Below are 72,089 nucleotides of genomic sequence, written 5' to 3'. Positions count from 1 at the left end.
TGAATTGGAAGGAGTAGTTGGTTCTTGAGGATGATGGGAGGGTTAGGGGGCATGTGGGGATATGGCACCGAAGACTGTTTGAGAACTAGATATCTAGGATAGTGCCCATCTGTGAAGGGCTTTGTGAGACCTTCAGCATAGGGGAAAGGAAGTTCTTGTGACTGTAGATAAGCCATCCCCCTGTGACCAAGCTGTATGAGATGGAATTTTTGATGCGGAAGGGATGGCAGCTGTTGAAATGCAGTTACTGTTGGTGGTTGGTGGGTTTAATGTGAACATTGGTGTGGATGGAGCCTTAAGAGGAGGAGATCAATGTCTTGGAAGGTGACAAGGACCAGGTAAAGTGGTTACGAGAGGTGGTAAGATCGTGAAGGAATGAAAGTAGGGTGTCTTGGCCCTAAATGCAAATCACAAAAATACCACCTCTACGGGGGCCATGAACGGGTTGACATAGGAGGGTGCAATGAAGGTGCCCATGGCTATGGATTTGTTTTTTTACTTTCCCTTCAAAGGAGTAGTTGTGTATTAGGACAAAGTTAGCAAGGTGTTATGAGGTAGTGGGTTTGGAGTCTGAAGGGCACTGGGAGGCAGACAGTGTTCAATAGTGGCAAACCCATGGGCATGAAGGATGTTGGTGTATAGGGAAGTGGCATCACCAGTGACGAATAGGGAACCAAGAGGAAAGGGGTGTGGATGCTGTGCCTGGCAACTTTGCACTGCTGCTTCTAGTCCCTGCTCCGCCAGACAGCATTCTTTTACCACCAAACTGTACCCTGCTATCTCTCCTGTTTCTCTGCCCCATTCCAGACTGCTGCTTTCATTCAGTGCGACAGTTGCGATCTAGCCAGTGCAGTCGGAGATAGTGGTCATGTGTGCGTGGGGAGTGCCTGCTTGTGAGAATTTGTGTGTGTTTTCCTTCCTCTTCTGAAGAAAGCTTTGGCAAAGCTCAGTGTGTAACAGTCTTTTCGTTGTGCCTGTCTACAACTCAAAGTGTCATCTTTATGGTAAGTAGCAATTTATCCTTTTCATAATATTGTCAATTTAGTTACAAGTTATTTTAGAAATGTTAATACTAATTACTGCATTTAATAGTCTCTGGAGTACGCCCTTGAAAAGAAATAAGGCCTTGTAATCAGTTTTGAGGTACACCTCCATAGCTACACGTTCAACAAACTGCCACAGGGGAACCCACATTCTTTTCCTTGAATTGACAATGATTCTTATAATTTATTGACTTCAATGTTCTGTGTCAAGTTCAAGTCAGCATTATGATGACAACTGAGGAGTTACGTGCAGAAGAAACTGCAGCTCCAGCTTTAAAAGCTGATTCAGTATGTTAAGCATGTTGTTGTTCTGGTCTTCAGTCCTGAGACTGGTTTGATGCAGCTCTCCATGCTACTCTATCCTGTGCAAGCTTCTTCATCTCCCAATACGTACTGCAGCCTACATCCTTCTGAATCAGTTTAGTGTATTCATCTCTTGGTCTCCCTCTACGATTTTTATCCTCCACGCTGCCCTCCAACACTAAATTGGTGATCCCTTGATGCCTCAGAACATGTCCTACCAACCGATCCCTTCTTCTTGTCAAGTTGTGCCACAAACTCCTCTTCTCGCCAATCCTATTCAATACTTCCTCATTAGTTACGTGATCTACTCATCTAATCTTCAGCATTCTTCTGTAGCACCACATTTCAAAGGCTTCTATTCTCTTCTTTACTACTTTAAGTGTCTCATTTCCTAATCTAATACCCTCAGCATCACCCGACTTAATTCGACTGCATTCCATTATCCTCGTTTTGCTTTTGTTGATGTTCATCTTATATCCTCCTTTCAAGACACTATCCATTCCATTCAACTGCTCTTCCAAGTCCTTTGCTGTCTCTGACAGAATTACAATGTCATCGGTGAACCACAAAGTTTTTATTTCTTCTCCATGGATTTTAATACCTACTCCGAATTTTTCTTTTGTTTCCTTCACTGCTTGCTCAATATACACATAGAATAACATCAGGGAGAGGCTACAACCCTGTCTCACTCCCTTCCCAACCACTGCTTCCCTTTCATGCCCCTCGACTCGTATAACTGCCATCTGGTTTCTGTACAAATTGTAAATAGCCGTTCGCTCCCTGTATTTTACCCCTACCACCTTCAGAATTTGAAAGAGATTATTCCAGTCAACATTGTCAAAAGCTTTCTCCAAGTCTACAAATGCTAGAAATGTAGGTTTGCCTTTTCTTAATCTAGCTTCTAAGATAAGTCGTAGGGTCAGTATTGCCTCACGTGTTCCCATATTTCTATGGAATCCAAACTGATCTTCCCCGAGGTCAGCTTCTACCAGTTTTTCCATTCGTCTGTACAGAATTCGCGTTAGTATTTTGCAGCCGTGACTTATTAAACTGAGAGTTCGGTAATTTTCACATCTGTCAACACCTGCTTTCTTTGGGATTGGAATTATTATATTCTTCTTGAAGTCTGAGGGTATTTCGCCTGTCTCACACATTTTGCTCACCAGATGGTAGAGTTTTGTCAGGACTGGCTCTCCCAAGGCTGTCAGTAGTTCTAAGGGAATGTTGTCTACTCCTGGGGCCTTGTTTCGACTTAGGTCTTCCAGTGCTCTATCAAATTCTTCACACAGTATCATATCTCCCATTTCATCTTCATCTACATCCTCTTCCATTTCCATAATATTGTCCTCAAGAACATGTACTCCTTCCACCTTTCTGCTTTCCCTTCTTTGCTTAGAACTGGGTTTCCATCTCAGCTCTTGACACTCATGCAAGTTGTTCTCCTTTCTCCAAAGGTCTCTTTAATTTTCCTGTAGGCAGTATCTATCTTACCCCTAGTGAGGTAAGCCTCTACATCCTTACATTTGTCCTCTAGCCATGCCTGCTTAGCCATTTTGCACTTCCTGTCGATCTCATTTTTGAGACGTTTGTATTCCTTTTTGGCTGCTTCATTTACTGCATTTTTATATTTTCTCCTTTCATCAGTTAAATTCAGTATTCCTTCTGTCACCCAAGGATTTCTACTAGCCCTCGCCTTTTTACGTACTTGATCCTCTGCTGCTTTCACCACTTCATCCCTCAAAGCTATCCATTCTTCTTTTACTGTATTTCTTTCCCTCATTCTTATCAATTGTTCCTTTATGCTCTTCCTGAAACTCTCTACAACCTCTGGTTCCTTCAGTTTATCCAGGTCCCATCTCCTCAAATTCCCACCTTTTTGCAGTTTCTTCAGTTTTAATCTAGCATATAGCTAAGCATATAGCCCTTTAATACCACTTTGAAGTGTTATTTCATGCATAGAATTAAATTGTTGTTTTTAGTTTAATTTTCATGGGTGTCTTCAGATCAGATATTTTTGTATTGTTGTGTTTTCCACATTTTACCTATGAGACCACAAGCATTGCAGTTGAAGTCATTTTAGCTATGTTTTCCATGTTGCTTGTTTGTTTGGTGGCTGTTGGACTACAGCTCCAAACTTCAGGGGTTCAATTTCATCTGTCTTATAATTTTTCCTGTGACTTGCTTCAACTCTGGTAATATCTTGTTAATACGAATAATGCTAAGTTACTGCATGGTTGGAGTGCATATTAAACAGTATGTCCTCCTGCATAAGCCAGTTTGAAGGTCGTAAAAAGGAGAGGGCATACCACCAGAACCAAGCACGATAGTACACTGTGTTGTTCAACTCATCTTTTGGTTCGAGGACATTTTTACCCTGGCTAATAGAAAGAATATAGGGTGTCATATAAATCTTTTTATTCTGTAAATAAGTGTTGGATTCTGTCTCAGGAATAGCGCCATTGCTGTTGCATGTTGAAAGTCTGTGAAAGGTGAACAAGATGCTGTACGAGGTGCATTCAAGTTCTAAGGCCTCCGATTTTTTTTCTAATTAATTACTCACCCGAAATCGATGAAACTGGCATTACTTCTCAACGTAATCGCCCTGCAGACATACACATTTTTCACAATGCTGACGCCATGATTCCATGGCAGCGGCGAAGGCTTCTTTAGGAGTCTGTTTTGACCACTGGAAAATTGCTGAGGCAATAGCAGCACGGCTGGTGAATGTGCGGCCACGGAGAGTGTCTTTCATTGTTGGAAAGCCAAAAGTCATTAGGAGCGAGGTCAGGTGAGTAGGCAGCATGAGGAATCACTTCAAAGTTGTTATCACGAAGAAACTGTTGCGTAACATTAGCTCAATGTGCGGGTGCGTTGTCTTGGTGAAACAGCACACGCGCAGCCCTTCCCGGACGTTTTTGTTGCAGTGCAGGAAGGAATTTGTTCTTCAAAACATTTTCGTAGGATGCACCTGTTACCGTAGTGCCCTTTGGAACGCAATGGGTAAGGATTATGCCCTCACTGTCCCAGAACATGGACACCATCATTTTTTCAGCACTGGTGGTTACCCGAAATTTTTTTGGTGGCGGTGAATCTGTGTGCTTCCATTGAGCTGACTGGCACTTTGTTTCTGGATTGAAAAATGGCATCCACGTCTCATCCATTGTCACAACTGTGCTGTCGTTGCGCGTCAACATTACTTGGCAACATGCCACACGGGCAGCCATGTGGTCGTCCGTCAGCATTCGTGGCACCCACCTGGTTAACACTTTTCGCATTTTCAGGTCGTCATGCAGGATTGTGTGCACAGAACCCACAGAAATGCCAACTCTGGAGGCGATCTGTTCAACAGTCATTCGGCGATCCCCCAAAACAATTCGCTCCACTTTCTCGATCATTTCGTCAGACCGGCTTGTGTGAGCCCGAGGTTGTTTCGGTTTGTTGTCACACGATGTTCTGCCTTCATTAAACTGTCACACCCACGAACACACTTTCGACACATCCATAACTCCATCACCACATGTCTCCTTCAACTGTCGATGAATTTCAATTGGTTTCACACCACGCAAATTCAGAAAACGAATGATTGCACACTGTTCAAGTAAGGAAAACGTCGCCATTTTAAGTATTTAAAACAGTTCTCATTCTCGCCGCTGGCGGTAAAATTCCATCTGCCGTATGGTGCTGCCATCTCTGGGACGTATTGACAATGAACGCGGCCTCATTTTAAAACAATGCGCATGTTTCTATCTCTTTCCAGTCCAGAGAAAAAAAATCGGAGGCCTTAGAACTTGAATGCACCTCGTAGTACTTTGTAAATGTGCTGTGTACTTTCGGGCCATAATGGCATTGCTGTACTTTGATTTACTTCATGGACAGATACATAATGCTGAAAGCACATAATTTGCAACACAGTGTAGTTTAACAATGAACACAGATTAAAGGAAGAGTTAAGGAGCTTCACACTGACGTGAAATTTAACTGCTCCAATGCTGTCATTATTGCATTAAAATTACCCTGCATGCTTGCTGCCACATGGAAGTTGAGGGAAGTAGACAACTAGCAGATATCACAGTGTTTGTGCATATAACATGCCGATAAACAAGACTGATTTGAAACTCAGTTACATGTAATATTTCAACAATCACTAACCCTGCATGTCACTTCTGCTTCCATAGCTGTATTTGCACTGACCACAGTATTTTCTGCAAGATCATATTAACAGCAACATGAAAGCTTCAATACCAGTCAGTCTGATTTGATTTCTTCCATTTCAGCTGCTCACTGCCAGTCCATATAGCCATTTTAATGCTTTCATAGTGGATAATGGCTGTGGACCCCAAACTGAAAGTCCAGCAGATTCATACAGTACACAATCATATTCAATTCATATCCAGATGAATGTTTTATAGATCTGTGGTACAATGGGGCCAAGTTTGCATCCCAGTTCTTGCCAATGAGGCACACTAAGCTGTTTGGTTCCTTTAGCGATCTTCACTTCAGTTATGTATGCGTGGATGTCTGGAAAACCTCATCCAATACAAGTCCAAGAAATCTTAGTGAATTACTAAAACTAATAGTGGCATCCACTATTGAAGGCGTAGGGAAATTGCAAACACAGAAAAGCCGAGCTGTTACAGAATATACAAATCACTTTTTGAGCCTATACTATAAGCCCAGTCTTCAGGCCCTGTAAGATTCAACTACAGGTGAAAAGCAGTGATTGCGAGGCTGTAATAAGAACAAAAACCAGAGTGATATTGCCCACAAATAAATAGAAGTGGACTGTGTTCACTTGTAATTGGTATCCTGCTAATAGCAATAACAAAAGCTGAGGAAACACAATTCTGTGGAGGAAATTGGTCAGAATATGCATTACTAACTCAATACTAAAAATACCATTCAGTGGGGAAAGGCTACAATTACATGGAAAGATGTCAACTAAACTCTCTTTATGAAATTAAAGAACATTGTTATGTCTGCAGCTGTTATCAAGTGTTTTCTCTAAGTCAAAGAAAATACTTCTAAACTGTTGTTTTCACATGAAAGGCTTTTCTGTCTATATTACAGACAAGAGAAGTTAAGTGCACAACGTTAATCAGTAATCACTAAACCCAGAATGAAAACTGTTGATTAAACAATGGATTTCTAGGACCTACAGTAGGCAGTAGTTAATTATTTGATAAGTATGTTTCCTACCCAGCAAATGAGAGCTTTTTGATTACCTACAGAATAATTGAAATTACTTGCTAATAAACACTTAACTGATGAGCAGCTGACACTCTTTTGGCAAAGCTGCAGGAGAGCATGCGATCCTTTACAGGGGAGGTCCCCAGCAGCACAATCGACTTTTTGAAACTATCTATACGGTGATGTAGGTTAAGATCCCAGGTATCTCACACTGCAGCCATTCATCCTGGTGGCCCCTCGTTTGTGAGTAATGGCCAAAAAAAAATAAAAAATAAGTAAATAAAATCAGAATATTGCATATTCAGCACCGTTAAAAAAGTTGCATTATACAGTGTGGTAGCATGGTGCAATAGATAGGATAACAGCTCTGCATGTAGGAGGATGGGGATTTGAATCTCAAGAGGTGCAGTAAGGGTCCTTTTTTTTTTTTTTTTTTTTTTTTTTTTTTTTTTTTTTTTTTTATCGAAATTACCTCAATCATTATTTTTATTCAATTAATTGGTTTAAATGTAATTTTTTATTTCCATTCCTTTGTCACATCATTTTAATCACTGTATGAACTTTTACATTTGTTTCATTTTTTCTTTATATCATTCTTTTTCCAATTGGCATTTATGTGAATATGAATTATATTTATCTACTAAAATATTCAATTATTTGAAAGTTCCAATCTATTATTCAAAAAACAAAAGATAAACATTTGAAATATAACTTAAAAGCCGACTGCACTATAGAAAAAATAAAGCAGGCGAAAACTTAAATGAAAGACAGGTTTATAAGTAAAGCAAAATTCAAGCAAAATAAACAAATACAATGAGGCAATAATGTAGATGAAAAAACAGGGTGATAAAACAAAAAAACTAAACTGAAATTAATACATAAAATTAATTAAAAACATATGAACCAAGATTTAAACTGGATTCTGAAATCTTTTTTCGTCAATTACTCGCAAACAAGGGCCCATTAGGGTGAATGGCTCCAGTGTAGATAGTTTCAAAAAGTCAACAACACCACTGGGGATCTCTCCATGTTAATTTTAAAAGAGGTATCATACTGCCTGCCAGCATGAATCCACATACCACTTTTCTGTTCAAATATTACAGAGCAAAAATACAAGAACTTGGTCTGATATTGGGCTTAGTTATTGGAGCTGCATTGTGAGCAGCAGGCCATGCAGATTGCGGCCATTAGGGATGAGTTAATTAACTTTTTAATAGCTTATCTCTTCATTTTAAGATGACATATCAAACATCATTTGTGGCTGGATAAACTAAATGATTAGCTACGTTATAGCTTCATGAAGCAAAATTTATTTCAAACGTTATTTGTTTCAAATTTTTTAAACATACTGTTTTTATACTCACAGGATTAGAACTAACATATACAGTATTAGTCTAAGAATTTTGACAATAATTCTTTGCATAACTGTCAGCCATATTAATAGTAAGGCACAGAACTGTGACAAGTAAAGCAATTAGATACGCTCTAATTTCTGTGTAAATACTCTCTCTCTCTCTCTCTCTCTCTCTCTCCCTCCCTCCCTCTCTATCTATCAGTGTGTGTGTGTGTGTGTGTGTGTGTGTGTGTGTGTGTGTGTGTGTGTGCGCGTCAGAGGCTGACAGATAACAATAGCAGGAGTGGCGAGGATCACACTACAGTACAGGAGTTGCCACCCAGCTTCGAGTAAAGAAGTATCTGGGGAGCAAAAGAGGTGGAGACACAGTACAGTAACCTAACAGCATGGAGTTCCAGTTTACAGTTAGTGTGCCCAAAACATGAAAAAGATATGAACTGTATCCATCAGTTGCCTTTTTGCTTTCATTCCTCACTGAAATATTTATATTTTTGCACATCAGGTCTACTGCAATTAATATTAAAAGATTCCCTACAAAATACAGTTATCAAGGAATTACCACATGACACAGTATTTGTATTATCCTTTGAAGAATAGCTGTTGACTGTTGTTCGTAGTTTCTCATTTTCTTTACAAACTAGATAAAATGAAAAAGTTATTTTATTTCTATTTGAATGCAGTGTGTGGTTTTATCTTATTTTATCAGTAATTGCTGCATGACGCTAGAACCAGTGTTTACTCCTTGTTTCAACAGTGAGTGCTCTTTGGAACTGAGTTACACTTGTATCGGCAAAACATTCACTATACAGTCAGTTTCATATTATAGGGCCCCAGTCATTCTGCGTCATTAAAATTCTCAATATAGGCCCAAATAGTGCTTGTTGACCCAAGATAAACTTTTAATTTTTATGATACACTTGTGAACTGGAGGTTGAAATACTTTCTAATAAACTTAAATACTTTATATAATAATGGAATCAGCATTTTGGTCTCTCTAAGATGACTTCCAAGCCCCATGCCGCCAATGTGGGTTCAGCACCTCAGTTGGGTTTCCTGCACTCTCAGGGTACTGCATTCATATTCCTTGCATGTCAGCTATTAAAATTTCCTCATTACTAGATAGTCTCTTAATATTTATTTATATTATCTTTGTACTGGGAGTTTTAACTAACAAGGTTACCAGAAGATCGACAAAAATGGAGCTCTACTTGAGGTGTGAGCAGAGGCACACAATGTTCAACTGACCCACAACAGCAAACTACCATCTTCTTTGAAATATGGTAGTTGGGGAAGAGGATACAATCTCGAAAACTTCTTTGTCTCCTTTGGTATCATAACCCAATGTGAGAAATGGGTGAACTGATCCCCACACCCACCCACCCACCCACACACACACACACACACACAGCACAGACATATCATATGCGTTTTCAGCACTGATGAAGTCACACTATGTACCTTTTGAGATGTGGTGGTTCACTTTTTAAACAGCCAACTAGAAACACTTCAGCAAGGATGTGAAAATTGAGATATGGAGTGCACTGCCAAAGCCTGAGGAAAATGAAAACTTCAACGACCTAACCAAGCGAGGTTCAAGGACTGGATACCACAGGACAGAATATGCATAAAACAGTTTTTTACATCAGTCACTTTCATATTCATAGGACAGAATATAATGCAGGACTGCTGGAGACTTCCAGATCTATAGAAGAAACTCCAAGATATCTACAAGAATAACCCATTTGCTGAAAATACCATACAAGCAATAGATGAGTTAATGATGCAAGCCAGTGTTGAAAGCCAAAAGACAAAGTGGAGCAACCTGGTTGAAAATCTTGATATGCAAATGAAGAAATGTGAGTTTGGAAGCTGTTCAAGAACTTCAGCTGACTTTCCACAATCCAAAAACCATCTTCACTAAAGTGACTGCAAATCCAGTGGCAAGCCAGCTGCTGCAGGACAGCAAAACTAATGTTAACAGGACTCAAGAGAATATAGCATAGGAAATGGAAAGTAAACATTTTCTTGAAAATATGTTCAGCATGGCTGAGCTGGAGTTGACAATCTGTTACATGAAGTTGAACAGAACAGCTGATGTTTTCAAACTGCAGGTCAAACAAACTGAGAACTCTGCCAATTTGCAGCTTCTGAAGACGTGGAGGGAGACTGGGATGGTCACCCTATGGAAACCATGGAAGGAACCAAACCATCCAAACAGTTTCCAATCTTGTCACTGCCCTGCTATGCCTTCAAGATTCTATGCCTGATACTGCATATGATCACAAATATCACAGAAGAGAAATTTATAAACCAGCAAGCACCCTTCTGCCCTGGCAAATCATGTACTGACCATCTACTACACATGATGCAACTCATCAAGGAATGATTTGAATGAGAGAAGTTTGCTGGAGCGACCATCATCCTGACAGCTGCTTATGACACTATCAGCAACCAAAAGCTGCAGATTATGCTATATGAGTTTACAAGCAATCACCATCCAACATCCTTGATTGATTCTGCACAGTAGGGCATTTTATGTCAGCCTCTATGGGAAGAACAACAGGAGGAGGAATCAGAAGAATGGCTTACCACAGGTAAACATCTTGGCACCAGTACTATAAAATGTTCACACAAAATACCAGTCAATAATAAATCACTTCAGGCAGTCCAAATACACTGACAATACAGCAGTGCTATCTCAAGATTCAAGTTCCTCAGAAGTAAAAGAGAAATGGACAAACTTGAAGCTTTATTACATTCTTAACCACCTGGAGTGAAATCTCAGCAAAAAATTGGTCTGCATGTTTCATCTAAATAACAGAAAAACATGGCAAGAACTAAATGTGATGTAACAAGACAAACAACTCCAGTGCTATTTGCAGCCTAATCTTGGATTGCACGCTGTTTAAACAACATTCCATCAGTACCAGAGCCAAGGTCTTTGCCATGAACAATATGTCTCTGACAAGCAGGATCAGGGTACCAACCTACAATTTTCGCAGATGTCATTTACAACACTCTGTGTATCTACTGCTGAGCATTCTGCTCGTGCACATGCAAAGAAGGTAGACACTGTGGTGAACAAGTCAGTGTGTATTACAACTGAGGCCTGCACATAACACCAGTACAGAAACTCAAGCCACTCATGGGCACAGCATTCCTCACCCATCCTTCCTCCCTATGTGGGACACTGCATCAGATTTGGAGAGGATGCAGGTGGAAACAGATTCCTGTCAAACAGTCCATGAATTGCAGCCCACTGGGAGATGCCTGTATTCCAGAAAAAGCTTTATGCATATAAAACAGTGTCTATCGGAAGCAATGGGTGGAAAGATGGAGGCCATAACTGGACAACCCAGACAACATTCCAATAGAAGACCTTACCCTGGCAGTGGGCTGCTTGGTGGACTAAAAGAATGTGGGTGTGAGTGCTGCACTGCAAGACTAGCAGGCTGAAGTGGGACCTTCTCCCAGACGAAGCAGATGTTTTGAATGTGGTGAGTTGTAAAATCCAGCCATCTGCCACAGATCCTCATGCACATGACAAGAACATTTCAAAGTTAATAATGACGCCGCTTCAGGCACTATTATCTGGAACCAACCTGCTTAAACAAGCACAGAAAATAAAAATGTGTATGAAATTTTATTCAATAAATCCTTTCCATCGTCTGTCTCTGCAAATTTCCAGTAATAACTTAGTTTTAAGTAGTAGGATGCTGATAGTAGAGGGTCAAAATAAAAGGCTGTTCTCCTTCCTGCAGGCATCAACTGCTGTAACCTTCAATGCAAAAAATTAATACTATTGTAAACTTGTGCCTGAAGATGGAGCCTTGTAGTTTTCAAATTGACTGCAGTTAAACTGAAAAACAATAAATACTGTCATCTGGATAAAGAAATCGTGAAAATCTGTGAAATTGTGTTATTTTAACTATAACATATTGACATACATACTTGTGCTGAATGTTTATTATTTTAATTTTGGCATTTTATGATTCAAGAATTTGATGTTTCTGACTTTTCCTTTATAGAAGCTGTTGATATATAATGATGTGGTTCATTTTCATGTGACATAGACAAACAGGCCAAATGGAGTAAAAATAAAATATTTATAATGGAGAGAATAGGAAGGAAGCATGAAACATCCAGCCTCAATAACACTAAGTTGTTCCTCTAATGTTTCACAGGAAACATGCAAGCATAGGGAGACAAAGGTACAGTGAAATCTGAACAATAATGGCAGCAATGTGCTGGATTTACTGTTCACTTATTTGCAATGTAGTACAATAATTGTTTTATCTCTTAGCTTAAAATGTCTAGGCAGCAGTCACAGAGTTAGACAAGATAGCAACTGAAAAGACATAGTTCTCAGTAAATTGTATTGTTTTGGGCATTCATGCCAAAACTGAGTTACAGTCCCCAATACTTAGATCACAAAGCTTTGTGATGATATCATAAAGTTTGATTTAAATTACAATGTTGCTTTGTACATGAAGCATTTAAAAGTACAAAGCAGGAACTTTGAAACTTCATTTCACACAACCAACATACTAGTACAATACAATCTTTTAGCAACTCATATATACTGTAGTTGCCATTTAATAAAATATACCGAGTTATCACTATAGGACATAGAAACACTGACACCAACAAAAATGAAATTTCTGATCAAATAAATAATGTATTTCGTGTATTTTGGTTAACAGTAATACTGATAACAGTTTCATTACTTCTGGAGTATTGCTTCAGAAGAAAACACAGTCTTCATTGTAATCTATGCAACTCCTCTGCACCAGATATTTTTGTACTAAATTATTGTATACCTTCTGTAAACTGACAAATACTATCCTTTTTCATTAATATTATTTCTACAAAACTTACGAATCACAAAAGTTGTTTAAATTCTGCTGTTCTTGACACTTCTATGAAGGACTGAAAATTTGGCATTTCTGATGTATCTTGGCTCCCTGAGCAATCAAGATTCGTCATCTAGTTCACAGCATCAAATACAGGGGCTTACTAAAAACAGATTTTCACAAATGTCAACTGGGGGATAAAGAACTTTCAACCATGGTGATGAAATGTCTTTACAACTCTCCACAGCAATTTATAGCACACAAAAGATTTCATTAACTGATATTATACAGAAAATGGTAACAGTGTGAACCTCAAATAATACATTATACACTGTACATTGTGCGTGTTAGTCACCAATGGTATTATCAACATCATAAAATACAAATTCTCATGGCTGAAGCACAGAGGTACACTCAAACTTAACTATAAACACGTAAGACACAACTATGGTTGATTAACTGTACAATGGAAGACCAACAAATGTTATTGCTTAGATCATACATCCCCTAACACACACAGCTTTGCACACACAAGAAGAATATTAACTATAAATAACAACATGTTATTTGTGTATCACTCGCAGGGTACATTAAAATGTAATGTTGTTTTAAAAGAATAACTTTACATTTGTTCAAAATTATGCTTCAGGAGACAGTCCATACCAGCACAAGAAAACCACAGAACTGGCATCAGACTGTATACATACCACCAATTGAATGTTTACCTTTCTTAATAAATGTACGAAAACTTTGTTTTTATAAAACCCCAAATTCCACAATACAAAAATTATTTTATCCTTATTACAATATAAATAATTTTTAAAACTGGTTAACAATTACAAGACATAACTTCCAAAAATCCTCACCTATAAAACATTTTAGATTCTGATTTTTCAGAAGTATCTATTTCATACAAATATCAAGAATCTGGCTTCGAAAAAGGCTGAAGCGAACCTGGCTGCACCCATGACAGTCCACCAGACCGATTCTCATTGTTATTCTCCTGTGGAAAATATTTTCATGATGTTATTTCAGTATGGGAACACTGAATAATTAAATGATTTGCATTTCAAAAAGACAAGTGGGTGGCAAAGTACAGTAAGTTAAAAATAAGTCCCTATGTGCTAACTGCAACACTTTTAACTTGTCTTATTTCTATGGAAGTTATGAGGAAAGAAAAAGAAACAGAATGAAGATGTACACCGTACAAGAGCACAAGACATTTTCAGTTACTCTTTCTGTTTGATATACTGTTTAGTTTACATTTAATATTAATTTTCATCCATATAACTCCAGTAAGCTCGCAACCAAATTACACGTCAGAACTTTTATGTAGTTCATTTGTTAAGAGAAACTGAAAACACCTGGGAAATGAGAATAAATACATAAAAGATCTTAAGAAGCACAGTGGAAGGAAAAGGCTACTTTGAATCCTGCATTTGATGCAAGAAAGCCAAATATCAATTTTTAATATGAGTTATGATAAGTTCAGTCAATGAATGAAGATGTGACACAGCTTCTAAAAGCACTATGAATGAAACCTCAAGCTTTCAGAGATGTAAATTGTTGTTCACAGATAAAAGTGTAAAGAAAGTTATCAGATACAGCATTAAGACAGCAAAACAACATTAACAATGAAAACAGCAGCCCCCAATGTTCCACCCCTTTCTCTGTTCCAATTTAGGAAAAGAAACCTATCACTAGGAGAAGAAACCTACATAGTTCAAGTTCAGTGTTTGTGTGGCTAGCCTGTGGATGGCCAGAAAATGAGTCATAAGGTGTGTGAACAATATAAGTACGTGGCCAACCAATCACTGCTCATAATGGAGAGTATATTATAAAATCCAGGTATGGAGAACAGACTGCAAACTTCATTACACTCTCATCATGTTACTATTGTACTAACAATAAGTTAATTGAAGCTATTGAATGAAATATTCCGAGATTTTGAAAAAGAGGACCATTATTTTTGTTTCCTAACTAAACCATATGCTAAGTAAATCTAGAAAGTTTACTTAACTAACCTTCATTCTAATGATGGACTCTCGGACTGGTCCATGCACTTCATGATCATATGGCTCAAAGCAAATGTAATGCAAATCATCTGTCGGTGGTGGGTCATAAACATGTGCCTGGCTTTCTTTCACACATTCCTGAACTCTTTCTTGGAAAGCAGTTGGATTTTTTGAGTAACTGCCACAGAAGGAAAAAAAAGGATTATGTGTACACACTGATAAAAAGTTTAGTGGATTTCTTGCTGAACTGCAACATTTTTTCAGCTCTTTATTTTACATGCAGAAAAAAATTAAATTTCTCATTTAATATACTTTTTAAAGTGATATAGACTGCACATTACAAAATTATGTGTGCATCAGAATCAAACAAGAAGGAATTACAAGTGTCTTTAAAATACTGAGTACAAAATGTTATATGAGAACTTCAAGAAGAAAAAATTTGAAGCTTACATTAAATTTTCATTACTAATGGCTACTAGACAGCACAGTAGTCAGAAAATAGGTAGTAATTCATTTGCTTAAGGAAACTGTTTGGAATTACATTGACACTTGTTTGAAAAAATTTGAAGCTTACATTAAATTTTCATTACTAATGGCTACTAGACAACACAGTAGTCAGAAAATAGGTAGTAATTCATTTGCTTAAGGAAACTGTTTGGAATTACATTGACACTTGTTTGAAATTCCCATGTTTGTATGTAAACCGTTTGTTGAACACCATGACTTCACACTTTGTTTCAGGCTCTACTTTCACAGCTTTAGTTCAGACTTTACTCAACATTGTAACTGTTCCTTATTTCACATTCTATTTCCATCCCAGGGCACATTTTATTTCCCTGTGAAAATTCAAAATGCTTCCTGGTGCACAAAAGGCACTTTGTTTTGTTTTACCCCACCTGTTGACTCGGGGCTGGGAATTATGTGTTACCCAGTCACCTGTTACGCGTCAGACGCGTGGGCCGGCTTTCAGGAGCATACAGGGAGGAAGAAGAAAAAGAGGAACCTCAAACTCCGAAGTGGAGGAAGGATAGGAGAAGGTGAATGAAGAAAGAAAAAAGGAACAGTGGAAAGTATTGTGATAATGACTACCGAAAATGCAGAATATGTTTCCAAAAACAGCCCACACATGTTCCCCAAGGGTGGGGAAAAAGAAAAGCAAAAGGATAGACATGCAGCATGGAAGGGAAAAGATGCTGAAAAGGCTGGGGCCTCACGGCAGCCAAGAACGAATCTGCCAAAGAGCGGCGAGCAAAAGGCATTTTGAAGATCTATGTGGATCTCTAATTAACTGGGGAAATCTGATGAGCAATTAAAGAGCTGAATGACACTTCATAAGCAATACTGTTTTGCAGTGTGCTAACCTTATATTTGGTATTTGTCTTTCAAAGTCTGTGTTCTACAGGTACATACTTAACATTGTTGAAGAACTCTGAAGCGGTATCTGGGGTGTGATTACCACTCTCAGTACTGAAGCTAAATGACAATATGAGAAACTATAAGAATAACAGCTGCACTAGTCAGTTCAAGATATGAATGCAATTGCTGTTAACTACACCGGTTACAGTGGCATATTTCACTATCATTTAAAATGTGAATGAAAAATATGTATCAGTAAACATATTTGGTGTCCAAGAATGATGACTATAGCAGATCCCACTTTATTATTAATTTCATGACAAAGTCCATACAAATATAGTGTGTCGATACAACTGATGTTATAATAATTTAGATTTAAGTATGAATGAAAATAAAGAAAAGCTATCAAGGACTCTGAGGGTTTGCAATTTTTGAGCATGAAGTCATATTAATGTATATGAGCTGTACTTAATTTTACCAAATAAAATGATGTAACATAAAAACCCTGATTCTTATTTTGGAGCAGCCAGATACATATGCAGACCAGTGTGCTGCTTTAATTTTCTATGGTTTCTATACAGATCAACTGCATGACCCAGAAAATGAAGCCGTGTAAGTATTTGTGTGTGTTTTTGTTAGTTGGCTCTGGGGAAGGACATTGTCTGAAAGCTTAGCAATGATTTCAATCAAATCCATGTGCAACAGGCATATTGCTCACTCATAGATTATGTGGTCAACTCAAGTCCTTCCATTACTTGTATTTCATCCAGGATTGTCACATATTGCATAACAATTATGTAACTCTAACAAACAATGGAAAATCCAGGATGGATGTTACAATCATGTAACTCTATTTTTCTAAAAAATTAAAGTGAGGAAATGTATAAATTTTCTCAATTTTCAACTTAAATGCCATGTGGTAGAGACCCCATCTGAACGGACAGAAAGGAAGTTACAGGTATGACACTGGAGAGAACTGAACATAAATATTAAAAGAGACATAATTGTCAAAAACACTTGCAAAAGCCTGTAGTCCTCTGTAGCCCTCATAGTGCACAATATTATGTATGTGTGCTGGGTCCCTCAGTTTTGCTGCTATACAGGATGGGAGTAAGTGACGTTTAAACGCCCCTCAAATATATTACATTACTATTTGGTAAGGAAAGTTCTGGCAGAATGTAAATAATTTACTTCCTAATATAGGTCGTTGCTCATGGGAATATAACAGAGATCATTTTTTGTGTTCCGTACCTCAGTCGGTCTTTTGTCTGTCTGTCTGTCCCACAGTTAATAATCAGGAATGGGTGAATGAATCAAGTTGAAATTCATGTCACATACTAAGGTCTTTGGTTTGTTGGTAGAATAAAAAATTTAAGCTTCTAAGTCAGCACAATCAAAAGGTATGGCAATTTAAGTCATATACTTTGATACTCGCAAACTCACTCATTAAAAGCTGTAGGGTATGTCCTGTGACATATAATCATGAAATTTGGCACAAAGCAAGGTTTCACAGAACAAATAAAGGGGAAAATTCAAAAAACTATTAAACTGTAATGATATAAAATGAAAAATATCTTTTTGCCACTAGAACTTGTCATTGTAGTCAACACATGTCAAAAGTGTAATAGAAAAATATTACTGCACGCAAACATAAAATATAAGTTGTAGTCATGTTTTACTAAGTAAATAAAAATATTTTATTAAATCTCTCTCTCTCTCTCTCTCTAAATACATAAACGGAAGCTCCCTGCTCACTTCTTTTTGTTTGTCCAAGACAGTCTCAGGAACTATTGTAGTGATTTTGTTATGCCCTTGGAATTCCCGGTATGTAACATTCTGTGTGCGAGTCCTACTTGCACTTGGCCAATTTTTTATGCTAGAAAGTATCCTACAAGACTCCTCCAGTGCCACAAAAAGTTTTACTTACATCCAGAAACAAGAATCCTCAAAAAGGCCAAAAGCTTTTGGTGGCCAGAGCGACTGGAGACAGTGGTCATGTGCGCATGAGGTGTGCTTGCTTGTGTAAAAGTGTGTGTGTTTTCCTTCATTTTCTGAAGAATGCTCTGGCCATAAGCTTGTCTTTTTGTTGTGCTTGTCTGCAACTCAATACATCATCTTCACAGAGAGTAGCAATCTATCCTTTTCTTAATATTGTTGAAGACAAGCATTTACTGGATAATGTAACTGGGTGTAGGGCGTGGATGCAACGGAATGCATTGAACTAGTTTTCTGAACAAGCAACATTAAAATTGTGAGTCATTTATCACTATGAATAGATACTTCCAACAGACTGGGTTATTCAAGCCACAATATTACAAATATTAATAATGTCAAATACACAAAAAGATAAAAAACAGTTACAAGAACAAAATTAAAACTACTGACAGTATCATACATTAAAAAATAATTTCAAGTGAAACAGAAAGTTCTGTGGATTCCCAGCAAGGCAACAGAAAAGTATGTTAAAATTGCTGTATCACAAATTTATGGATTTGTGATAGCAACAATCCAATTACTCTAAATCTGCACTCAAATAAAGATGCAACAACTCAACTAAACGGACACTCTACATACAAAACTAAAAAGAAATTAAGATGCTGTCTGCAGCTCATGCAGTTTCATTTTGACACATATAATCTATTAGTACTATATACACAAAAGCTAACAGACGGATCATACACAGCAACACATATAATTCAGCAAAGTATAGTACGAAGCTGTGCACAGAGTTTTAATATCTCCATCAAATCCATGCTAGTTGTAACAATAAGATTGGCAACTGCAGTGAAACTTCAGTAATGTCACTGCCATCAAGAAGAAACACCAGTAGTTAGAAATAATTAAAGTTACAAATATAACCACAAATAATTTTGTGACAGAATTGTTGTATTACATGTTCTGGTGGACTTGTCACATTAATTCTCTGTTATAATTTGAGCTTTCATGGATATCCACCACTGTCATCAGGAAAAAAATGGCTGTTAATGAAGTGATATAATCATAAAGATATTAACATCTCAGTCATTAGGGTCTTTTTCCTCGTTCCATTCATGTACGGAGTGTGGGAAGAAGGACTGTTTAAATGCCTCCCTGTGCTCTTTAATTAATCTAATCTTATTCTCAAGCTACCTATGGCGGATATGCAGGGGGTTGCAGTACATTTTAGAGTCATCATCTAAAGCTGGTTCTTGAAACTTTGGAAGTACGCTTTCTCAGGAAAGTCTACATCTATCTTCAAGAGCCTTCCAGTACAGTTTCTTCAGCATCTCTGACACTCTCCCAAGGGTCAAACAAAACTGTGACCACTTGTGCTCCCCTTCTCTGTAAAAGTTCAATATCCCCATTAGTCCTCACACATTAGCAATATTCTACTATGGGTTGGAGGATTGATTTGTAAGCAATCTCCTATGTAGACGACTGCATTTCCCCCAGTATTCTACCAATTAACCAAAGTCTGCCACCCACAACAGAGCCTATGTGATCATTTTTCATAGCCCTATAATCCATACTAATGTTAAGTATGGGTTGACAAATTCCAACTGTGAAATCATTGATATTACAGTCATAGGATGCTACATTTTTTCGTTTTGTGAAGTGCACAATTTTACATTTCTGAACCTTTAAAGTGAGTTGCCAATCTTTGCACCATTCTGAAATCTTACCAAGATCTGCTTGAATAATTATGCAGCTTCTTTTAGATAGTACTTCATTATAGATAAATGCATCAGCTGCAAAAAGCCTGAGGTTACTACTAATATTGTCCGCAAGATCATTAATATACAACATGAACAGCAATCGCCCGAACATGCTTCCCTGACGCACACCCAAAATTACTTCTACATGTGACTCTCCACCCAGGATAACTTGTTGCATCCTCCCTAGAAAAAAAATCCTCAATCCAGTTACAAATTTCACTTGATGTCTTATATGATTGTACTTTTGATAATAAGCATACATGCGGTACTGAGTCAAGTGCTTTCTGGAAATTGAGCATCTACTTGATTGCCTTGATCCAAAGCTTTCAGTATGCCATGTGAGAAAAGTGCAAGTTGAGTTTCACGTGAGTAATGTTTTCAGATGAATTCTGGTTGGCATGGAGGACATCACTCTGTTCAATATACCTCATTATGTTTGAGCTCAGAATGTGTTCTAAGATTCTACAACAAATGTCAAGGATATTGGACAGTAGTTTTCTACTACACTTCTTGTAGATGGGTGTGACCTGCAGTTTCTTCCAACAACTGGGCACAGTTTTTTGATTGAGGGATCTATGACAGATTATAGGGATTCCACTGGACCTGGGAATTTTGTTCAATTTTAATGATTTTGGTTGTGGCCAGTGACACTATGTTTATTTCACTCATCTTTTCAATAGTATGAGGATTAAATTGGGGCAATTCTCCTGGATTTCCTTTGTAAAGGAACATTTGAAAACAGAGTTAAGCTTTTCTACTTTTGCTGTCTCATCCACAAGTGACAGGACACTAACTTTGCTGCCACTAATTGCGTTTACATATGACAAGAATTTGTTAAAGATCATTTGACAATATTCTGTTCTGGTAGTCATGGATGGCTTCATTGCATTGCTCCCCTGACAGCCAAGTGCACTTCATTCAGCATATATGTATCTATAGCCCTATGCTTTGTTTCACACCTATTGTGAAGTAGTGTCTGTTTCTTTGCAGTGATTGTACGCCGTGAATGGTCTCTCCCATTATGAACTGTTCTAATGAGTACATAACTATCCATTGCATGGTCAACTATTCTTTTAACCTTGAGCATTCCTCTATGTGCTCCTGTACTGTGCTAAAAGTTTTAAGTTTCTCATGGAGATATGACACTACTGATTTTATCTAGTTTACTGAATGCAGAAATCTTTCTAATTTTTTTTACTTTCCTTTGTACCTGGGTAATTATTGTTGCTACATCTGTGTTATAGTGACCTATACCTGCTTCAATGTGGACATACCCAAAGAGGTTAGGTCTATTTGTTGCCATTATTTCCATCAAGAGTGGGGTTCCCACCTATATGTTCTAGGTAGTTTTCAGAGAAGGCATTTAGTAATGGTTCACAGGGCAATTTGTCACACCCATTCCCACAAAATCGTAATTTTTCCAACAGATTATTGGATGAAAGTCTCCCCAATATTACTGTATGATTGGGGAGCTTATGTACATGCAAACTAAGGTTTCCTCTAAAGTTTTTGGTTACATCAGGAGGTGAATATGGTGATCAGTACAAGGATTCAATTACTATTTGATGCCCATCCCTTATAATGAGTCTTGCCCAAACAATCTTGCATGCAGCTTCAATTTCTATCCTGGGGAGCTTGAGTTTCTTGTCTATTGGGACAAATACACCACCTCCATTTCCCACTAGCCTATTCTTTTAATATATGGTTAAATTTTCCTCAAAAATCTCATTGTTATCAGCTTCAGGTTTTAACCAGTTTTCTGTACCTAGTATTATGTGAGATTCAACACTTTCCAGGAGCGCTTTGAACTCTGACACTCCACTGCAAATGCTTCAGCAGTGTACAACTAGGATTATAATACTCTCCTCACCAGTGGCGGCATTCCTTTGGCTCTTACACAAATATTTTGAGGTCTCCTACAGTTGTATTATCTGGACTGGATGGAGTAAAAAATAAATAAATAAAATAAAATAAAAACAACCTCGTGTGCATCCCACACATAATCAGCTACCTGGGTAGCAGCCTCTGACGTGCAGTGCACACCTGACCGATTTAGGGGGACCCTACAGTTCTCAACTCTAAGGCGCAAGTTCGGGAAGTTGCAGCCTAGCTTTTCACAGACCCCCCCCCCCCCCCCCCATGTCTCTGTTTCAATCTATCCACTCAGCTGAGAACCAGGGGGCCACGATCAATTCTGGGGACAGTACTGCAAACTGTGAGGTTCATTGAAACTCTGTGTGCAATGCTCATCTTCTCAACCTTCTGTGCTGGGCGATGGAATGATCCAAGCATGACCTAGGAGGCTAAATGACAGGCAACATTTGTTCCAACATGCACCACAATCTGCAGTTGGCTGCACCCTCCCTCAATGGCTGCCAGAATAGCATCTTCAAATAAGGACCCCAGCTTACACACTGGTGTTCCTGTCGCCTCTGCTGAAACCACAGCAAATTCACGCCTTTGGTGCATGCATGGGATACAGGTCACGTGTGTGGACGCTGGAGTGTTCTGCGGTGCGGAACACAGTTACCTCTCTCTCTTGTAATCCAGACCTTGAGCAGAACAGACTTCTTTTTGAAAGGCAGAGCCTCTGGCTGTGCTTTTCACGACCGGCCACCAACATAAGTTGACATGAACTGCTTCCCTTTCCATTGCCCATTTCAATTAATTGTTTGTCCTCCTAGACTGGCCTAAACCTGGTAACTTCCAACCCTAACTGTGCCCCTTGTATGCCATACTCTGAAATATATTCTCTTTATTGTACCTAATTTCCAGTTCTGTCATTTAACGGCGGCCCTGCATGCCCACTCTCAAGTCCTGACCTCCTGCATGTTGTCGTCATGAGGCATATGTAACAACCTTCTCCCCCCCCCCCCCCTTTCTCTGACCATATACAGTACACGACTCTCGGGAGCTCTCTGGCATCTGATTTGCTGCAGCTACCAATCGTTTGACAGTAGTCAGGGCGATTTCCAGCTGCATAAGAACGTCAATTAACACACCCCATGTGTGAGATTTGCATTCACGGTGGAGGGCTGCACTGTAGATGGTGCAGTTTTTTTATAAAACAATAAAAAATAACTGTAAACTAAGCTTGCTGATTTCCCATTTAATCTGCTGAGGTCAAAATATTAATAATTCTCTTTAAAAACTGAAGGTATTAGTACACAAAATGAGAGGCAGAACAGTTATTTCCGTACTCTACAATCAAAGGTAAGAATCATATTTGCCTTACACTGCCAGTTCATTCTAGTAGGCATAATCAGATTATTTCCTTTGTTTTTGTATTGCAAGATGCATGGTTATTATAAAAACATTAAGCTACCAGTAATCCAGAAAATATTTTCAGGATAGGCTTGATTCACTTTGGCAGTCAGAAATCAAGTTGCTCCAACATTTTTCACATCTCTGAAAAGTCCAAATAGTCAACTTATTGATGTAATGAATACTTCCTACAGTGTGAGGAGGCCTGTTTATCGTCCCTATCCATTATCCAAACAGTACTTCCAAAAAATCTGTACACAGTTTTTCCCTCAATTTTTGAGTAGTAGTATGAGACTACTTCTAACAGGATCTTCCCAATTATGGGAGTACCTCTAGTTCAACATGCTGAATACATTATTTATTAAATTAATTAAGCTCTATAAGTAGGCATTTTTGAGTTACACAAGGTTTATTAACATTGTGCTACACATTTTGAAATATTAACTGTCACTATCAGGGAGTTCTGCTCTACATTTGAGGCAGTATCTGTTTAATGCTATGGCAGCATTTTCTTCCAGTGTTTATCTTCTACACTGTTGGAACCTGCAACATTGGTTTATTTCCATTCCAGTCAGATAGATTCTGAGTTGGAACAGTCACTCATTTTGCAAATGCATTTTTGTGGACAGAAAAATTAGAGACAAATCATTGCATTACTGGCATCAATTTTGTTGTTATATGACAGACACTGTGGTGAAGTTTTGTCTTTGGAAAGTTATGGTTAACTAAACCTTCACTTCTATATCCAGCATTACTGCAAAACAGTAGAGTACAATATGTATTCATTAATGTTTCATACTAATTTATCTGAAGAAATAAAAAGATTATCAAAAAATCATTTGGTACTGGATAAACAAGTTTCGAATTACAGATGAGCAAGGAACTGCACAATACCCGTAATAATTTTATAGCAATACTGACGTAGTTTCCCAGTTGCATCACACCTCACAAGGCCAGACAACCAAAAGTTGCTTAAGAATCCAGAGTACACAACCATGGCAGAGGGCTACTATACAATATGTTTAATCATTCAATCATAGTAAAAAAAGAGAGGTTACCCAACTTCACTGCTAAAAAGAACTTACAGTTCAGATGCTTCTACATTTAATGGTATTTTAGTTTCCACCTTGTAGAAAGCTCGCCAGGTGTGCTGAAGTACCTGCCATATGTGATTTACATTTTTACACCATTCTGTGAATCCACTTCTGATGTCTATTTCACCTGTTTCATTGCTGATCATTGGATGGAATATCTTGGACTGGAACACAATTCTCTGAAAGGTAAACCAAATATAATTTTTTAGAGGGTGTATAATATCCAGTGGATCTTTTTCTATAAACAAAAAATAAAAAGAGAAGTTAATTTTAAAATTGATAGCAACTGCACTATAACATTTCCGTGCAGATCAGCAAATGCAGCTACCATAATCAAAATCCATCTCCTTTTCCTGTCAATTTGACACTACGTCACTAGATGAAAAGTCACGCTATTCTACACAAAGCAACTCAAAAGGTGAGCAACAGGATATAAAAGTACCTGCTTTGAAATGGATACCACCAAAAGAATGAATCTTACAAATTTTGTACTGTTACCTGTTTTAACCTGAAAAATTCAGTTACTACGTGCTTATAAAAATCAATTATTTGGAAAATGTGTCATGTATGCAACTAAGCACATTTATCCTTTTTCAAATGTCAGGTTAAACATGACAGCAAAAAAATTATACACCTACTTACATACTTGTCAACAGCAATTATTTGCACACAGAGTCTCAAAGACTGCACCACAATACTTGGTCCACAGAAAACTAGAATATGATGGTAACTTCCCAGCTTGATTCAGGGATCTTATCTTTCCTCTGTATTTAACACATTTGTTGAAATTTGGTGATATAAAAGTGGGATGAAATTTGACAAGAAATATTTTGTGATAGACTGTTAAGCAATTCAAGTAGGAAGATGATGTCATACAATATCACCAGGCTTCATTTTGATAAGCAAAAAGAGAGGCGTTACTGAGGTAGTGACACAGCCTTAGCCAGTTACAGTACATCCTTCCATCCTTAAAATTGGTTAAGAAAGGTCATTTCATTATCTGTACAATGCTATTTTGAATCTCCAGCCACATTCCCACCCCACAGACACATGATGCTCCCATTCATTACTGAGGCTGTAACATGAAAGTGGGAGTACGTTATACCACAGTTTGTCTCCTATGAGCTTTCTTGGCCACTATGTTGGATTTTTGTGAAATTAATGTACTTTTCATAGTTCATCCACAAAAATAAAAGAGTAATGGAAGTAGTCAAATAAAATCAGGCAATACTCAGGGAATTACATTCAAAAATATGACACTAGAAGAAGCAGATGAGTTTTGTTGTTGGGAAGCAAAGTAGCTGACAATGGCTGAAAAGGAGAGGATATAAAATGTAGATCGGCACTAAAAAGGAGAGTTTTCCTGAAAAAGACAAATTTATTAATATCAAATACAAATAATGTGTGTACTTTTTGAAGATATTTGTCTGTAATGTAACTTTGTACAGATGTGAAACATCCGTACTAAACAATTCAGTCAAGATGAGAATACAAAATTATGAAGTGTGACGCTAGAAAAGAATGCTAAAGATTAGATGGGTAGACAGGGTAACTAATGAAAAGGTAATGAATCAAACTGGGAAAAAAGGAAATTTATGGTACAACTTAAGAAAAGATCGGTTCATGGGTCACATTCTGAGGCAGCTTGAGATTTGCCAATTTGATAATGGAGGGACCTCTGTGTGTGTGTGTGTGTGTGTGTGTGTGTGTGTGTGTGTGTGTGTGTGTGTGTATGTGTGTGAGAGAGAGAGAGAGAGAGAGAGAGAGAGAGAGAGAGAGAGAGAGAGAGAAGAGAGAGAGAGAGAGAGAGAGAGTAAAATTTAAGGGGGGAAGGTGGGGGGGGGGGGGAAGGGGGGGGGGGGGGGGAGGAGATCAAGACTTCAAGGCTTCACTAGAGTAAACAGGAGTAAAAGGATGTAGGTTGAAGTATTTGTGCAGAAACAAAATGGCCTGCATCAAACCAGTCTTTCAACTAAGGACCACAACATGATGAGGAGGAACAACTACTGAATTACCGGACTATAAGGCAACCCTGAATATAAGATGACCCCCCTTTTCTAAGAGGCTCCTTGAGAAAATTTTATCATTAACATATTCTGACTAATCAAAATTACAAGCCGTTTTATTTACGAGGGCATTTCAAAAAGTAAAGATACAATGGCTCACAGTCCTTAAATAGAACATTTATTTAGAAAACATCAGTTACATCTTGTTAACTGGATTATTTTTTATTTTTCGACACAATCACCCCCATTATCCAAACATCTATTAAGTTGGTGCACAAGCTTTTGTATCCCACAGTCATAGAAGGTTGCCGCCTGTTGTCGGAACCACATTTCAACTTCATCTTTGATCTCTTCATCGTCGTGGAATAATTTTACACCAAGATGTGACTTCAGGTAATGGAAGGCGGTGGGCGCAAGGTCCGGGCTGTATGACGGATGGTCCAATATATCACATTTGAACTGTTTAAGTAGTGCTTTGGTTACAAGCGCTGTGTGAGGCCGAGCGTTGTCATGAAGCAAGCGGACCCCACTTGTCAGCATTCACCTGCGTTTGTTTCGAACTGCCCTTCAAAGACGTTTCAAAGTCTGGCAATATGCAGCAGCATTAATTGTCGTTCCAGGAGGCATAAATTCCAACAGAAGAATGCCTTGTCTGTCCCAAAAAACAGAAGCCATGATTTTCTTCACTGAAATCGACGTTTTGGATTTCTTGGCTTTTGGTGAATTCGAATGGCGCCATTGCATTGATTGTTGCTTGGATTCAGGTGTATGGTGATAAACCCACGTCTCGTCACCTGTCACAATGTGATCAAGGAACTCATCACCTGCTGCAGCATAGCGTGTGAGGAAGTCAAGTGCAAAGCCCATCCTTTCCTTTTTGTGTTCTTCCGTTAACAGTTTTGGAACCCAGCGCACACACAATTTCCTGTACCCTAACTTGACAGTCACAATGTCATAAAGTGTTGTCATTGACACATCCGGTATGATCTGATGCAATTCTTTCAATGTGAGATGTCTATTCGCATGAATTGCTTCCTCCGTTCTCCCAAGAAGGGCATCAGAGATCACAGATGGCCGACCTGTTCTTTGTTCGTCATGAAAATCGGTCCTACCTTCAGAGAAATGACGACACCATTTCATTACATTTTGTCGATTGATAATGTTCCCATAAACAGAAACAATTTCTTTGTGAATATCCACTGGTCGCTGACATTTTGCATGAAGAAAACGTATGACGGAGCGCACTTCGCATTTGACGGGATTCTGAATTGGCGCAGCCATTTTAAACATGACCTACTCCAAGCAGAAGCAACGTTCAACTGCCGAACGACCGCGAGGAGAAAGCTAACGGTTCAAGGTTAACACCAGTGATGCCAACTAGCTCGCCAAAACCCTTCTGTTCCTCTGGCATACGGTGTATCTTTACTTTCCGAAATACCCTCGTATATAAAGTATCTCACCACAATCACCGGAATCATTATCTGGGATGATAATTTCGCCAAACCAATGAGAGGTGAGAAAATAGGCAATGTATTTCCATATACAAGCATCAATTAAATTTATAACATTGGTTGTCACAAATGTTTGGCTGTTTCTTGTTTTTTTGCAAATACATAGTCAATTTTGCATTTATATTGACATGAATTGGTGACAAAATTTCTTTGTCTCTTGCTTCCAAACATGTTGTCTACCCCATGTTCTCTCATTAGTTGCAGAGAACCAGCAGCTGAACATTCCCTTTCGTTTCCATCATACACTATATGATCAAAAGTATCTGGACATCCCCAAAAACATACATTTTTCATATTAGGTGGATTGTGCGGCCACCTGCTGCCAGGTACTACATATCAGCAACCTCAGTAGTCATTAGACATTGTGTGAGAGCAGAATGGGACACTCCGTAGAACTCACCGACTTTGAACGTGGTCAGGTGATTGGATGTCACTTGTGTCATACATCTGTACGCGAGATTTCCACACTCCTAAACATCCCTAGGTCCACAGTTTTCAATGTGACAGTGAAGTGGAAACATGAAGGGACATGTACAGCACAATAGCATACAGGCCGACCTCGTCTGTTGACTGACAGACTACTGACAGTTGAAGAGGGTCGTAATGTGTATTAGGCAGACATCTATCCAGACCATCACACGGGAATTCCAAACTGCAGCAGGATCCACAGGAATTACTACGACAGTTAGGCGGAAAGTGAGAAAACTTCGATTTCATGGTCGAGTGGCTGCTCATAAGCCACACATCATGCCGATAAATGCCAAATGACGCCTCGTTTGGTGTAAGGAATGTAAATGTTGGACGATTGAACAGCGGAAAAACGTTATGTGGAGTGATGAGTTATAGTACACAATGTGGCGATCTGATGGCAGGGTGTGGGTACGACGAACACCCAGTGAATGTCATCTACCAGCGTGTGTAGTGCCAACAGTAAAATTTGGAGTTGGTGGTGTTATGGTGTGGTCATGTTTTTCATGGAGGAGGCTTGCACCCCTTGTTGTTTTGCATGACACTATCACAGCACATGCCTGCATTGATGTCTTAAGCAACTTCTTGCTTCCCATTGTTGAAGAGCAATTGGGGATGGCAATAACATCTTTCAACACAATCGAGCACCTATTCATAACGCACGGCCTGTGGTGGAGTGGTTACATGACAATATCCCTGTAATGGACTGGCCTGCACAGAGTCCAGACCTGAATCCTATAGAATACCTTTGGGATGTTTTGGAACGCCGAATTCTTGCCAGGGCTCACTGACCGACATCGATACCTCTCCTCAGTGCAGCACTCCGTGAAGAATGGGCTCCCATTCCCCATGAAACCTTCCAGCACCTGACTGAACATAAGCCTGCGAGAGTGGAAGCTGTCATCAAGGCTAAGGGTGGGCGAACACCATATTGAATTCCAGCATTACCGATGGAGGGCGCCACAAACTTGTAAGTCATTTTCAGCCAGGTGTCTGGATACTTTTGATCACATAGTGTACTACGGGGCGAGTGTTTGACAATATTGCTGCACAAAACATGTAAGTACACTGCAGACCCCTAGCTGGACTTTTACAATCTCCTGCAGAAATGTATACTACTCTTGAGTATTATTCAATTTTAAAGTCAATTCCGTTACAACTAGAAACAGATTCAGGCAAACTGCAGTTTAAACATGGTAAATGTTCATAAAAAGCTAAGGTATTTGGAACGCATTCATGTGTTTGGCAGCATGACAAAATTTTTCCAACCCTCTTGAATTCTTTAAAATAAACCTGCATGTGACACCAGCTGCCAAAGCTTTGGCTATAAACATAAGATGACCGTTGCGGTAATCTATTACATAACATACAAATGTTGGCCTCAGCAGCAATAGTTTAATCTTTGACTGTATTACAACCCTGTATTTTCTGAAGACCAAGTTGTGGGGGAAAAAACTCACATTATAATCAGATAAATATGGTAAATAGCAACGGCAGTCTTCTACTTAGACATGACAATGTAGAAATGGAAAAGTTAAAAGCAACAACAAAAGCCGTAAAAGTGTTTTAAAAATTTAATCTGAAGTACTAATCTAACAGTATTCTTTCAGTATTGAATACAATCAAACAATCCAATGGAGACTTAGTTCAAATTCAAGAAATGTGCTGTATACGTTGTACATCTGGGATCTTCAATATTGTGAGTCTGCTGCTGTTGTTGCTGACTGAAATTATGTTAGCACACCATGTTTAAGTTTAGCTGTCAATAAAGATTTCGTTTTATGAGAGATTCTCATAGTGAGTCTGCTGCTGTTGTTGCTGACTGAAATTATGTTAGCACACCATGTTTAAATTTAGCTGTCAATAAAGATTTCGTTTTATGAGAGATTCTCATAGTAGAACTCCACATTTTTGTGAATGACAATGTCGCTTCCCTGCTAAACGTAGTAAAAGAGGAGTCCTCACTCAAACAACACTTTGCAGCTGATCTGGAAATCTGACAATATAAGCATAGTTGACATATTTGGCTTCTTGTGCTGTGGTCAAAGTCCTGGAGTTTGTCTCCAACTGGAGGACAACTCATTCAACAATACCCCCTGGATGTTCATTTCTATTCTTCTGTCAAACCCTGCCCTTTCTTTCCTTGCATTTTTAAGTAATGTTCTTAACTACCATATTTACCCATGTACAAGAAGACCCCCTCTTTTTAAGAGGCTCCTTGTGAAAATTTTGTTTTTAACATAATCTGACTAATCAGACCTATGAACTTCTTTATGAACATAAAGTACCCGCCCAAAAAAGTTACCATTATACCTACTCTGAACTTTAATAGTCTACATTTTGATAATACAAGAAGAAATAAAATAAACAAAGAGAAATGGTTTACCTTAAATTTATTTTCATTTCCTTAGTTGCTTACAGTCAGCATGGTGTCACTCTTTTTAACCTTTGTCAACATCATCATCATTGTCTTCATCATCATCATTGTTGCTGTCATGATCACCACTTCATCTTCATTTGTAAGTCTTCAGCATTTATTCCTTCTTGCTTCTTGACTCTCCTCCCACAGCACATCATCTTCTGACCCATCCATTGCATTAGATACACAGCACTTTTTTTAATCCCTTCATAATAGATTAACTTGAGATTCTGCCTAGGGAGTAAGGAACCTCTGGCCTAGCCTGGATACTGCAGGTGTCTTTTGTCTTTAATCCCCCCCCCCCCTGGTGTGAGGCCATGGTCTTTTTGAAGAAGCCACTCACTGTAAAGCTGTTGCAAGTGAACCTTAAAAGATTTATTTACAACAACATCCATTACTTGAAGTTGTGAGGTCATGCCACTAGGAATTATTATGTCTGTGTCGTTCTTTGCTATCAGTTCCTTAACTTCCGGGGAAGGTATTGCCTAAAAGAGACCAGCATCAGCATTTTCTTCCCATTAAGCAAAATGCCTGGTATTCTGTTCCAAACAACCTCCAACAGCTCTAGCATCAGGTCATTTGTCATCCATCCCTTTTCTTGACATCTTAAGATAAGACCTGCAAGTAATTTTTCTTTCAGTATCATTTTCCTGTGAAGATTCACATACAGGGAAAGCTTCCTTCCATCTGCTACTGTACCCAGCATTACTGTTATGTTGGCCTTTCCACTGACAGAACTCCTTATAGGTACACCTTTAATGCCATTCATATTGACAGTAACATCTGACGGGACATCAAAATAAAGGGGCATCATATCAGCATTACCCTTATGGTCTGGCAAATAATCATGCCATTTTCTAAGACTGATTATGAAACAAGGAAAAATATTCAGTTACTGTGTGGGCTGGGTTCTCTGCGAAAGATAGGGGATGTGGATAGCACCAGACACGAGACCATGTGAGGAACGCAAGTCTTTAATTATTCCGTCCTGCTAGTTCAGTTGGTTAATCCCATTTTCTTCTTCACATATTATTTGGCACTGTAGTGGCCAGCAAGTTAACGGCCGGAGGTGCAGATAAGTACGCTGCTTACACAGTGAAGCAGTGACATGGTGCACCGGCTCAGCAATGGTGCAAAAATCACACGTGGTTAGGCTGTCATACAGAACAGGCAGCGGATGATGTCGGCCAGCATAGTCGGAGGTCACAGTACTGCCCAAAATCTGATTCTGAACTGCTGGATGGACCTTGGCGATGGTGAGTGACCCTGAGGAGGTGGCGGCTGGAGAACTGTTGGCTGCCCAGGCTTGGCAGGTAGGCAGGCAGACATATCTCCTTTGCAGCCCAGTGGCAGCAGAGTTACAGTGCTGGCACAGAGAAACATAGACTGGGCATCACTCACTGTCCAACTGGCTGAACACACAAATGGTCTGGTACGGCCGTGGTTAAACACTGTCTCCATCCACTGACAACTGTGGAAGGTGCAACATTTTGGTGTCACTCTGAACCATCTGAAACAGGACAATGGCTGGGGTCTGATGTAATTGGCAGCACATGTTATTGACACAAAAGTCAGTGGCTTCTCAAAGACTAGCCCCTGGGCTATGAGACCCAGAATTACGTCACAGACGTCTTGCTGCTGCTGAGGATTGCTGATCAAGCACATGCGACGGCCAACTGCAACAATTGTCCACGGTTTGTGGTCTGATTTCGGGGCCCATGGTCTGATGACCAGCACCTACTGTTTGGCTGTGATGTCGAGATGCAAACCTGAGCTACGACTTCTGCTCCATATTGTCCTATACTCCTATGCATTACACTTATACGACATTGATAGGCTTGTAGTTTGCCACCATATATCTTGGGAAGTCAGCAAGCTAGCACAGTTCTGTGTCACAATGTAAGCCCTGTCCTCTTATCACACTCAAGCACTAGCAAGTACATGCTTTGAATTTTGCAGTGCGTGCAGCTGTAAAATTATTTTTTATTTCCGGTACCTTCATACAAATAATTTCTAAAGAAGTCAGGAAGTCATTTGCATTTTTCTTGAATGTATTAACAACCTACAACTAATTGTAAAACTCTCCCTGTTTTAGTCACCTGAAAGTTTGATATGTAGAACTGTTTTTCTTTAATTTGTTCTTCACCTGACACCAACCATGAACATTCACTTCTGTGACTCCAAATGTTCTTTTTGCTGTGCAATTATTTGTGGCCTCTCCTTCATGAATCATCATTAACTTAAAACTTGTGTGGTACTGTCTGCATGAACCAGTTGGCAACTGCAAACTCTTAGATCCATGATTCTCAACTGAATCGGGGATGTAATTTGCATCATTATTGATTGCTACAATTTACAGTTCCTGCACACTGACAATCTTATCATACTGAATTACACCAAAGCGGTGTTCTCTAAGCTCCTTTAAGCTGAATTGGCAGAAATTGTCCAACTTTGGATTACACCGTTGCCTACTGTGAAACTCAACAGTGCTGTAGAGTGGTGGAAGCTTTAGGGGCTCCACATGTGAGTGTTGGAAATCCTGACATATTCAGAAATACACAGCCAAATATTTTTGACAAGCAAAAATGCAAATGTCATTGCCACTCATGAGCTATACTATTAGGTTCCTGCCTAAACACAACCTGCTTTTTACAATACTGTTTATATATTAGTTTCCGACATTAACTTCATTTATGTGATTATATTGCACGTAGCTGCTTCATAAATCAAAAACAAAGCAGTCACCAACCCAAAGGTTGTTTTGAACATCACAGTGCCTTATTAGGCATAGTCATGTTGAGGGTAGTATGCCACTGCCCTCCTCTAACCTTTGATAACTTACTTAGCCAGTTATAGGGGGACCTACAGTTTAGTGTTGATTACGAACCATGGTGCAACTCAGCATTTTTTATACCAATAAACATTGCCAGAGGTGAAGGAAGTGATAAGTGACATTTCAAATCTGTTTTTGCAACTACAAGAAAAAGTGTATTTTCTCACCAAACATCTACATCTACATATATACTCCACTAGCCACAAAGCGGTGAGTGGCGGGGGGCACAACTTGCACCAAAGTCATATTCCCCCCCCCCCCCCCCCCCCTGCTCGACTCGCGGGTCACGCGAGGAAAAAACGATTGTCTGAATGCCTCAGTATTAGCTCTAATTTCTCTTATCTTCGAATGGTGATCATTGAGCGATTTGAAAGTTGGTGGTAATAATATATGCTCTACATCCTCGGTGAAGATCAGATTTCGGAATTTAGTGAGCAGCCCCTTCCATTTAGTGCATCATCTATCTGCAAGTGTGTCCCACTTCAAACTTTCCTTGAGATTTGTAATGCTCTCGTGATGGCTAAATGTACCAGTCATGAATCTTGCCGCTCTTCTTTGGAGCTTCTCAATCTCTTGAATCAGACCCAACTGGTAAGGGTCCTATACAGACGAACAATACTCTAATACTGGATGAACTAATGTATTGTAAGCAATTTCCTTTGTTGAAGGACTGCATCGCTTCAGGATTCTACCAATAAACTGCAATCTAGTTTTTGCCTTGCCCGTTACTTGTGTAATCCGACCATTCCATTTGAGACCATTTCAAATAGTCACACCCAGATACTTCGCAGATGTTACTGCTTCCAAAGACTGGGCATTTATTTTTTACTCGTACATTAATGGGTATTTTCATCCTGTTATACGCAGTAGTTTACACTTACTAATATTGAGACATAACTGCCAGTCATTACACCATACATTTATTTTCTGCAAATCCCATTGATTTGTTCACAACTTTCGTGTGATATTATTTTCCTGTAGACTACATCATCATCCGCAACCTGTCTAATGTAGCTGTCAATACGATCAACCAGACCATTTATGTAAATTGTAAAAAGCAGCGGACCTATTACGCTGCCCTGGGGCACACCTGAAGTTACACTTGTTTCTGTTGAAGTCAGCCCGTTCAGGGGAACATACTGCTCTCTGTCTGTTAGAAAACTTTCTATCCAACTGCATATGTCATCGGATAGACCGTAAGCATGCACTTTTTGGAGCAAGCGACAATGCGGAACTGACTCGAACGCCTTTCAAAATTCGAGAAATATGGCATCAACCTGGGAGCCGGTATCTAGAGCCTGTTGTATATCATGCACAAAGAGGGCCAGCTGTGTCTTGCATTACCACTGTTTCCTAAAACCGAGCTGGTTTCTGCAGATGAGCTTCTCAGAGTATGGAAACAAAATATGTTCCACGGTTCTACAACAAATTGATGTCAGTGAAATTGGCCGGTAATTATGTGCATCCAATTTTCTACCCTTTTTATAGATTGCTATGACCTGGGACTTCTTCCAGTCCCATGGAACTTTCCACTGTTCCAATGATCTCTGATAGATGATGGATAAGAATGGTGCTATATTTGTAGCATAGTCAACATATAATCTTATGGGGATACCGTTTGGGCCAGACGCCTTCCTGGCGTCTAAGGATCTTAACTGTTTTACAATCCCAGACACACTAAACACTATGTCAGCCATCCTTGCATTTGTTCCATAATTGAAAGGGGAAATGGTGCTGCAGTATTCTACTGTACATGAGCTTTTGAAAGGTAGGTAGCATTTTATTGAAATAAAACATAATCCATTGTCTTGTATATTTTTCAGGTAGTCCATTAGCACTGTTGATTCTAGTCTATGCCAACACTGCTTTGTGGTGCTGCATTGTGTTGTGTTTTACATCAAGAAATTCAGAGTTCTGCAATGTCATGTGGGATTAGGGTGGAATCAACAGTGCCAAATGAAGGAATACCTCGAAAGCATGCAAGCAGATGGCATTTCCTGATGTGAATGAACATTGGACATAAAATACTGTACGTAAAATCAACATCTTTTGTAACGAACTATTTTTCAGTCTATAAATCAAGTCACATTGTAAATATCTTTCATTACAGATCACTAAAGAAGATTTATTTCAATAAATTGAAACATGTTTACTTATATTCTCATAATTGGAAAGACAGATTTACTGGTTGCACACTTTTACTTGACTCCTGGGCAGAGGATGCTGGGAGTGGAACACTGCAATTGGCTCATTACACACTGTCTGCTGAGACAAGCCCCACTTCCTCCTCCCTGAGCAGCAAGCTTACAGCGTATAAAACAAACAAACATGTAATGGTTTAACAGCCTCTTCACTTATTTTTTTTAAACAGTGTTAACAACAACACTTTATTCACAATAGTTAGTTGCTGTTACAGAGTTAAGATTGGCAACAAGCATAAATATTCTATGCTAGTATAAAGTAAGTGATGTACACCCAGAGACCAAGATAACGTGTGCAACCAGTAAAATACCCACAATACAAAACCTTTCTTATTTTATTTTTGCTGCAAGCGTAATGTTTTATGATATGACTGGCTGATGAGATGGTGTGTCCTGTTTTGTGATTGGCTGACAGAAGCAAATCAGGTAGTGCCCATACTGACTTCACTTCTTACGAAGCTAACATCATTCGTACCTGAAGGTTTTCGAATTTATACTTGTGTATTGCGGTTTGCATCATGCCAAGCATTTGTTTTTGTGTTTCAAGAGCCACTTGTGGCAGTTAGACCCCCAAGTCGAGTGACAGCACTCCTAGCAGCAGTGCATGAGAGTGCTGTGACTTCACACAGCTTCTCATAAAAAAGCGACTTACTTTACATTTTGTCTGTGTTCTTTAGCAACAACTTTTATACTTAATGTGTGTCTGTATATTTGGCAGGCTGTCTTTAGTGTGGATAGGTACTGTGACTGCTGTGTTCAGATGCGAACCGAGTTGATCTACCTTCACTCATACTCCAGGCAATGTTGGCTTCGGTCATACAGCTTCACGCTGTTGCCAATAAGCATCATCATGAGGGGCTGGATGGGGCTAGGGACATCCAGCATGACCTATGTGTCCCACAATCGGTCCACTACCGTGGCCGCTCCGGGTACTGCCCCCATTGAGGTTGATCCCTCACCCACGGTCGAGTGGGCGGTCATTCCCAGGTGTAGTTGCAGTGAAGACTTTCTGAGGGGCCGATGGGAGGGCCTCCCCGGTTTTTCTGACAAACGGGTTTCAGGTGCCACCTATGGCTGATGAATTTGTGAGCCAGATGATGTCACTCATCCTGTTCCAGAGGAATCCTCTCAACCTGCAAGGTCTGGGCATTCGCAGAGGGTGGGATTACTGGTAGTTGGGTGTTCCAACATTAGGCGCGCAATGGAGCCCCTAGGGATATGGCTGCAAAGGAGGGGAAAGAATTCCATGTGCAATCTGTGTGCATGCCGAAAGGAATCATGACAAACATGGAACTGGTGCTTCTGGATGCCATGAGGAGCACAGGGTGCAGATGACTGCAGGTGGTGGCTCATGCTTGTACCTACAATGTGTGTTGCGAAATAGTAAAGACTGCTAGTGTTGCTTGAAAGTTAAAAGCAGAGAAGCAGAGACCACCATCAGTAGTATTGTTGACAGAACTGACTGTGGTCCTTTGGTACAGAGCTGAGTGGACGGGAAGGTCTGAATCAGAGGCTCAGGCAGTTTTGTAACCATGTAGATTGCAGATTCCTCAACTTGTGACATGCGGTGGTGAGTTTCCACATTCCACTGAACAGGTCAGGCATCCACTACATATAGGAAGTAGCTACACGGGTAGCAGGAGCTGTGTGAATGCGTCCGGGAAGTTCTTTTTAGGTTAGAGGGTTTCAGGAAAGGGCAAAAAGGCTTCAGTTTCACAGGGTGCAGGATGAACACAGAAGAGGGTAGAAAGGAACAGTCAATATTGTAGTTGTAAACAGTTATACTGTGTTGGAAAAGAACCAGAGCTCCAGGCAGTAATAAAAAGCAATGAATCTCAAAATTGTTATAGGTCTGGAAAGCTGGCTAAACCAGAAATACGTTCAGCCGAAATTTTTACAAATGACCTAACTGTGTCAGAAAGGATTAAACAGAGTTGGTTGTGGAGTGTTTACCACTATCAGAAATAGTTTACCATGTAGTGGGACTGAAATATGTAGCTCCTTTGAGTTAGTAAGGATAGAGGTTATATTTGACAACCAGAAAAATTAATAATTGGTTTCTTTTACTGAGACCCTGACTCAAATGATACAGTTGCTGAACAGTTCAAAGAAAACTTGAGTGTTATTTCAAACAGATATCCCACTCATACAATTATAGTTCATGATTACTTCAATCTAAATGTTGCAAAAATACATGTTTAAAGTCGGTGGTAGCCATAAAATGTGGTCCAAAATTGTACTGAATGCCTTCTCAGAAAATTATTTTGAACAACTCATTCAGGAGCCCACTTGAAGTGTAAATGGTTGCAAAAACATACTTGACCTCTTAGCCAATCAATAATCCTGACCAAATAAGGAGCATCGTGACAGATACAGGGATCAGTGACCACAAGGTTGTTGTAGTTAGACAGAATGTCTTAACATCCAAACCCACCAAAAATAAATGCAAAGTACATCCATTTAAAAAAGCAGATAAAAATTGGCTTGACACCTTCCTAAGAGAAAGTCTCCACTCCTTCCAATCTACGTACGCGTAGACCACGTGTGGTGAATTCAGAGAAATAGTATCGATGGCATTTGAAAGGTATATACCAAATAAACTTATAAGAGCTGGTACTAAACCCTCGTGGTACACAAAACAGGTAAAACACTATTGCCAAAGATATTCTGATTGTATGTAAAGTACACCAGTGGCAAACGCAATCAATACCTTCACTGCGGGATAACAATGGTGGTGATGCTGATGACAGCACCACTAAAGCAGAGTTACGAACAGTTTTCTGAAATTTCATCACAAAAGAAGGCAATTTAAATATTCCAGAATTCGAATCAAGAACAGCTGACAACATGAGTAACTTAGGAGTAGATATCCTTGTGTAGTGAAGCAGCTTAAAACACTTAAGAAAGGCAAAGCTTCCAGCCCACATTGTATACTAGACAGGTTCATTTCAGAGCATGCTGATACAAAAGATACTTGCTTGTCTGACTGGATTCATGTTTTCCAGTCAGAAAAGTCACATTTCATAATAACTGATGGAAAGTCCTCAAGTAAAACAAAAGTAATATCTGGCATTCCCAAGGAAGTGTTATAGGCTCTCTGTTGTTCCCGATCTATGTAAATGATTTAGAAGACAATCTGAGCAGTCCTCTTAGATTGTTTGCAGGTGATGCTGTCATTTACCATCATGTAATTTCACCAGACGATCAAAATAGAATGCAAAATGATTTAGACAAGCTATCTGTATGGTGCAAAAAGTGGCAATTGACTCTAAATAATGAAAAGTGTGAAGTAATCCATATGAGCACTAGAAAGAATCTGCTAAATTTCAGCTACACGATAAATCACAAAAAACCTAAAGGCTGTAAAATTGACTAAATACTTAGGTATTACAATTACAAATAACTTAAACTGGAATGATCACATAGATAATGTTGTGGGGAAAGCAAACCAACAACTGCAATTTATTGGCAGAACACTTATATAAGAGACTGTTTACACAATGCTTGTCTGCCCTCTTCTTGAGTACTGCTGTGCAGTGTGGGATCCGCATCAGATAGGATTGACAGAGGATCCTGAAAAAGTTCAAAGAAGGGCAGCTCGTTTTGTATGATCATGAAATAGGGGAGACAGTGCCATGGATATGATACACAAATTGGGGTAGCAGTCATTTAAACAAAGGTATTTTTTGCTGCACCACAACCTTCTCATGAAACTTCAATCACCAACTTTTTCCTCAGAGAATGAAAATATTTTGTTGGTGCCCATCTACATAGAGAGAAATGATCATTACACTAAAATAAGAGAAATCAGAGCTTGCACAGAAAGATTTAAGTGTTTGGTTTTCTCATACGCTGCTCCAGAGTGGAAAGGTACAGAAATAGCTTAAAGGTGGTTTGATGAACCCCCTGCCAGAGTAATCATATAGATGTAGATGAAAGCATGCAGTTTCAATGAAACAACACATTAAACATCTCTTCAGAATGTGTTGTTCTGCTACACTTGCAGAAGTGTTACTATGGTATATAAAACCTTTACCTAGCTGATTAAGTAAGTCATCAATCCAAAGATTTTTTTTGGAACACAACAGAGCTTTACTAGGCATGGTCCTGTTGCAGGTGGTATGTTACTTCCTTCCTCTGACCTTTGAACTAACTCAGTCAGTCAGTTATAGTGGGATCTACAGTTTAACATGGAGTCCGGCACTATTTAGCAGTTTTCACACCAATAAACATTGCCAGAGGTAAAAGAAGTGATATGTGACAGATAAAAAAAAAATCCTAGGACTGATCAGTAATCAAAACCAAGACCTATGGATTTGTAGTTCCATTATTGTAGCATGTTACTTAATCAATTACACACCATAAAAATGGTAACTTCAGTACCAGTAGTTCAATCTCCAGAAGTATGATGACCCTGTATTGTTTGAATGACGAATTTGGGAAAAAATCCACACCTTACAATCTGGTAAATATGGTAATCTTTAAAATTACTTGCCATGACATTCATATGAGTTGTGGCAGTCAGTTTAAAACGATGATCATTATTACCTTTCACCTCACTGCATGACAACACAATACAATTAGATTAGATTAGATTAGATTTACTTTCATTCCAATTGATCCGTAGTGAGGAGGTCCTCCAGGATGTGGAACATGTCAGAAAAACAACAATACATGACAAATATTTAAACTAAAACAAATAAGCTAATGTACCATTCCACAGGTCCCAAGTGGAATGATCGTCATTTTTTAATGAACACTAAGAGTCATTTTACAAATACTATTGCACTGAATTTAAAATAAAAAAGTTTTATATTTATTTATAAGGTAAGAAACATACTTGCAACTTACAAAAACTGAAGATGTTGTAGAGCTGTTTCTTTTAATAGTACATTTCTTTCTTTATCTATAAGAAAAAGATTCAAAGGACAGGATAAGAAGGCACCCTGAGTAATGAAATGCTAACAACATATGTCATTTACAAAAACTGACAACTGTCAAGGGCAGAGAGGACAGCCGATAAATGGTAAACAAGAGGACAGTTACATATATTTAAAAAAAGAAATTTCCATCCAGTAATTTGTATTCATAATATCTGTAAACTTAATTAGGAGGGGGGGGGGGGATGTCCATATCTCTCTCTCTCTCTCTCTCTCTCTCTCTCTCTCTCTCTCTCTCTCACACACACACACACACACACACACACACACAACCTCATTCTGCAGAGGTGACATTATGAGATTTATTTGCAGATTTCAGTGTGTCAGTTAATACCACGGATCTTTTTGCATAAAAAAGGGTTACTTTTAGAAACCCTATTTACTCATTTCATCATTTCATTATACATTCCAGAACGCTTGATGTACTGTTCCACCATCACAAATTGTAAATTTATATAGAGGGTCACTGGCTTTCCTATCACAATGACTGATTTTTGGATTTGAATTACAGTTGTTTTTCAATGTGATTTACTTTTCACCAGTGATTTGTTATATGTTAATTCATAAAAATTCTTAGAGCTTTCTCTAATGATGCGTCAATAGCAATGAAATTTTTTTTTATACTTACAGGAAAACCACCATCTGGGAAGGTCTCTGGAAGATGTAATGTGAATCTAAATACTCCACCCTGGTACATCCCCTGCCTGACGAACAGGACCCCAAACCACACTGTAAGTATTCATTAAGCTGTAAGTTAGAGAATGGTATTTGGAAGGCATTAAAATGTGTTAGTAATAGTCTTCTCACAGTAAGATACAAAAGCAGTACACTAAAATCAACAAGCTCTTACTACAATACATTTTTTTAAATGTACAACTGTTTTTTCAGTATATCCATTGTGGATGACGAACTGCAACTGTGATTTAAATTGGCATTTATCTGGGAATAAATATCTAACCAGTCGCTTTTTTACAATTTATTCAACCATGTACATCTTTTCAAGCCACTGCAGGCTCATCATCAGATGGAGGTGTTACAAGAACATTATGTTGTGGACCAAGTGTAGCTAGATGCAGTGCTGGTACTGCTGGTGGAAATGACGGAATTTTAGTAACTGGTTACGAAACATTTACAAACCTGAAAGCTTTTTTATGTTTTAGGTACTTACAGTGCACTGCCTTGTGGTATCCACGTCAGATTGCTTCTTATAATGTGGATTATTAAGCTATGTACACAAATAAACACAGTATTTAGCTACACTTGGTTTTACACTGATCACAGAATGTAAACATTTGATGTTTTTACAAAGAATATGGATATGACAGATACTACACTTTACTACATAATAGTCTTTGGGAAGAGATGCATTATACTATGGCATAAATATTACTAGTACAGATTTTACATTTCAGTAAATGTTTCTTGCTGCAGGAGTGTCTTTATATCGGCTAAATTTTTTTTTAATATGGGTTAACAATTAGACAAAAGGTAAACAGCTAGAGTGGAACATTTAATACATAATTAAAAACATTTCGTAAGTTACATAACACATGCATAAATCTTGTTGTTCTTGGCATGTAACGACTATGATATTATGTAACATAAAAAATGTCTTTAATAATGTATTAAATATTCCACTCTAGCTGTTTACCTTTTTATAAAATTGTTCACCAAAATTAATTTTTTTCTGATATAAAGACACTCCTGCAGCTAGAAACATTTACTGAAATGTAAATTCTGTACTAATAAGACATATACTTTTGCATCTCTTGCCAAAGACTATTATGTAGTAAAGTGTAGTATCTGTCATATCCATATTCTTTGTAAAAATATCGAATGTTTACATTCTGTGATCAGTGTAAAACCACGTATAGCTAAATACTGTGTTTATTTGTGTACATAACTCAATAATGCACATTATAAGAAGCTACCTGATGTGGATGCCACAAGGCAGTGCACTGTAAGTATCTCATCATCACCACCACAATCATCATCATCATCATCATCATCATCATCATCATCATCATCTTGGACAGTTCCCAGTCTCTGGCTGGGTCTGTATGGAACATAGGCCTCTCCATCGTCTTCTGTCTTGCCGCCATCTCTCCGTCTTCACCTTGGTCCAGTCTTCTTCTTTCTTCTGTACGCATTCCTCTACTCCATTCAGCCATCTGTCTCTCGGTCTAACTCCTGGTCTCTTTCCTTCCAGTTTCATCTCGTGTATCCTCCTGCATATCCTCTTCTCCTCCATTCTCTTAACATACCCATACGATCTCAGCCTTTATTTCTCTATCTCCTCCTGTAATGGTTCCACCTTCATTAATATTCTTATCCTCTCATTTCTTAACCTGTCTATTTTTGTCACTCCAATACTGTTTCTCAAGAATTCCATCTCACTAGCTTGTACTTTGCTCTCTTCTCTTCCTTTCATAACCCAGGTTTCTGATGCAAATGTCAGGATCAGGTCATAGTATGACCGGTATATAACCTTTTTACTGATTTGGGGTACATCCTTGCTCCATATCAGGCTTCTGACACACTTCTGAAATGCTTTTGCTTTTCTCCCCCACCCATTTATTTCTCTGTCATTTTTTCCATCTTACTGTATCAGGCTTCCTAGGTACTTGAAACTCTCCACTCTCCTCAACTGTTCCCCACCAATTGTTAATCCAGTAGTTCCTCTCTCCTTCTTTCTTGCTGTGATAATCATCTCACTCTTACTTATACTAAATTTCATCCTATATTCTTGTACTGTTCATTCCCATACATCCAACTGCTCTTGTACTTCCTCCTCCTTATTCCCCAAACCATCAGATCATCTGCAAACACCATAGCTTTCATCTTCCTTTCACCAATTACTTGTGCTACTGTACTCATTATAGCATCCATCACTACAATGAAGAGTAATGGTGAAAGGGCACTTCCCTGCCTCAAGCAATTCTTCTGCTCAATCCAAGCTGATCTCTCTCCTCCCACTGTAAGTAAGTACTAAAACTGTAAGTACCTAAAACAACTTCCGAGTTCATAAATGTTTCATAACCAATTACTAAATATCCATCATTTCCACCAGCAGCACCAGCACTGAATCTAGCTACACTTGGTCCACAGCATAATGTTCTTGTAACACCTCCATCTGATGATGAGTCTGCAGTGGCTCGAAAACATGTTCACGGTTGAATAAATCATAAAAAAACGACTGCTTGAACATTTGTTACCAGATGAATGACAATTGTTCGAATGTTGTTTTTACTACAATTGTATAACACTTATGTGACTGCTCACTACAGGCAGGCACTTTCCCGGATGCATTGAAAACATCAAAAGTTATCCCAGTATATAAAAAAGGTGAGAAAGGAAATGTAAATGACTAGAAAAAGTTATGTATGACAAACTTATGAAATTTACAAATAAAAACAACATTCTACATAATGAACAACATGGATTCAGAAATAAGAGGTCAACGACAACTGCTATTTACGAGTGCATCAACTCCATCCTAAACCTGGTGGACAAAAAACAGGAATCAATAGAAGTATTTACTGACTCATCAAAAGCTTTTGACATGGTAGATCATAAAATTCTGCTATCAAAGCTTGAAAGATATGGTATTCGAGGTCTGTCCAACAACAGGATCAGTTCCTTCCTGACTAATCGTAAGCAGACAGCGAGCATCAAGCACATAAATATTGAATTATAAACTGCACTTGAACACTTATCTGACTATAAACAAATTAAAAGTGGTGTGCCCCAAGGATCAGTAATAGACCTTTCTGTATGTAAATGATCTAAACTCAAATGTTAATGGTAACAGTACTGAAACCAAATTCTTAGGACTGTGGCTGCAGAGCAATGTCAGATGGAACAAGCATTTTGAATATTTCAATGTAGAGTTGAACAGAATATGTTACCTTCTTTGCTCAGTAAAATCATGGCATAGTGAGAAAACAGTAATGAATGCATATCATGTCTACTTTCATTCTTGTCTTAGATATGGGGGTCACCTTCTGGGGAAACTGTAGAACAGCTAATTTCACTTTTAAACTACAAAAATGACCATTGAATCTCGTTTGGGTGCAAGAATACAGATTCTTGTAAACCTCTGTTTAAGAAATCTGGTATTCCTCCATACCATGTATGTATGTTACTGAAACCCTTTTATTCTTTAAAATAAATGTAATAGGTAAGGACCGCTGACTGCAAAAAAACTGTGATATGCATGACCGCTTTACCACACAAAACAGAAACTTACATATAACCCAAGTCAGCACAGCTCTGTGCCAAAAAGGTACTTTTCACATGGGAGTTAAGCCTGAAACATAAAAGCTATTACTGGGTCAATACCTTTGGAAAATCTCTGTCATATTTACAGCATCACTGCTTTTACTCCATTGAAGAATATTTAAATTTATGAAGTGTGTTATATAAATACTTATGTATAAAGTGTATTGCTGTAACCTTAAATAAGTATGCCTAGAAATGACTTTCAGTTGTATACTTCTAACTTGACTTGTCCAATGTCTAACGCATAAGCTGCTTTGTAGACAACAGGACCAATAAATACAATACAATACAATACAATCCATTTGAAGTGTAATGTTTACACATGCAGTTTGCATTAGAAAAGTTCTGTGAATTCAGTCAATACAATTAGGAAGTTTACAATCAACAACTTGATCAAGACAAAAAGTTGACAGATGGACACTGAAAAAGATATTTAAGACAGCAACAAAACGATCAGAAATCTTTCATACTTACAGAGTGAGCTCCGAGCAGATGGAATGACGTAAACACCAGGCAAATCTTGTTTTCTTAGCATGTTGCTGAAACACGTGATATAAATATGGAAGAATTAATAAAAACTACAAAAAAAAGGCTCTAACAAAATTTGGAAATAAAAACCATAAACTTAAGAACAATATGTTTTAAAAATGTTTTTAAGTAATGTAAGAAACAATAATGTAACATTAAATCTTACAAAACTGAAATTATTAAAAATGAAAAACAAGTGAATGTTAACAATATTTGTGACAGTGGAAGGAGGACTAATGTCAGCCAAAACTAAAGGAACAACTAGGAGAGGGTGACAGATTTGCAATTTGGATATCACAATTGATTCTCTCACCACTGTAATTTTTAAATAATTTCTTCAACAACGGATAAGACAGAAAAAAGTAAATACAAATGGGAGGTAGTGTTCCTGAAGAGATGGGAAAGCTCTTTCAAACTGCAAGCAACATGAGTTACAAGAGATAAGTCACAGGTAACATGCATACATACCTACATTCACATATAATGTTCTGTGGAACGAATCAAGTTATACATTAACAGAAAAGAAGTAAACACTACTGCTACTTCTGTACAGTACACTAATAACATATTATGACTGATGCAAATCCTTCACACCAATAAGTACAGAAAGTGCTTCTAGGTTACTTAATACACATTTAGAAGGACAAATGCAACTACTTTGAAAGAAGCCACTGCTCCTTCTGCTATACTAATAAGCTGCTGTTTTTACCCAATACTTCAGAGAAACTATGAAACCATACATAGGCCATAATCAGCTATCTATATACTGGTAAAAGCAAAATCTGTCTGCTACAAATATTACAGTTATGGGGCATTTACATTCCTGAATTCATGTATTCTAATGATTTGTAGATAGTGTGGCTAACAAGTTATTCTTTTACTTTGTTTTTGAATATTTGGAGATTTTCAATTTCCTGTCTGATACTGTTATTGACTTTTGCAATAGAATATAAAACTCTACTCTGCACCCTGCACAGTCTATACCGAAATCATATTTATGTCTAGTGCTGTGGTTGTGCATCCTAAATACACTTCTGTTCCTCACCACAAATATCATTAGGGAGTATATGTATTGAAACCCTGAAGAAGCCTCTGCAAGATGTTCAGTTATCAACTTTCTTATATTTTCCTTATCTAAGTTGCAGGGACACAGAAGATTACACCGTAGGATAGTACTGAGTGACAGTATGAAAAGTGTGCTAGCAACCCCATCTGCAGATCAGCACAACTTGAGAGGCTTCCAAGTGCAAAGTTGTCAGTGCAAAGCTTTTTATTTAACTTCTCCATATGCTGATGCCAACTCAGTTTACTATAGATCTGCATGCCCAGTTTTCACACATGGAGCCTCATCTAGTGTATAGCCATCTCCACCTCTGGTACCCGTAAGTCATTTTGAGTTGCCTGGAACGTCATAATATCAGCTCTTCGAAGAGTAAGGGTTAAGCTATTGGATGTGAGCCAGCTGTAAACATGTTCCATTATTATGCTGGCTAGATACAATGTGGGTGTGTTGTGCACTTTGTCAGTACACTTACATCATCAGCAAAGATTACAGTTTTTGAAGAGTCCTGCAATGTCCATTGTAAATTATGTATGTAGGTCAAGAACTGAAATAGGACAATCACCGAATTTTGTGGAGCTCCATACTTAATGTTTCACCACTTCAAATTTAGTCTTATTCCCTTGGAATCATTTGTTAATGAGAGCTCCTGTTGACAAATTTATGTCGGTATAAAATGAAACCAGACAAACTTTTTTTTTTAAATTTTAATACACTTTATTTCTTGTATCATCTAGTTTTCAAACCACTGCACGCTCATCATTATCAGATGGTGGTGCTACACAAACATTATCTGGACCAAGCACAGCCAGACACCACAGTCACAGTGATTGTACTGCCTCGTGGCATCCATCCATCTCCATCTCCATCTCCATCTCTCTCTCTCTCTCTCTCTCTCTCTCAATCTCTCTCTCTCTCTGTGCACCCTCATTCACAGTGAACTAGTTAATGGTACCAAAAAAAAAAGTCAACATCCAAAACACAACTTGTTGCATATTACACTGACATAACAAATTTAAATCACAGCTGCAGTTCATCTGAGCCTCAGTTTTCTAGTGCTAAGACACAACGGCACACTTACTAGGGACTAAAGTGCACTTATGGTGTCCATGGCTCTTCTGTTGCCTGCTGCTGTTGACAGTTGATTATTGTTGGTCATAGTCAATCAAGTGATAGTACATGGTACCCAAGAAGAACTTCTCAATGTTATAATCTCGTTTGTCATAAAAATTTCTTTGTTTCTGAATTTGTCATGATTTTTGAGTAATGGCCAACTTCTTGTCAGTCAATGTGACTTTTTGTTGTTTGTTTTAGTGAGTAAGAACATCTAAGGTCATAACCACCCATGCCATAACCTTAGATTATCAAGAAGTAAAAGAACTTAAAAATGACTATAAGTTTTAAGCCCAATCAACAGAAGGAAAGCAAGCTAAGAACAAGGACTTCCCCAAGGAGAGAGGTCCACAAAATACGCTGTAGGGACATTGGAGGTCCCGAGCCAAAGAATATCCTTGCCCTATTGCTATGATGGAAACAAAGTAAAACACGATCCACAGCCCCTGTTTTATTTGCTAAAACAGCTGATAACTCAGATGGCAAACACACGAGAACATAAATGGTTAGAAAAATGGCATTCGATCAGGAAATGGCGAACCATCATAGGTTGATGACAATGAGCGTAAAGTGGTAGGGGATCACCACTTAACAAATGGTGATGACTAAAACGACAATGCCCAGTACACAACCTACCTAAAATGATCTCCTAGTGGCAAGAGGGCCGAGATGAGGTTGGCTACGCCACAGTGACACCACCTGCTGACAGACAGCAACTCAGAGATCATCCTAAGGGATGGGAGGGCTAGCTCACTGCAGTAGAAGGACTGCAACCTTGGAACAGTGTCAGCAGCCTGACAGACTGATGTGACCAGGAACATACATGAACAACACAGTGGCTCCCTCATCAGCGAGCAAATGGAAGCTTTCCTGGACTCGCAGCACTAAGGGATGCTATGAAGGGCACTGAGAAAATAGGAGTATATGACACAATTAAAAATCCATTGCTGCCAGATGTACTGGGTGGACTGATAGAAGGAGAACAGCTATGCTGTAAATGTTGAGCAGTGTTCTGGAAGGTGATGCCAAAAATGGCAGGTGTCAATGACAAAAGGCACACCTGACACCACGGTCAGTCTCAAGCCGTCGGCACACGGATCGTGCTGTCGAACGTCAACATTGAGTATGCTGAGTTCAACATGCTGCTGAACGCTCAGAAACGCTACTTGTGCATATGGTACGTGGGGCCCAACGTGGTATACGCAATCACAGTGCACTCCAGCAGCAGTTGCGGGATGTTTCTAGTTCATAAATCACACTGTTTACTAAAGGGGCGCGTGTAAAATTCCCATATGCCAGTCATGTTGTTTTATATGCAATACACAAAAATAAAAAGTTCAGTATCCATGTACATGTTTCAAGATGAAAGGGAATGTACCATGTCCAATCAGTAAGGACACAGGTTTATAAAAGTTCCATTACAAACAGTGCAATACAAATTTGCAATAGTTCTCCACATAAGATAAACATCATTTCATCACTCCCACATTTTAGTAAAATCCCAAGGTCATTCTTACTTGATCACTGTTCCTACCCAGAACCAGAATCTTTGCAACACGTGAATTACAAACTTATAAAGATATTTTGCTCCTTTTTCTTTTACAAGTAGCACAAGCTGTCCTGTAGTTTAAGCCAATCAAGCAAACTCACTTCTCAAAATAGGTGAACTTAAATTTACATAACACCAAATATTATAGTATATACTTATATTAAACTAATAATAAAGCATCAGAACCTATTAATAATGCGAATGTTAGGAAAAATTTTTTTTTGACATATCCATCCATGGATATGTGTGTGTGTGCGAGTGTATACCCGTCCTTTTTTCCCCCTAAGGTAAGTCTTTCCGCTCCCGGGATTGGAATGACTCCTTACCCTCTCCCTTAAAACCCACATCCTTTCGTCTTTCTCTCTCCTTCCCTCTTTCCTGATGAAGCAACCGTTTGTTGCGAAAGCTTGAATTTTGTGTGTATGTTTGTGTGTCTATCGACCTGCCAGCACTTTCGTTTGGTAAGTCACATCATCTTTGTTTTTATATTATATACACACACAAATCAGTTGGTTTTACTGAGAAATTCATCAATGGAGTAGAAGGAGTTGGCCACAAATAAATCCTTTGTGCTTCTCTTAAACTGAATTTCATTGGTTGTCAAGCTTTTTATGGCTGCTGGCAAGTTATTGAAAATGTGTGTTCCTGAATAATGCACACTTTTTTGTACAAGACTAAGTGACTTTAAATCCTTGTGAAGATTATTCTTATTTCTAGTATTGATTCCATGAATTGAGCTGTTGGTTTGAAAAAGTGATATATTTTTAATGACAAATTTCATTAAGGAAGAAATATATTGGGAAGCAGTAGTTAGTATCCCTAGTTCCCTAAACAGGCTTCTGCAGGATGTTCTTGAGTTAGAGAGACGGGGAAGGTGTCATTTTGGATCGTTTTTTATGGTTCAAATGGCCGGCCATTTTTTATGCTCTCTCCAGTGATATACAACACAACATAGGTACTAATTACGAAAATACTTTTCAAAATACAAAATAAGATTTTGGTTTAATTTTTTTCCAAAAACACGTAATTTAAAATTTTCAAAATATTTCCATACATACTTGTAAATGATATTGAAAAATATAAATAAGGGATGATGATGGGTTCACTGTAAAAAAAAATATTCCTGACTTTTTTTCTCCTCTAATAGCCCTGTCTTACCAAACCTACCTTTGACAAACAGGAATTTAATTAAAATATACAGAGAGGTAAGCAAAAATATTAGAAATATATATTAGAAATATCAAATTCTTAATGCAAAACAATTAGTATATTCCATAATTAAATTAAGTTTATTGTTTACTTAAATTTTATACAATTCCAACTAATAGCTTATTAACTGATGAAACAAAAATATTGGACATGGAACCTATAACTACATATCTAAATAAGATATGAAAAAAGTGCAAGTACTGATGTAATAGTTCTGGTCCAATATGTACATTTCATTTCCACAAACTAGAGCCAGTATATGCATTCCGGGCAAGTTCAATTGCTGTCTGTACAATCATACATGACTAGAGCCTTTGCTGAGAGGAACTGTTCTGTATTGTTTCCTTCTAAGGTGAATAATGAAACTTTTTATATTATTGGTCCTAAGCCATTGTAGTGCAGCACAGTATTAATGTAAAGCAGTTATTAAACTATTTGAACAATTTTTTTATCTAATAAGTTTTATTGGAACTGTTTTAACAGTTCATTTGCAAGTAAACTGAAGGAGTGTTTTTAATTGGTCTTTCTATCAACATGGAACCTAATAAAAAATGCAGTACTGTAAGAGCACAGCGTTGTAATCCATTGAATAAATAAAATAATTTTATTAGAGACAGGAAAAACTGAAATGTAACAGTGTGGATGTCCAAGCTATTTCCACAAATACCTAATGGCCCCATGATTTGCGATAAATGTAGGAAAGATGTAAACAAACTGAAAAATACAGAGCCAATAAGCGATAAAAATGCTGAAATTGAAATTTATTCTGGATCAGAGGTAATCATCCCAGTCAAAGACTCAGACTTCACTATAACTTCAATGGTTACTCAAACGTTTGACACATTGTGACGAACAAGCTGGAACCTTTTTATTTCCTCTCCTGTTTTGCCATCTGCCTCCTTAAATTCATTTTTTTTTTATTTTTGACTAATTACCATTAACATACGTAAGTATAATCTACATTTTCATAAAAGAAAAAGGTTGGCCCTCAGTTTTACAGAATATAGCACCAGGTCTAATTTTGTGCTAAGTTTCATGTATGTAATTAATTTGCTGATTTACTTTGACTATTCCTAGTTAATATCTTTCATTATAGGGTGAAATCAGTAACTGTTCCGTGACTTAGATTCTACTGTTGACTTGTAAAAAAAAAAAAAAAATTCTGTAATAATGATAAACATTTGGAAAAAGAATCACTGGGATTCTTAAAGTATTTATATGACTGTATTCGAAAACAGGTTAGCAAAGTCAGCTCTTAATTAATTCCAAAGTAATTACCAGTTTGGTCAAAAATATTGTTTGCGTAACTATCTGTTAATTTCACGATTTAAACAAATAATTCGGCTTAACCCTTGTGGCAGAAGAAACTGTTAAAAAGAACCAATTTTTCGATGTATTCAGTTACTTTAATCAGTGATGTTTTAATTGTAATTTCTGCAAATTAAACACCAAACAATGTACAGTTTCAGTACCTATTATTGTGATGTTATATAAAAGCCGATTTTTGGGCTCGAGTCAGTCAATGCATCGCCGAGTTTCAGACAAGAAACCTGTGTTGGTCAGAACAACAACAATGCATCAACTTCACTGTGAAATAAGTGTAACAAAAATAGGCCGTGTGTTAATACAGTATATAAAATGGAAATGCCATGTGGCTAGGGCCTCCCAGCAGGTAGACCATTCGCCTGGTCCAAGTCTTTCGATCTGACGTCACTTCGGCGACTTGCATGTCAATGGGGATGAAATGATGATGATAAAGACAATACAACACCTAGTCCCTGAGCAGAGAAAATCTCCGATCCAGCCGGGAATCGAACCCGGGCCGTTAGGCATGACATTCCGTCACGCTGACCACTCAGCTACCAGGGGTGGACGGTTAATACAGTGACAGTGCCTGTTAATTTTATTTGAAAGACTGTGAACTGTGTGGCTAGGTTTTATTGTTCATAGATGTTCAACAGTAAACTATTGTAGCAACATGCTGACATATGCCTGCAAACTATTAATGAAGCTTATCAAAATTTGCCAATAGCTAACTTGCCATATAACTGAGTAATTCTGGGGGCACATGAACAGTGAAAGTAAAGAACTATGAAACAAAACTGTGCAGCTGTCGGCTACATCATTTATAGTAGTCAGTGTTGACCCCCCATTTTTCAACCAGTATAACAACGCAGTACAGTGACACCGAGGACAATCAACGAAGAAATAAAGCAGGCAAACATCACTTCAAAAACTATGTGAGTCCCCAATTGTTAAGAAAAAAATAATGTCAAAGCAGTATACCAAATTAAAAGTGAAAAAATTCCTTTCGTCAATGAAACATTAACTATTTGTTGTTGCTGAAACTTCATCAGATAATGATACCAATGTCAATGAAAGTGTTCTCTAAAATCTCAAAACTAATGTTTTTACTCCTGCAAGTAGCCCACAAAGTTAATGATTCTCAGAAGTTTACCCAAAAAGTGGACTATCAGGAATATAATGAGCAAATTTCATGCTCTTAATTACATCGTTTACCATTTTGAAAGAAAAGGGGTTTATGAAAGGTCTGAACCAAAAATCAGTGAAATGTTTACCCGTAGATACTATCAAAACTGTACATTCCTGTTATGAAAATGAAGTTACCCGTGCAATGCCAGGTAAATTGCATGACCGTTATAGAACCAAGTGGAAGTAAAACAAAAATATCAAAGACTTATTTTGTGTAACATTAAAGAAGCTTACAACCATTTTAAAGAGAAGTTTCCTAACATAAAAATAGGTTTCTCTAAATTTACTGAGTTGAGACAAAACATTGTGTATTAGCTGGACAGGATGGCATACTCTCCGTCTGTGTGTGCACAACTCACCAACACATAATATTAATGATAGAAAATGCCAAACTAAATACAGTAATAAATGGAAACTTAAAAAATTACGAGGAAAGCATTGCAAAACTGGTTTTCAACCCATCATCAATTGATTGCAACAAGGTAAAATGCGAATATTGCCTAGGAGAAACTATAATACATAAAACTTTACAAGACTCCTTTGATGAAAATTTAATTGAATGAATTCAGTTCCACCAGTGAGTGTCAGCTGACTGCTGCAATATGGAAATTGTACAGAAAACTTCTGAAGACTTTATCGATTTATTCTGTACTAAGATGTCTTCTTCAGTTTAACATTACTTCACTGCCAAGCAACAAAGCTTAAGTCCACAGATGAAAATCTTAATGGGTTGGAATTTGCTGTTACCGTGATTTTTTCAGAAAATTTTAGTGTAGTTCTATAGGACAAAGCTCAGAGTGGCCACTGAAAACAATAACAGGTTATTACACATACTTTTGTTATATATTAGAAACAGCAAGAAAAAATTGAGCATGAGAGCTTTGTCATTGTTTCTGACTGCCTAGAGCACAATACAGCTGGTGCTTATAGCTTTCGAAAAAAGCTAACTTTGTACCTAACGAATAAACTTCAAAAACTTCCAAAAAAGATTTACTTTTTTTTCAGGTGGTTCTGTCACTCAATACAAAAACAAGAAACACTTCCCGAACTTTTGCCTTCATGAGGAATACTTCCAGCCAACGGAAAAGACCTTGTGATGGCGTAGGGAGTTCCGTTAAAAGACAGACAGCTCATGCAAGTTTGCAAAGCCCATACCACAACCATATCCAAACCCCATGAGATCTATTTGAGTGGGCAGTAGCTAACATAACAAAAACAGATTTTGCCTTTTCCACTCCAGAACATTACAATAATTCAGAAATGTTCTTAAAAAGCCAGTCTGAAGAAGTGTTGACGATCAAAGGAACACAGCAATCTGATGCAGTCTTTACCAAAACAACAACAAAATTATTAGCGAAACACTTCTCAATTGATGTGCAGGGTTGAGAGAGGGAGGTAACTGCATCACCAGACAAAGTGAAGTTACAAGACATATCAGGCTACACCACCACTGCCTCTGGCAAAAATTGGTGGCTTGGGTACATTTTACAAGAAGGGGGGAAAATCCCCTTGATTAACTGAGAAAAAAAAAAAAAAAACTGGTGGCTTGGATACATTTTAGGGAAAAGAAAGAACATGATGAACTGAAAATAACTTTTCTATACCCATTTCGATCAGTTACACCATTCTCCTATGCTACACGTGCAAATATCCAGTGGAGTACCAGTTGTGGATGTTCTCACAAAACGAAATCTGTTTACTCTGACGGGGAGAACATACACTCTTGTTGAAAGTGATGTAAGCTAAACCAAATTGTTTAATATAATCTGCATAGGTCCGAGATAATTTTCTGGAGTACTGCTTTTAAACTCAAAACTTAATTTTTTCTCAGGTTCGTGTTAATTTATATGTTGTAGATAGTTATTTAAAAATTATTACTAACACTTACTGTAACACAATTAGCTATATATAGACACCTATTACTATCAAAACCAAGCACCATGTATTTAATTGTTCTGGTCCAAGCACCATGGACCAGAACTATTTAATCAATATTTGACTCTTTTCATACATTATTTAAATTTGTAGTTATGGGTCCCATGTTCAATATTTTTGTTTCACCAATTAAGAGTCTATTAGTTTAAAATGTAAAAAAGTAAAGCAAGCAATCAACTTAATTTAATTATGTAATATACCAATTGGTTTTGTTTGAAGAAGAAGATGTTTTGATATTTCTGGTATTTTTTACTTACCTACCTTTCTGTACATTTTAATTAAATTCCTGGATGAAATGTAACAATATTATGAAAAGGAAAGTTGCCACTAACCATATAGCGGAGATGCTAAGTCGCAGATAGGAATAATAAAAACACTGTCACAAATTTGTGATAGTCTTCTTTCTTTGTTGTGCTTATCTGCAACTCAGTATCTCCACCATACAGTTAGTGGCAACTTTCCTTTTTATAGTTTTGTTAATTTAATTCCTATTTGTTACAGGTAGGTTTGATCAAAATGGGGCTATTAGTGAAAAACAAGAGTCAAGAATTTTTTTTATTGCATACTTATATTTTCCCTTGTGATTTACAACGGTACTAAGTATTTGTGGACAAATTTAGAAAATTTTAAATTATGTACTTTTTGGAAAAAAATTAAATCAAAATTTCAATTTGCATTTTTTTTTTAAAAAATCATAATTAGAGCCTATGTTGTGATGTATATCACTGGAAAGAGCATAAAAATGATGACACCTTTACCAGCTTTCTAGCTCAATTATGACAGTTCCCATTCAAGATTTTTTGGCCAGTTTTTGAAAAATTTGCATAGCCATATCTCATAAATGGCTTGAGATACAAAAAATGAAATTTAGTATTATTTTTAGTCTCAGCACCCACTATGAGTATACCCAATTTTGGTAAAATCTAAAATGGTGAGGTAAATTGGGTGGGTTGATTTACACTGAATGGCCACTTACATAATAAGAATGCACAGTAGCAGTATCTTTCAGAGGAAGCACAGGTGCTTCTGGGATGCCTGTGCCATGGAGATGTGTTTTGGCAGTAACAGGCTTGTGAGGGTCAGGGACTGTCAGAACCTGGAAGGCAAAGATAAGTGTAGAAGGAGGGGTGGGATATAGACAAAGGAAATTTTATGTTTAGGCCATTGGGTGACATTCCATGGTTTAGGAAGTATTTCAGAAACAGCGTGTTGGACTGGGTTTTAGGCAGGGAAAGGAAAATTTTTCTGAACTGGTGCAGAAAGATGGAGCAGGGGTCCACTGTGGCATGTGTGGTTCTTGGTAACAGGAAATGACATAGGAAAAGGGCAAATTAAGGTGTTAGGTGGTTGTGAGGGGATCTAGATAACAGAAAAAGATGTGTACAAATATGTAACAATATGTGCAAACAGATATGTAAAAAACTTACTATTCAGATATAATGCAGTACTCCTGTTGAAACTGACTGTACACCTTTTGATTGCCGCTGTTTATAATAGGCCTGTCAATCATTTTTGCTGACATGCTGAGTTGAGAATCTGCACTAGGATCTGATGGTAGCACCTTCCTGAATGATCCTTGTCGTTTAAAGGAGTCGCTGCCATCAGCATTTGAGCTGACCTGCATATGTTGTACAAAATAATTACTTTCTTGTTTCTCAAACATTGCCAAATGAAAAAAATATTAACTGAAAACTTCTTATTACAAAAAATAGCCTACTATTATAGTAGGTACATTACAGACAAAAGTCAGTTTGAATAGATTCGCAATGAAAACCATGTTACACAGCTGCAGCAAATTATGAAAGACACTCCAGAAATAGTAAATGTAGCATCACTGAATGTACTGGAAATAAGAAGCTGCACTTGGCAAGCCACAGATGATGGAAACAGCCAGACAATTAACAATATAAATAAGAGACTTCAATAAACTGGAATTATTAATTGAGATTATCACTAACTTCGGAAACACACATTACAAGGGGCACATATGGATTTCCACCTTTTCCTTGGTGACATTCCAGTCTTAACCTTCAAAAAGCTTTAATTTATGCAAACCATTCTTTCAATCTTCCAGACTGCAAACTTTTCATATGAGCAGGAATCCCTAAGAATCAATTAACTGTGACTTTTATTACAATGAATCGCATTTTTCAATAGTTAAACTAACAGGGTATCAGGTTGAGTTATCTTAATATGGACTGTCCACTGTTTTCCACAAATAATTTCAGTCAATTGCTGGCGAGGTTTCTACTCTAACAGCTCATAGCTTTCCTATTTCCTGACCATTACCTCACTTAGCACACTGTTACTGTTTAGTATATAATGATAATTTTTAAACTTGCAACTTGTTCCAATATTTGCAAAAACAGACATAATGTCTTATGGGATAACAGCAATCAGTGATTTTATAATGTTACTTTAAATCCGTCTTGATTGCAAATTTTTTTATTATTCATATGACCGGTTTCGGTTCATTCAGAACCATCTTCAGATTTGATATTTAAGTTACAGGAGTAACCCGTCCAATTCAGCAACTTTCACATGCTACGTAACATGTGAAAGTTGCTGAATTGGACGGGTTACTCCTGTAACTTAAATATCAGATCTGAAGATGGTTCTGAATGAACCGAAACCGGTTATATGAATAATAAAAAAATTTGCAATCAAGACGGATTTAAAGTAACATTATGTTCCAATATTGGTGCTAGGTCTATGGAATACAAAATAAAGTACCCTACATGAATGAATTAATTTAATTGTTCTTTATTCTTAGAACCATGGCAGGCTCCCCCCCCCCCCCCTCCCCAACACATGCCCATTTGATTATGATGTGTTGTTGAGAATTATATGAACGACCACAAAGCATTATTGACATATACAAAAAACAGGCATCATTTATATACTTACATTCTTAGGATTTTTGTATAAGATCTTTTTTTAAATGGCAACAAGAGGAATTTATTACTTCATGAACCGTAATTATGAGTGTCACTGCTAGCAGAAAGTAAGAAAATTAGTACGATTTTTCTATTAGGCACAAACAATAATAACTACCTTAATGATAAATCTGAGAACCCTCTTTCTTCAAGTTCATATAACTAGTCTCCAGCAGAGAAAAATCTGTTTTAATAACAAAGCACATTGCCAATCACCTCGATCACATTAAATGAATTTTTTTGAAAAAGGAGCCACTGTCAAGGAATATGGGATAGTTGCAAAATAATAGCATTAAATTTTAAGTGTATGTAGCTGCTAAAGTAAGTAAGAGGTTTAGGTTTTCGACGGAAGACTTATTTCAGGGCTATCAATATCCTTCAAATCTACCATAAGCTTTGCATGATGTTGTCAAAACGAAAACTGGGTTATACTCAGTAATTTAGGTAAGGTTACGAAACAATTGCAGCGTTAAATTCTCAGTATATGTGGCTGCCAGAGTAAGTAAAAGAGGTTTGGTTTCCACGGAAAACTTATTTCAGAGCTATCAATAGTCTTTCAACTTACCATAATCTTAAATTCTTCATGCAAAACCATAATCATAATTTGATTTCGAGATTTACCTTCTCAGCCTGCTGTGACGCCATCCGCTGCTATGAATATCCTTTTTCTATACATTCATTGATTGTACACAATTCGGGTGTATCACAATAACTGAAAAAATGTAGAAAAAACATTATTTTGATTCTCTGTCATTGCCGCCCAACACTGTGTATACAAAACAAATGTAGCACAGATGAGTCATAGATAACTCTCATAACATGAGTTGCGTGATGATTAGAATCTATGGAAATGCTCTGACTAAGTCCACTGGTTCATATGAAGCCAAAATTCTGCGCAGATTTATATGCATGCAAAAAATCGCACCAAATGTGTTTTCATGCGACGCAAGTTCCAATTTACTGCTCGCCGACCATCTGTAGACGTAGAAAAGAAATTTCAGCAGCAAGTGACTAGGCTATTGCATTCCCAGAGTTTATTTCATTTATTCAAAAATTCATAATGGAGTAAATTCTGATGTGACCTATGTTCGAAACCTGTGTTGCAAAATAAGAAAAATGCAAGAAACGGAGACCGATCAAAAAGGTCTACACAGTGTTAGCTTAAGAGAAGGCAGCTTTCTAACATAAGTTTACTTCGCTAGTTGCAGGGCGAAACTGATGACTGATGTAGGGATGGATTTGGAAACATATAATTATCTACAGTCCCTCCTGTGATACGGAAAAATACTTGTATGACGAGAATACTTACCCCACATCAATTATCTCTCATGAGCGGCTGATGCAGACATGAAGATTCCTGGCAACAGGAAGAAGCTACAAGGAACTAGAATTCTCTACTGCAGTTTCGAAACAAACATTAAGTGAAATCATATCCAACCCATGTGGAGCTATCTATGCTATCCTGAAGAAGGATTTCACTAAGTCAAAGTACATTAATTATGTAATATAGCAATTCTGACAAGTTAAGGATATTTTTACCGCTTTAGACGATTTTTAAACTTAACATAGTCTTAGCAATTAAAGTTATGGCCAATGAACTACAGTTTAGTTTGTCTCTGAGGTGGGATTTTCACTTCGCTGCCTGAAAACTATCAACAATTTGTTACAGACTTTTGCACCAGAATATAAAACTCTATCCTGAACTCTAACAGGGATTCATAGTCGAAAGCGTTACTTCTAGTATCGTGGTAGTGTATTCTTCAGTTTACCTCTGATTCATTGCAGTTATGAACCACGCGGAATTTTAGAAAGTAAAGCAATTGTAAGAACCCGTAAGTCCCTGAAGGCACTGTTGCCAAATCTCCATCATCAGCTTAACACAATAATCTGACTGCACTTTCCTTTAGAATAAACAGGGCCTATTTTTTTCGCTATACTGTCACGTAAGATTATAAATGATGACTAACTGACAACCTCAGCTGCCGACAGGTGTTGTTGATATACCTCGATGTGGACAGCTGAAAATGTGTGCCCCGACCAGGACTCGAACCCGGGATCTCCTGCTTACATGGCAGACGCTCTATCTATCTGAACCACCGAGGACACAGATGAATAGCGCGACTGCAGGGACTTATCCCTTGCACGCTTCCCGTGAGACTCACATTCCCAACTGTCCACAATTCTACATATGTATTGTACCTTGTCTATAAGGTACCATGACGTTTTTATATTACACGTGAGCACATTACAACTAATGTTTTTCCAAATCTCAGTCCACTCAATGTTTCGAAACTGTCGTTCTTTTTTGTTCCTTCCTTCGCTTTTCTTTCGTTCCCGCATTATGGCTCTCGATGTTAAGTGTTGTGACTGCCTTAATTCGACACTGACATAACTAAACTCAACATTGAAAATCCTCACATGCTGTAAGCGACTGTTGATATTCTGCATGTCAATCGGGGGAAGCAGGCTTCGAGGTTTAATGATCTCGAAAAGTTGGCTGGTTATGCTTTCTTGTGTGTCTCTTATTAAATTAACTTGCCTTTTGATAAAAAGTGCAGAGGCTTTATCCGTTATATCAGTTAAACCTAGTCCACCATTTTTTAGATCTAAAGTGGCTACTTTAGCAGGTCTCTGAAAACTTCGCTTCTCCACAAAAAGTTGGTGATTTTGGACATTATTCTCCTCGCTATTGGAAACAGCTGGGCAGTATAATAAGCTTTAGCAAGGATGCATGAGTTAATATACTGTGTTCTTTGAACTTGGTTCATATACGAGTTAAATTCTCTATAATGGGTCCTTGCACTTTATCTGCTGCAACTTTCCAATTTAAAGCCGTCATTTTCATAGGGCATGCTGTCAGGGTGATCCCAAGTGTTTTATGTTGTCGGACTAATTTTGCCCACCCAACGTTTATATTATCAAAACCTCTGAGATTTAAGATCTTACTTTTTTTTCGTTTGCATTGACTCCAGATGCTCTACAGTACGAATCAATTACTTTTGCTAGCGTGTTTACCTCGTCATTATTCCTTATAATGACCCCTATATCGTCAGCATAGTTAATTTAATAAGAGACACACAAGAAAGCATAACCATTTCCTTTTAATATAGCATGGACATGTTGGAGGAAAGGTTCCAGCGAAATGGCGAAAAACGACATGAACAAAGGACTTCCTTGAGGAAAACCTCGTTGTATTTGCATCGGCCTGGATTGTTGACAATTCACCGCTATTGTAGCATTTATTCCAGTTGCTATATTCTTAATCAACTGTATAACCCTATCGCTCAAACCCATTTTCTTCAATGTCTGTAGAAGATTTTCATGATTTACTATATCGAACGCTTTATAATAATCTAAAAACAATAAAGCACACTTTCTGTTTGTTACAGAAGTTATTGCAGTGATATCACTGAATTCTGCGAGATTTTGAAAAATGGTTCTGCCTTGTGCGCAGTTCTGATGTTGACTAATAATTTTATCTGTAAGGCATGAAATTGTCTTGTTTACTATTCTAGCTATTAATTTATAATCAGAATTCAGCAGTGAAATTGGACGAAAATTATTTAAATCTTTGTTTCCATGATTTTTTGCCAGCAGAACAATTCTACTCTCCTTAAACTCAGCCGGAATCATTTTACCCTGAATAACCTCATTTACAATGTCTGTGACTTTTGCACCTACTATTGGCCACTAATGGATGTAAAACTCTGCTGGCAGATCATCCGGTCCTGGGGATTTTTTTGGTGGTGAGGCGCACAGAATCTCATACACATCGTCTTCACTGACAACCTCGAGAAAATGTTCGCTGCCATCTTCTGTCAGCTGTGGGGCTAGGACGTCAAGGAATTCTTCCAAGGAAGCATCACTACTTTGATGTACAGAATATACCTCGCAATAATAGCGATAAATCTCGTCCATAATCTGCTGTGTTCTGAGAATCGTACTGTGTTTTGTTCGAATTTCATCAACAAAAGTCCTTCTCCCGTTCTTTGTATGCTTCACTAAATGAAATGGGGAAGTTGTTTCATCTTCTGACACCGAATATGCCTTCGATTTTATTTTCAACCCTTCCATTTGACTTCTCTTGATATTAAGTAACTTGGCTTTGACTTTTTTGATGTCTGCTATCCGAAGTGAGGAACCTGCTGAAACTTGATCATATATCTCTCTCAAAACAGAATAGTTATACTCTATAGTGCATTTCATTTCCCTTGTGCTCTGGGCACTGTATTGAATAAGAACCTTCCTCAACTTTGGCTTTGCCATTTTAACCCACCAGTCAATAGCAGTGGCATATCTACTACGAGCACGCAGGAATATTGCCCATGTTTCTTTAATTAGGTCTTCTAAATCATGATTTACTAACAAGGAAGTGTTCAAAATGGCTCTGAGCACTATGGGACTCAACATCTGAGGTCATCAGTCCCCTGGAACTTAGAACTACTTAAACCTAACTAACCTACCGACATCACACACATCCATGCCCAAGGCAGGATTCGAACCTGCGACTGTAGCAGTCACGCGGTTCTGGACTGAAGTGCCTAGAACCGCACGGCCACCACGGCCAGCCCAAGGAAGTGTTCAAATCCCACTGATTCTTGAACCGGCGAACCGGTTGTCTTGTTAGATTTATGCAAGCTAAGACACTTGAATGGTCTGAAAAGTACGTAGGAATGGTTTCTACTTTTGTCACGGAAGTTTCAAGATTTTTAGAAATATATAGTCTATCAATACTGCTACTTGATGTTGCCATGACATAAGTGACTCAACAATGGAGGGGTATTTGATTTCTCATATATCCTTTAATTCTAAACCAGCAACTAGTTGTTTTAGTTCACTTGAGAAATTAAAATTAGGTAACTGATCTTTTCGATTTAGAACACAATTAAAATCACCTCCAAGTAATAACTGTCTTGGAGTTTTCCTTAACAAGTATATCAGGTCATCTTTGAAGAAACGTGCCCTGTCAGCTCGGTGAGAACTTCCTGAAGGGGCGTACAAGTTGATGATAGTCACATCATAGATTTTTAGTCCTATTCCCGTTCCGGATTCCAGTCGTTACACCTCTCTTACTGTAACCCCTTCCCTCACCAACACAGCTGTTCCAACACATAACTGACAAAACCGGGAATTACTAAATCCGAAATTAGAACTTCTTGTAACAGGGCAATATCAGTCGCGGATTCGTACAAAAATTCTTTAAGGGCCGATAATTACAAACCGGTCGTAATTTTATTTATGTTTATAGTAGTGACAGAATAAGATTGCATCATTGTGATGTAACTATGTAGTTGGTTGGATGAACTAATTTAGTTTCCTGTGGTTCAGGGTTTAGTTAAGCTGTAACAGTTTTCTCGGAAATCTGAACATGGAATAACACTTCAATCAGTTTATTAGTTACTGTTCCGTTTTTTTCTACTTCTGATGTTTTCTCTTGTACCGCAAGCAGACTGATTTACAGGTGAACTTTCTGATTTTTCCTCCAGTGATTCGTATAAGACCGTTTCAGACCGAACATTCTTTGGGCTTGGGTCGCCCCTACCGGATTTTTCCTTCCCTTGGTTACGAGCTACGTTCCCATTGGGTTGCGCCGGCATTTTACTTCGCGGTTTATCTGAAGCATCAGCAGACGCTTTCGCAATTTCGGTTGCTGGCGCCTGCCCTGAGGTGTTGACCGTGATTTCAGTTTGGCACCACTACCTCGTTCTTTATTAATTTCACTCACTTTCTGATCGAGGGAAACAAATGTAGACTGCAGTTTTGCAGCCTCTCCCTGAATTTGTTTATTAACAGATAGCTGCTGATCTTTGCAATCGGCTACTGCACCTGTTGTTTCTTGGAAATTAATGCTTATTACACCCCCTTAATTTTCTGGTACCGTATGTGTATTATCTTTCTGTTCATCAGTTTCTGTACGCATTTTGCCTTCAGGTTCCTCTGCCTCCTTATCGCACTGTTTTTGCTTGTGAAGTAGGGAGTGGGACAGGACAGATCGTCCTCTGAACAACTATTAGTTATCACCAGAGGTCGTTTTTTTTGGTTGCAATTCAGTTTCACGAGTAGTGGTAACAGGGTTTCCCTTTGTTGTTAAAGGGGGAAATTGACTGTTATCATGAAGGGAGATATCTGCTTGGCCTGCTGCGTTAACATCCTCAACCAACTGATCCGGGCTATTCTTTGATAACAGATCATTTAAGGTAAGCTTCTGACGCTGTATCAAATTACTTTTAAGAACAACAGTTCTCCACAGACATTCCTGTCTGAAGTGGCTGGTTTCGTTACATATATGACATGTAGCTTCCTGACCTGTATAAACAATTTGTGCCTTATACCCACAAACAGTTATGTGAGACGGAATATTCGTCTTAACGTCCATCTCTACACAGCGGACCCCGTTGAAACACTGCAGTTTAAAGCGAGGCGACCATCTTTCATTTGTAATTGATTTAACGTCTCCGTAGTTTAAAAGAGCTTCCTTAATCGTATCATTTTCAATTTCAATGGGAAGATTCAAGACACGAACGGTTTTGTAATGAATGTCCGCTCTATAGATGGAAACCTTACTTTTATAACCATTTCTATGCACAAAATCTACTTCATAGCCCCACTTACGTAACACTTTATCAACAGTCGCAGCACTGATTAACTTGACAAAAACACAGTATTTTTCCTGATCCAGTTGCCAGGTATGGACGGTTTCAGAATTGAGACCAATTACCTGTGTAATTCAGTCATCTATTTCCAGGGATGTCGGCTGAACAGGACGGGATTCCTTGTCAAAAGCAAATACCAGAGTATTCTTCCTGAGGTTTGTAGCCATGGTTAATCCAGCGACGCAATTTCGGTTAAACAACTGAAATTCCATTTAGCAGCAGAAAGAGCGATCAGCTCACAAGGAATAGGAACGAACACGGAGATTAACGGACGGACAGCACTCGACGAAGCACAAGCACAGCGATGTAAACACTGAAGTGCAGCGCAACAGTTAACAGCGGCCACTCGCGAGCGCGGCTGAAACGGAACTGACACGCTGAGCTACCGTGCCGTCACCACTCGACTGCAGCCGCTTCGTGGTTAAAATGGCCACGCGCAAATATATAAATATATTCGACGACCGAAATTATCTTGCGATTTTCTCAGTAACGCTTGAGAAGTACGCCCTACTGTATACACATTTTGTTGTCCTCATGGAGTACTAAGAGTGTACGAAGTTTACAGTAAATCCGCGTTCCAAACGTCGTGGCCTCCCCTTGTAAATTTAATCCCCATCTTTTTGCATCGCCTGCTAAGGCGCTAATGACCACATTGATCTTTTCCTGGTCGGTTACATACTAAGGAAAATACATTTCACAATTTTTCAAAAAATCTAAGGGGAGCCATCCATTATGCTATTTAACCAGATCGAATCGTTCTTCGCCCTCCAGCAATTTGCTACAAATTATTCTATCAGTGGTATAATTTGATTTTTTCTCTTATTTTTCGTTCAAGGTTGCTCATTTTACCTTGAGTCTGAGAAGTGTTCTGTTGGTTGGTTGGTTTGTGGGATTGAAGGGAACAGACTGCTAGAGTCATCGCTCCCTTTTTCCACAGACGTGAAATACCCACAAAGCATAAAAACTAACAATGAAGACGACAAGAGACGACACAGGACAATAAAGACTCATACAGAAACATGACAAAAGGAATTGAAATCACACAGTGTGTGACAGTGGTTGGCCGACCATAGAGACAAAAAAGGAAAAGCCAACCACCAAGAAAAACACTAAAAAACTGAGTCTAAAATCGTGGGCCAAAGGCCAGACTCAACACAAAATAAGGACAAACACTTAGAACAAGTGATAAAACCTCCCTGCACGAATAAAACGCAAAACTAAGCCTGCCATGGCAGTATCATCTGTTAAAAGTGCAGGGAGCGTATCAGGCAGCACAAATGAATACCTGAGAGCAGTTAAAAGGGCACAGGCCAACAAAATGTGGACCACCGTCAAAGCTGACTCGCAGTGACATAGAGGTGGGTCCTCACAGCGCAATAAATAGCTGTGTGTCATCCAGGTGTGGCCAATGTGCAGCCGGCGGACAACAACAGATTCCTTGCGAGAGACCCGCAAGGAAGTGCGCCACGCACCGGTAGCCTCCTTGGTGGCCCAAACTTTGTTGGGTGAAGGCAGGGTGCGCCATTCTTCACCCAAGGTGCGAAGTACCTTCTGCCACAAGACCTGAGGTCACTTTGAAAGGCCAATCGCCAAGGTTGGTGCACTGACAGCCTGTTTGGCCAGCAAGTGAACTCTTTCATTTCCTGGGATGCCGACATGACCCAGGATCCACACAAAGACCACAGAGCGGCCGCAACGGCTAGAGTATGGAGGGATTCCTGGATAGCCATCACCAGACGAGAGCGAGAGAAACATTGGTCGATAGCTCGTAAACCGCTCAGGGAGTCACTACAGATAACAAAGGACTCCCTGAGCAGGAGCGGATATACTCTAGGGCGCGAGAGATGGAGAACAGCTCGGCAGTGAAAACACTTCTGCCAGCCAGCAATGAGTGTTGTTCATAATGATCCCCTAGAGTAAGAGCATAACCGACACGACCAGCAACCATCGAACTGTCAGTATAGACAACGTCAGAGCCTTGAAAAGCGGCAAGGAGTGAAAGAAAGCGGCGGCGGAGGGCCTCAGGAGGGACTGAGTCCTTTGGCCCTGTGCAAAATCGAGCCGAAGGCATGGGCGGGGCACACACCATGGGGATGTACGCAGAGGCGCAGAGGGGCCCGGAAAAGAGGTGAAATAGGGAAAACCTCAAGCCCAGAGAGAAGAGCTCTGACGCGAACTGCGATCGTACAACCCAACCGGGGTCGCCGTGCGGGAACATGGACGACGGACTGAGGGAACAGGAGACGATAATTGGGATGCCCAGGCAAGCTACAAACGAGTGCAGCATAAGCAGCTATCGTTGGCGCCGGAACCACAATGGAGGGACACCTGCCTCCACAAGTATGCTGTTGACAGGGCTTGTCCAGAAAGCCCCAGCAGCGAGCTGGAGCCCGCTGTTAAGGATGGGGTCCAGCAAATACAATGTGGAAGGGAATGCCAAACCATAAGCCAGGCTCCCATAATCTAGGCGGGACTGAATTAATGCCTGGTACAGCTGTAGAAGGGTAGACCGATCGGCCAGCTGGTGTGGCTTAAGCAATGAAGGGCGTTAAGATGCCGCCAGCACATCTGTTTAAGCTGTCGAATATGGGGCAGCCAAGTCAACTGGGTATCGAAAACCAACCCCAAAAACTGATGTGTCTCCACCACTTCCTGTGGTTCACTGTCAAGATAAAGCTGTGGCTCAGGGCGCACAGTGCATCGCCGGCAGAAATGCATAACGCAGGTCTTGGCAGCCGAAAACTGGAGGCCATGCGCTACAGCACAATACTGCGCCTTGTGGATAGTGCCCTGAACCTGCCGTTCAGCATCTGCAATGCCAGTGGAGCCATAGTATAGGCAGAAGTCGTCAGCGTACAAGGAAGCTGAGACGGACGTTCCCACGGCCGCAGCGAGCCCAGTAATTGCAATTAAAAAGAGGCAGACACTTAAGACAGATCCCTGCAGTACCCCATTCTCCTGAACTTGGGAGGAACTATGGGAGGCCGCAACTTGTACACGGGAGGTACAAAGTGACAGAAAATATTGTATGAAAATCGTCAGCGGACCCCGAAGGCCCCAACCAAGAAGCGTAGAGAGGAGGTGATGTCGCCATGTCGTATCGTATGCCTTCCGCATGTCAAAAAAGACGGCGACCAGGTGCTGACGGCGGGCAAAGACCGTACGGATGGCAGACTCCAGGCTCACCAGATTATCGGCGGTAGAGAGGCCCTTACTGAACCCACCCTGAGACGGAGCCAGAAGGCCCTGAGATTGGACTAGCCAACTCAACAGCCAGCTCACCATGCGTTCGAGCAACTTGCAAAGAACGTTGGTGAGGCTAATGGGGTGGTAGGTGTCCACCTTCAGTGGGCTCTTGCCAGGTTTCGAAACGGGGATTAAGATGCTTTCCCGCCATTGCGACGGGAGCTCACCCACAACCCAGATACAGTTGTAAAGGCTAGGAGGCGTCGCTGGCAGTCCACTGAGAGGTGTTTGAGGATCTGACAATGGATGCGATCGGGCCCAGGAGCCGTATCAGGGCAAGCAGCTAGAGCACTTTGGAATTCCTACTCACTGAACGGAATATTGTACAATTCAGGGTGGCATGTGTGAAATGAAAGGCTCCAACGTTCCAACCGCTCTTTGAGGAGCAGAAGGCCAGTGGGTAATTCACAGAAGCGGAATTTTGAGCAAAATGCCCTGCTAAGCGGTTTGCAATTGTGTCGGAGTCAGTACAGACTGCTCCATTCAGTGAAAGCGCAGGTACACTGACAGGGGTCCGATAGCCATAGAGTTGCCTAATCTTGGCTCAAACCTGCGATGGAGAGATACAGAAGCCAATGGTGGAGACATATCTTTCCCAGCGTTCCTGCTTGCGATGGCGAATGAGGCGGCGGGCCCGTGCACGGAGCCATTTAAACGTAACGAGGTGTTCCAATGAGGGACGCCACTTGTGACGCTGGAGTGCACACCTGCGATCTTTAATCGCCTCAGCGATCTCGGGTGACCACCAAGGGACAGTCCTCCGTTGAGGGGACCCAGAAGAAAAGGGATCGGCAGAGACTGCAGCAGTAACGATGCCAGTGGTGACCGAGTGAACCACTGCGTCAATGACGTCATTGGAAAGAGGCTCAATAGTGGCAATGGAGGTAAACAAGTCCCAGTCAGCCTTATTCATAGCCCATCTGCAGGGGTGCCCAGAAGAGTGACTCTGCGGCAGTGACAGAAAGATCGGAAAGTGGTCACTACCACACATTTCATCATGCACACTCCATTGGACAGATGGTAATAGGCTAGGGCTGCAGATCGAAAGGTCGAGGGCTGAGTACGTGCCATGCGCCACACTGAAATGTGTGTAGGCACCAGTATTTAAAAGACAAAGGTCGAGCTGTGCCAATACTTGCTCAATGATGCTGCCTCGGCCTGTTTCCGACTCCACCCCGCAGGGGGTTATGGGCTTGAAGTTGCCCAGTAACAGAAAAGGTGGCGGGAATTGGGCTATCAGCCCAGCCAGGACATGCTGTGGGACAGCACCATCTGGTGGAAGATAGAGACTGCAGACAGTAACTGCCTGAGGCATCCACATCAGAACAGCAACAGCCTCTAAAGGTGTTTGTAGAGGGACAGACTTGCTGTAAAGAGAGTGAAGGACATAGATGCAGACACCACTAGAGACGCTTTCATAAACTGCCTGGTTCCTATAATAACCCCAATAGCCACGGAGGGCGAGGGTTTGCATCGCCGGTAACCAAGTTTCCTGAAGAGCAATGCAGAGGAAAGGGTGAAGGCTCAGAAGTTGTCGAAGCTCAGTAAGATGGTGGAAAAAACTGCTGCAGTTCCACTGGAGGATGACATTGTCCATGGCCGAGAAAGTCGCGAAGGGACTGTGGAGGCAGATTATGCCACTGGGCCTCTGGGTCACCGATTGAGTACCTGTGCAAGTGCTATCCACTGTGCCTGAGGGACCTGCGAGATCTAGGTCCTCAGTGGATACCAGAATCTCCACCTCATCCTCAGACACAGAGCTTGAAGGTTGTAGTGGGGTGGGTGCCACCGCAAGTTCCTTGGTCTTAGAGGACTTCTTCTTGGACTTCTCTCGCTGCTCCTTGGGTTTCACTGGCTGGGAGGGCTTCACTGACTCAGTCCCCTGGATGGAGGAGGATCGCGAAGCCCTACGACCAGTTGCTTGTGGGCACTTATGCCACTGTTGGGCGTCATCCTTGCTGCATGTGGAAACCTGTGAAGGTAGGGACCCAAGGGACCCCTTGTGAACGAGAGGAGCCAAAGACGTTGGACGCTTCTCTGTCTTAGAAGTGGTGACAGACATCCCGGATGGATGGGGGGGTGTTGCTTCTGAGGTAGGTGGCGCAGGAGCAACCGGGTGGGTAGTGCCCTCCAAGGGCAAGGGGGCATGTGGAGGTGTACAGCTCGGCGATCCGACTGGAATTCGCTGAACTGATGGGGCTAGCAGGGTTGTTGTAGCAGCGGCATATGAAGACGTCATTCACACAGGATGTAGTCGTTCATATCTCCTCTTAGCCTCAGTATAGGTCAGTCTGTCCATGGTCTTCTATTCCACGATTTTTCGCTCTTTCTGTAAGATCCTTTAGTCTGGCAAGCAAGGTGAATGATGCTCTCCACAGTTGTCACAGATGGGAGGTGGGGCACACGGAGTATTGGGATGTGATGGGCGTCCGCAATCTCGACATGTGAGGCTGGAAGTACAGCAGGAAGACATATGGCCGTACTTTCAGCACTTAAAGCACCGCATCGGGGGAGGGATATTGGGCTTGACATCACATCGGTAGACTATCACCTTGACCTTCTCCAGTAATGTATAATCCTTGAAGGCCAAGATGAAGGCACCGGTAGCAATCTGATTATCCTTCAGACCCCGATGAACGCACCGAACGAAATGAACACCTCGATGCTCTAATTGGCGTACAGCTTGTCATCAGACTGCAAAAGAAGGTCCCTATGGAAAACAATACCCTGGACCATATTATGGGGTGTGATGGTAACGGAAACATCCCCAGACTTGTCACAAGCAAGTAACCTACATGACTGGGCGGAGGATGCCGTTTTTATCAATACTGACTCAGAGCGCATTTTGGACAAGCCCTCCACGTCCCCAAACTTGTCCTCTAAATGCTCTACAAAGAACAGAGGCTTTGTTGACATGAAAGACTTCCCATCAGCTCTTGTACAAACTAGGAACTGGGGCAAATAAGTGTCACTGCCATCCTGAGACTTACACTCCACCCACGGTGTGGCCAGGGTGGGGAACGTTTTGGGATCGTATTGCTGAGTTAAATTGATCCCGAGAACACTTAGAGACTGCTGGCGACTACCCACCAGCGAGAGATGATGTACCACGCTTCATTGCGGGTCATCCGCCCTGATGCCACCCATTCCGACCAAGGGCCCTCCCCTCGGGCGCCACCCAGCTTCAACAAGGGCCACCTGGCAGGATGGCCATTGCCGGGAGTCCCGATGCCCCAGGGAGATAGGCATCTACTCCTTGGCATACTTGGGGAGTTAATGGTGCAGGCATCAGCAGAGCGATCCCTGTGTTGTTGGGGGGCTACTTTGCAACGTAAATTAAGACATACTGTAGGTAATGATAATGATAGATTTCTCAGATCAGGGGTTTACAAGATCCAATGTGGTGACTGTAGAAAAATATACATTGGCCAAACAGGCCGGGCCTTTGCTATATGATACAAAGAACATACATCAAGTACCGCACGTGCAAAATCAGTCTTCGGCCATCACATAACTTTTAATAAGCATGCTAAAGGGACTGTACAACAGAATTTGCAAGTCCTTCATTACGCTAATAAAGGCTTATTATTAAATATTCTGGAGGAGATCGAGATATATGCCCATCATAGAAATGAATCTTCAGTGCTTCTCAATGAACAGTCGGATTTTAGTGAAAAACATTTTTATGATCTATCTGACGAAATTCTATGAACACGTATGTACTCTTTTGTTCAGAAAGTCATAGGACCCAGTTGTATCCATGGCAGAAATGTACCTTAGAACAGTGCGTAAACATTTATATCATAATTTTAAACTTCCAACTAGAAATATTACGAAATATGACTCCATTTTTAATAAATCAGTTTTATGCCATTTTAAAAGTGTGTGTAATATGATAGCACTCTGCAGCTGATCATTCCATTATTACATACATCACCAGTGGCAAATAAAGTATAAGACAGACAGAATCTAGCACAGGTGTATACCTGCAGTCGAGTCACAACTCACGTATCCATATGTTGCCGCAATGCCAAAGACCTTCACAACATCATTGATTTTGAAAGCATTGTGGTAGTACCACCTTAGCCTATAGAGGGCACACTGAGTATACAGCATCTTTACAGTTATTTTAAAGCTCTGAATTGATATTTTATACAATGTTTAAGTAGTTCCATGCTTGTAAAGAGATATTTTATACATAACTATTTTTATGTTATTATTGTACTTTGTTTTTTTTTTTACGTGTTGACGATTATGTGAACCCGTTTTACACTGATTGGTTGACGTGAGGTAGAGGGAGAAGAGGTAGGCGGAGCATCTTCGTATTTAAGCTTATGCCCGACACTTGCTGGCACCAGTTGACATTACAGCAGCTGAGAAGAGTACTCCACCTACCATCTTCAAAGAATGCCATAGGTATAACAAGTCTAATTGTATTTTATTCTTATAAGCATTTTGTCATATTTTATTGTCAATCTAGTAAGGTTTCTATTACTTTCTAAATTAAATTACAGGTGCAATGATATAATGTGATACGACCGAAA

The 72,089-nt window shown here is 39.3% G+C and overlaps 1 protein-coding gene across 1 annotated transcript; it reads right to left on the bottom strand.

Annotated features, from left to right (window-relative positions):
- Positions 1-12,545: 12,545 nt before the first annotated feature.
- Positions 12,546-58,476, bottom strand: LOC126458553 (protein crossbronx homolog). The gene is made up of 7 exons (XM_050095674.1): positions 58,268-58,476; positions 56,138-56,328; positions 45,298-45,362; positions 41,171-41,271; positions 24,156-24,343; positions 14,765-14,933; positions 12,546-13,743 (listed from the first exon to the last, which is right to left on the bottom strand). Exons 1-7 carry the CDS (start codon positions 58,289-58,291, stop codon positions 13,660-13,662), a joined length of 822 nt encoding a protein of 273 aa, XP_049951631.1. The 5' UTR covers positions 58,292-58,476; the 3' UTR covers positions 12,546-13,659.
- Between the last annotated feature and the right edge of the window lie 13,613 nt (positions 58,477-72,089).

This window comes from Schistocerca serialis, chromosome 2 (genome assembly GCF_023864345.2).
Source record: "Schistocerca serialis cubense isolate TAMUIC-IGC-003099 chromosome 2, iqSchSeri2.2, whole genome shotgun sequence".
Taxonomy (NCBI): domain Eukaryota; kingdom Metazoa; phylum Arthropoda; class Insecta; order Orthoptera; family Acrididae; genus Schistocerca; species Schistocerca serialis.
This window is presented reverse-complemented; position numbering and strand designations above follow the sequence as displayed.

What these genes read in the sequence shown, in the direction of transcription:
- LOC126458553 (XM_050095674.1), bottom strand. Translation starts at nt 58,291, where the DNA reads ATGGCGTCACAGCAGGCTGAGAAG. An exon ending in AATGTAGAAGCATCTGAACT is followed by an intron (nt 14,934 to 24,155) that starts GTAAGTTCTTTT and finishes CTTCTGTGGCAG; the next exon opens with TTACTCAAAAAATCCAACTG. An exon ending in AGTCCATCATTAGAATGAAG is followed by an intron (nt 13,744 to 14,764) that starts GTTAGTTAAGTA and finishes TATTTTCCACAG; the next exon opens with GAGAATAACAATGAGAATCG.